The following is a 72089-nucleotide window of genomic DNA, read 5'->3' as shown; positions in this document are numbered from 1 at the left end:
AAATTGGATATCAAGGGCAGAATTTATAGTAAATCATATTATAATGAAGTAAAATTCGCAGAGAGGTTCGAAACCTAATCATTGGAAACGAGATTCCATGTTCTAGATTTTACAAACAAAGAATTGTTATAACAGGGTTTTAATGTTACCCCCCCCCCCCCCAAAAAAAAAAAAAAAAAAAAATGCGGTGGCCGTGACAGCGCCGAAGTCCCCTCCTCACAAAAACACATATATTTGTTATATCATGCGTCAGAAATGTCCTCGTTATGCAAACTGCCATCATTATGACCTCCAGTATTCGTCTCCCTCGTTTTACGCAATCATATAGTTTCCGGTGGGACAACGTCCATGAAATTGTTGAAAATGAACTCACAAGTGGCTCCAGTTTCGTTGGTACACCGCAGTAATATGTCGATGTTTCGGCTATCATAGCCCTCAGCTATGTAGAATATAGCGTCGTTGTTCACCTGTAAATGACATGAACACAACAAACTATGATTATCTTTTAATGGCAAAGGTTACCATCGACGCAAGGTATTATTGTTTCTTCATCCCCCATTTTAGATTGTTTTATTAGGAAGTAAATCAATTCAATAATAACAGTTATAGTATGAATCGAAAGTGCAAGGAAAGTATTTTGTTTGAATATTAATATCCAGAGGGATGGGGTGCAATAATTGGACAAGTGCAATGTCGATCCGTTATCGAGATATGTACAATTCTCATAGCATTATTAACTCTTTCTTATGTGCCATGGACTGTGGAGACTGTACAACGTTATTGTGTTTTCTGTTCCGATCGGCATTCCAAGCAGAGAAAGGGTCAAATTGCACACACGGTCCTACTTAGGAGTGGGATAACGCTAACATCAGTTAGGACATCATATGTCATGATTACATGATGATGACTATATTCATTCATTCATTTATTCATTCATTCTTTTGTTTGTTTCTTCTTCTTTTTTTCATTTATAGGCCTGCATGTATTAAAGCATGGAGAAAGATCCCCCCCCCCCCCACTCAAGTTGCGAACAGAAAGGCTGAATAAAACTATTGGAGCGTATCATTCATTTGCGTGATACTTTCAAGACTAGAATGGTCTGAAAATTTATAACTCTCTTTGAATTATGATGATTTTCGAACATGGCCCGTCCCTCTCCAACTAACAGTGTTGTCTCTTTGTCGAGATTGCTTCATACGCGTAGAAAAAATGCAATACTCTTCAACCTACACTGCAAAAAGTCCGGTGTTAAATAGTGAACACCGAGCTGGTGTTAAATTTTCGGTGCTCATTTATGGAGTTAAATTAACACCTCCGGGTGTCATTTCCAAATTTTAAACTGTTTTTGAAGAGTTTCTTAGTAACTGCACTTCTTGTTGATTTTTAATGTAAACAAGACGATCAAGAATTTTACATTAAAATACTAGATTTTTGAAAAATGTGAAAAAGAATTTACACCAAAGTAACACCAGCTGGTGTGGTCCCTTATTGAAGCTGGACGGGTGTTAAACCATTGATATTAACACCAACAAATATCAAATCAACACCATGTGGTGTCATTTTTTAATTAACACCAGTACAGTGTCAAAATAACACCAGGTACAGTGTCAAATTAACACCACGAAGTGTCAGGTGAACACTTTTCAACACCATCACAGTGCATTTTTAACACCTGTGGGTGTGGTCCTCTATTGAAGTTTGATCGGTGTTAGATTTAACACCCGTGGTGTTAAATCTAACACCGATGTTTTTAAGTGTAGTGCTTAATTCTATGAAGTCATATACCACGTCGCAACAATTTTCCAAGTTTGTCATTCAATACCATAGGTATTTGGTTTATACCATTTGGTTTATAGAATGAAAATACAAGTTTACAAATTCAGGCACACAAACATTACGAAGGGATGTTGACTTGAATAGTCGACTGCTCATATACGTAGCTTTCATTTCAATGAACTTCACATTATCTGGCACACTTGAATAGTACAGTTGTACCAGGATTCCAACGCGTCTATTGAAGAAGGATTTCATGTTCACCCCGATTCTTACGATCGGATGTCCACATCGCTGCAAGGGGGCCGGGGAGGGCGATATTCATGGCGTCCAAACGTCCAAACGGAGTACTTGTTAGACACGCGGTAGACAAGATTAATGGACGGCAACCTTACTAAATCACAGCTATTCTAGAGAACGAAAACTGGTGGCCATACCACGAGACCGACACTCACGAGTCATCCAGCCCACGAGCTCGACATTGGATAAAAAGTCCATGAGTTCGACAGCAGGCCTATAGGTACAAACAGCTCGCGAGTTCGACATCACAAAACGGGGCTTAATGTGTCGGTGTCGGGGACCTTGTTTTCTTAGTGTCGGTCTCGTTTTATCAAATAGCTTTGTTTTCTTAACGTCGAACTCATGGGCTGTATGACTCGTGGGCTGCGTAACTCGAGGGCTTTATGACTCGCAGGCTGTATGACTCGCGGGCTGTATGATTCGTGGATGTCGAACTCGTGACGTGAACCCTCGAACTCCGATACACATTCATGAAGCCCTTAATCATACCTGTCTTTAAGTCCTGAACCATACATAGGCCTACATCTAATTAAAGGTGATGTGATAACTGGGGAACTCTATAGCTGTGTTATTGTCGAGTACGAGCCGTCCACGTTAATATTTTATAAAAAACGCCCTTGATCATGCGCGCCTTACCTGAACAATACATCTAGTTAAAGGTGACGTGATGACTTTGAGGAACTCCACTGTCGTGTTTGTCTCGTGGAAATTGAAACTCTCGACCACGGCTTTGGTCATTACCTCCAGGTAACTCGTGGCCATCTCGACGGGCAGGAGGACGACCACGGTCATGCAGTTGAAGAGATCGTGGACGGCGGCACAACTGAAGGCTCTGCGGAATTCGTCTTGTTCTTTAACCTGGCAGAACAATATTCAAAACTTCAGTCTCTAAAATCATCATAAAGTATACAAATTATTCTATCTAGATTTACATCTCCGTGAACTTCATAAGTAACTTTCAAAGCCATATTAGAGGCATAATTTACCATTTGCATGTAAAACAACAACAACAACAAAGCATTACTACTTTGAAATAGTTCTAAAATGCGAGTTAGGGATAGAAACAAGCACTGTAAGAAATGAATCCGTACCATCGGTGTTAAATATTGTTAAATTCACAAAATGTGAACAATAGCTAGAATAAAAATGTTTCCAGACTAAACCGCCTACAGTTACGGTTTATCAAGAAAAATACTGATATCTCCTTAGAGTTTAGGATTTATTGCGAAAATTTTGTATGGTAGGATGTTTTGAGATACAACAGACCTACACACTATGGATCAAATGTGATATCTTGAATTTTTTTTAAATCACTGCTCCCAAAGGTAAACTGGACCTTTGGAAACGTGTATTCAATCTCGCAGAGTTTTGGTTACTGTTTTGGAACGTATCACAAGGAGAAAGAGGTTTTTGTTTGTTTGTATGTTTGGTTGGTTGGTTGGTTGGTTGGTTGGTTGGTTGGTTGGTTGGTTGGTTGTTGTTGTTGTTTTGTTTGTTGTTTTGTTGTTATGTTGTTTTGATGTTTGTTGCTGTTGTCGTTGTTGTTGTTGTCTCTACATGATTCAAAGATACCAAAGAACTTAATTCCTTAACTTTGATACACGGATATACCATAGCGAACTTTTAAACTGAACAATTCTATTAAAAAAATGTTGGGTCAGAGAGTAACAAGCTATTACTTGCTGGCGAATTTCATAACCAAGGAAATAATCGGTAGAGTGTTTCACATTTACATTATGAGTTATGAAATTCATTTCTGTTCGATTTAGACATAAACATTGGCATTATATCATTTCAATATGAACGTCACTTTTCTTTCATTGTTTCTACCTTTGATTGTCTTATAATTTCAATAAAATTATGCACTAAAGTTTAGTCATCACAGGATATGTTTGACATTATTTTGAAGTATTGTTATCTATTTACATTTTTTAACATATCAGCTTTATCGAGTATATTCCATCGATTGGTCTGTATTTGCTTAGTTGTCTGTACGACAATCACGCTGTTAAAAATGAAATTTCAGTGAGAAACACGACTCCGCTCATTGGTGAAATCGGAATGAAAAATCATGATTCATTGTCGGCCTGAACCTTTCTCTTGTCGGAGAGAAATCCTAGAAAGCTGCGTTACTTAATTGAAGATTTGAGTTCTGCATGTGATTAGTATAAGATCGCGTTGGCAACGTCAAATGAACGTGGCACGCCCCTGTATGAACAGTTCTGTTTTGTTTGTGTTACCCTTTTGACTTCGTCTCCTTATGGGGATTTTACAAATGAGATTACCGCTGAGAATCTTCATGCGGATTTCTTGTTTGACTGTTTTGTTTGTTTGTTTGCTTGTTTGTTTGTTTTTTTCGAAGACAGTTGAATTTGTTCACTATATTAAACACGTGTCTTGTAAAACAAGTTGATAAGTGTATACTTCTTTCTTTATGTTCATAATCAATTTACAACATGAACAAGATGCCAGTTGATTTGTCAATGTCATCAACGAAAAAGAAAGGATGTTCAAAAGCAGCATTCTACACAACAGATGTGACTGCAACTGTGCATTATACAGTTCTTTGACGAGCATTTAAAGTTGTAGCAATAGTTAATATGTTGGTGTATGCATATAGGCTTGGTGAAACACTTTAAATCTCGGATGATGATCGAAACAAGCGCGTTTAGCAAATAAATGCACTGAAAGCAAAACTGCCTTGCCTATCAATATCAAAAAGAAGACACAGGCCGCTTACAGCATCTGATTTGGGCGTCCAGACTTCGTTTTCAATGGCGCTGCGCTAAGTAAAATATGAAAACAAATCAAATGGCCTACACGAAGATTGTGATACTGCTTGCATATTAATCCCTGACTGGTATTCCCATGTTTGATACAAAAAAAAAAGAAAGAAAGAAAGAAAGAAAGAAAGCTGAAGATGTATTTTGGTTCTGAGTGAACGGTTGTCATATTTTCTCATTTTGCACTTGCAAAATATCTTAACTTACATTATGAGTCAGCCACCAAATGCAATAAAAAAAATTAGTCAGACGTTAGTTTAACGCGTCATTCCACGAGCCATGCGGCCTACGAGCTTGACATTGAAAAAGGTTCATGAGCCTTATAGTCCATTGTGTCATACAGCTCATGAGCTCGACGCAAGGTAAATAAGGCCCATGAGTCCGACACTAGAAAAAAAAAGGCCCTCGAGACCGACTCTGCGCATACATTATGCCCCGTGATGTAATGAGTGTCGGACTCGTGGGCCTTGTTTGCGTAGTGTCGAGCTCTTGGGCTATATGTTTCGTGGGTGTCGGACCCATAACAAGCACCCATAGTCCTATATCCTAGGTTTGCGTTTGCGAAATACCTTGAGCTACATTAGTCATCCATCAATTATTAACTGATTAATACTTGATCGATTTGCATCAGACATCATTTTAGCGAGATTTCCCTTCCAACTGCCTGCTTTACCATTGGCAATTTGGAAAAAGAACCTATTATATAATGGGGTCGCAAGCTACTACGCCACTAAGATTGATGCAACAAGGCAACCCGTTGATCCAGATGTATTACTACGTCACCAAGTGGGTTTCGAAAGGACCAAGTAACATGGGGGATTCATGGGTTGTCCGATCGAATCGATTTTCATTCGCTCCACCAACCGGGGTACATTCGAAAAACCATGAATAGCACCCATCAATGATTATGTTTCAGTTTTCAAATTGAAATTCAATTTCAAAATTTTCAGCTAGTTCTATTTCTCCACTTGTACAAATGATATCAATACGTCAAAATCAACAATCTTTCTCATCAAAACATAAACAGGAATGCTCTAAAGAAATTGTTATTTTTACGAGTAGGTCTAATACATTAAAATGTCATCGTATCTGAAGGTATACTGGTGGAGGAGACCGTTATCGATAAGTATGGGCTTGACTGGGATATAAAGGCACTTCGCATGACTGGAATAATAGCAAGCGTTAGTTCTACGACGCGAACGCTAAGATATTAGGCAAAAACAAAAAAGGACGTGAAAAAAAAGAAAGAAAGTAGTGTTCTACACAAGCAGGAGAAAGCTGATTCAGTAATTGTCCAACCAGAGAGGAGGCGTTGTCTAATCTGATCCTAATTCTAATTAAAAAATATTTAAGAGAACGCATCCTAACTATACACAATTTGTCACAAGTATTATGAAATATATCAAAGCCGAATTAGCTTTCTCACTCCTTGAGACCTCACTCTACTGAGTCTTTCACAAAACACAAAAACAAAAGCAAAAGTTAAAAAAATCTTGTCGTTTCGTGTGCTTACGAATCTTTATTACACTTGCCACCATTAACTCACGTAAAACATGAAGCTAAATAAAGAAATGATAAAACCAAACAAACCACCAAACAAAGGAACAACTAGAAAAGCACTCAGAGAGTATGGACCTCCGCCAAGTAGCTCACTTCTATACCCATCAACGCATGCTGAACTTCGCCCAATTTTCCAATAATTAAGAAGTCTTGTGTAAATTAACTTACCTCATCAGCGGCTTGCTGCGCTGCGCCTCGAGCAGAGCGATTGCTTTAGTGCGAGTATGCAAATACGCGCAGCTTGAACTCCCAAGTTCATTGACCCTAGTTGTTAAAAAGAATTCAAAAATTCATTAAAATTCAAGGATCACTTCCAAAATTTAATCATCTGTTCCTTGTGTCAAGTTCATATCAACTTTTCCTGTAAGTTTCATCCAAATCCATCAACAACCAGCCGACAACTTTTTTGAGTTTATATTTTGCGAACAGACAGAAAGACAGACAAGCAAACAAACAGACAAAAACCAACAACAAAAATCAACGCCGACAAAAATGATAGATAGTAGATAATAGCCTCACTGAATAGGAGCTTTAGATCTGTTCTGCGCATGCGCAAGACCACTTATCAAAATTGATATAGCGTCGTCTGAGATTCACGATGATTCTGGGCCATAAATAGCGTCGGCTCATTTTTACGACGCAAAGAGTTACTGGAGAGAAATTCCATACGCAACGAACGACAAAATATGGGATGGGGGTATTTACTGCTTATAGGCTGCGTCCAAAGCTTCGTTGCAACACGACGCAGGGAGGGAGAGAGGAGAACGGCCAATGTAACCGTCGTCTTAGCGTTCGCGTCGCAGATCTAAAGCTCTCTAATAATGTCGCAGAGAGGCTGACGCTAGAGTCGCTCCCAGTATATAGCCACGCCCTCCAAGTTTGACCCGCCCTGCCCTGCACACTGCAGCATCTGACTACGATCTCAGTCATCCAACTTTTATTGGAAAAGCCCAACAGGAGCATTGACCTACTTGCATGAATTATACGTTCAGCATGTAGAGCGAGAGAAAATTGTATGAGATTGAGAAATAGGTTTATTGATTCTTCGCTTTGTTTGGACTTTATAAAATTATGTTGGCCGAGCGATCAGTCAGGAAAATCAGTGCAGGAGACAATTTTTCATCAATGCAGTCACATTTTATGCAGACTTTGAAATAAAGGATTTTTTTTTTCCGGCTGGATATTGAAAGATCTTATGTTTTTTTAATCATTCACCGTCTCCGCTTCCCAACAAATGTCATGCGTGACTGTGTGTGTGTAAATTTGGTGTGTGCGTGAGGGGGGGGGGGGCGTGTGTGTGTGTGTGTGTTCGTGTGTGTGCGTGTCTGTTTGTGTGCCTGTGCCTGTGTACGAGTGTCTTTTCATGTTAAATGATACCAGTCAGATGAACAAAATCGCAGGGAAGAAATTATATGTTTTGAACCAGTGATTTTGCTGCACACACTTGATTTGTTAGATTCCAGCTTTCGCATTGGCTAATGACCTACAATGAAAAACAAAAATTGTTTACTGGAACTTCTGGAAACGAAAAACACTATAGAACTGACAAGCCGAGACGTGTGCCTATCTCAATCACTATAGATGGCACAATCCTATTCCTCTCTTTCAGTGAAAATTTTCACGCGAAAATCTTCTTTAAACATGTCAAAGGAAACTGAGACAGAACACCTATGTCATGTTCCAACTTCCTGCTTTTCAGTCACTCACCTGCCCAAAAGCTACCAGAGTGTTCGTAATGGCGGTTCCGATGTTAGTTCCCATAATGATAGGGATAGCGTGTCCCACAGTCACTGTAAGTTGGAAAAATTGACACTTGGAAGAATATCAATGACTAAAGTACGGATTCGTGTGACATACATGTAATGGGGAAAAGTAATGAGCCTTGATTAAAGCTCACCAGCTGAAACTGAAACCATAATTCACTCGTAGACATTTGGAGCAGCAAACAGCTATACTAACCAATTTTCTCTTCATTTCTTTGTTTGTTTGTTGTGGTGTTTTGTTATTTTGGTTGCGATTGTACTGCAATTGTATTACGGAGGACCAAATAAACACTGAAATACGGCAGCTAAAAGTATGAAGAAATGTTATTATTTACTTTCAAGTAAAGATCATTTCCTGTTTCTATAACGTATACCACTGGGCGTTTCGCATGCCATATCTACTAACGAAATGATGATAATATTATCGTATTTTAATTTCGTTTCTTTTGTGTTAGATCTTCTGCATCTGGGCTATAGACTTCATGATGTTTTATCACTTCGATGGCTCACCAGTATCAAAGATGATGATTATTAAAGAAATAATAATTATAACAGATGATAGTACCTGTGTAAAATGTTATTCAAAGATCGGTCAGATTAAAAGGTAACGTAAAATAAACTTATTTTCCGAAAAAAACCCGACAAACAACAAAGAAAATCTATTATGCTAGATATAACCAGGTAGAATGACTTTTATAAGCTCACAATCTTAACTTTCAAGTGAATATGGCACTGCACTGAGTTTTTGTTACTTCTACTCTTTTTTTTTTTAAATTAGCTGCCTGAAACTCTTTCCTTTGCTTCTGATGTAGAAAACGTATACCATGAGTTACTTGCCAATATCATTGTACATTATAAATAGTATACATTAATATGACTCGCGTATTTCTATTCAACTGGCCTGTCGAGTTTACTTTTATAGTTGTCTTGCTGGCTATATTGAATTCTTTTGTGTGTGTGGGAGGGGGAGGGGGTTAAGGGTAAGAAACAAAAAAAAAAAGAATTTGGTATCACTGTCCCTCCACTGTTTGCTTTGAAAAGTATAGAAAATTGCTTCCGTATGTTTAATTGTTTATTTACAGACACGAGCCGACACCATGGCAACGACCACAGAGGTTGACGTGCTCGAGCTCTGCACCAGCACCGTGACGAGCACGCCAATCATCAGTCCGCACAGGGGGTTGATCAGGAGGTCGTTGTTGGCGATGACGGCGCCGGCAGCCGCACCGCCGATCAGACTGAACCCAAGCGAGAGAATGTCGAGGGAGCAGACGAAGAGGTATAGGAAGGCGAGCAAGAGGCACCAGCGGACCACGACCCCGATAATGATTCGATTCTTCTCCTGGAAGCTGGCAGCTGGATTAGAATATAAATCGAAACAAGGGAAATTGTGATACTATACTACAAGAATATACCATCATCTCGACGTTTGTGTTACCCTTGGATATTGTTTGGAAATGAAAATGAAATGAATGAATTAATCAAACCGAATTCAAATAAAATTTTTGCTGAGAAAATGGCTCTTCGCGGGCAAGAATATATAGTAGTAATGTCGGTAATGCATGTTTTACCCAAGGTAGAAACAATGGTAGAACACTCACAAATAGAAACAGATCAAGAGATACCATTCGAAGAGGTAAATGTATTTAAATAAAACGGCTGAAACTACTTTAATCGTTAGTAGTCTGCATTTTATAAGTCAGCATCATCGGCATTACCGTGGTGTTCTACCAGTTTGGGAAGAATCGCTTAATGTATCTCTTTGTATAATCAACTCTCAAATATTCGAATGTGTGTGTGTTGTTGTTTTTTTAATGACATGCATTTTCACATTTTACATATTCTATTTTATCGGCTTTACCTTTCAAAGCAAGGATGCACAATACAGTTTGATATTTATAGGGTGGTGTTTGGTATTACAACAGACAACGTGCAGTTAAGATAATTTAACGACATTACTGAGGTCCTTTCTTTTCTGTGCTCTTTTTTGTTAACATCGTATGGAATTTTAAAACGGAATGCGATAGAACAAGATGATATTTGGCTTAGGGGTGTGTGTGTGTGTGTGTGTGTGTGTGTGTGTGTGTGTGTGTGTGTGTGTGTGTGTAAGTCAAGGACAAACTTAATCATGATAGTCAATATGTGCAGACAGTCACCGCGGAATGCCACCGGATTTTGTCTGGACATATATGTCGTGCCAAAGAAACTTCACATGCAAGCGCGTGTCCGTGGCTCTAACAGGGAAATTATCGACATTGCGACGTCATTGGCATTTGCCTACAGGAATTCGACGTAATCATCCCATCTAAGCATAAAGATTGCGTGTGAAATGCTGCAGGAACCACATATAACACAAGTGACACACAGATACGGGCTACACACAACGCGGCAAGTGAATATGCAAGGTCATCAGAAGTATTCTGTAATCACTTCAATTAATACCGTTGAAAATCATCTTTGCACTATAGGGGCCTAGTGCGCATGGATGTTTACCATTAGTGTATAGCTTGCAATATTGTTGCAGTATTGTCACTAGTTTGACATACTCAACCCAAATAGTTGCTTTGTACTGACTGCAACACTCTTATTGGTATTTGCAAAGATTGCAACTTGCAGTAGTTTCAAGCCCATTTGTGGAACGGACCTCAGGGCTGTTAAGTCAAATGTGACCATGCATCACAAAACAAACAAAAAGTCACACCCCTTGATTTTACGTGAGGACTCAAGAAAAGTGAAATAGTTCACCTAAGTCAATTTTGAGTTTTCCATATTTTCTGAAAGAGCTATTCTTCTTCTACATTATTCTTGACGTTGGGATCATAAATTGAATGGGAAAGTGGGTTTTCAACAGTTTTTATACAACCCCTTTTTTGGTAGAGTGTTGTGATCAGGTTTTTCTTAGAGAACCCTTTCATTTCTGAAAAATCCTTTGCACCCTCTTCACTTTCAACACTAATTTCTTTTGAAAAGATGATGCTACTGCTCTGAAATTTGACATTTATCATGGTCGGAATGTAGTAATAGACCATGCTCAATTTCAGTTTAATCTGACAATCCCTTTGTTGGTGCCACAGTAGTTAACATCATGTTTTTTGTCCCATTCATGGCACAGGTAACACAGCTTAGTAAAGATTAAGCACTTGAATAGACCCTGTACTTCAGAGCCTCTTTTCTCAGTTCACACTTTCCAGAGTGTGTGCTTTCTTTGCAATGTTTATAAAGGTTAGAAAAATCCATTTGAATTGAGTTATACATCATTTTATAGCTGAGAGTCTGCTCTTTCAGAATCTGCCCTGAACTGAAAATCCATGTCTGACGACTTATTGTTTGTTTTGTGGTGCAGGTTCACATAATGCTCTTCGGGATTAGCTATAAAAATGGAAGTGTTCTTTTCATTTCCATCATCTGACAATGTTTAATGCGTCCTGCAGTCACGTACGGCTATTAAAGGGACATAAAGCCTAATGACGCCGGTTGAACAACGAAAGTGGGCAGAGCACTGGGACTAGCTCACTCTACGAACCTCAAAAACTAACCGTGATTAGTGCCTCTCTGACCATGCTGACCCTAAGACGTATCTTGCCCTTTCGGGCTCCACTAGGAGTGATGATAAACACGTATTCACAAACACAAGCATTTACCGACGGACCGACAGTCTCTATGCCTTTGTCACAAACGTATACACAAAATATATTTTGTAGGCACAATTGCACAGCACTGCCTTTATCATGTTTATTTCATAGATAAACGTGGCATATATTATACAGTTTGTATCGATGAACTGAATGCATATTACCAGCATTAAACGTTTACAGCCATGTACAGCCTTCTTCAGTTCTTCTTAATCTTCAAAGGGCTACGCAGCCTATCAATTTACCTCTAAATTTGACACGGGGATTCCTTTTCGCCCGCGATGTGACCTCCACTGGGTCTAAAGCTGCTGGTTTTCCCCCTCCTTCATGTGAGACCCCGCGGTATTCGTTTTCTCGATTCTGCCCTTGGGCTTCGAAATCACCGTCGTCAATCTCCGCCTTATAGTCGGGGTGGTCTTCTCCGTCGATTTTTCTCGTCTTCTGTGCACCCTTGGACCACCTAAAGGAATCGACGTCGCAGTCTCCCTCATCGAACGCCGGATTGACTACGCCGTCATCAATGTGTCGACGAATTTCGTCAGAGACGATGAAAACGGACGATGTCTGATGGCGACCTCCACGACTTCCATTAGCTGTTAAATCCATGTTGGCTGATTGATCTCGGATATCGGGACTCTTGCAGTGCTAACGAAAAGAGACGAAAAATGAAGGTCATGCAATAAGACAGTCATGATTCTGAATTTTTCCAAGTTTGCTGCTGTTAAAAAATGTAGTCGGAACACAACAAAACAAAAACAAAACACAACAAGCCTTGCTGCCTTGTTCGACAGCAGAATAGGTCAAATGATAAACCTAGCATATACGTTCATTTCATATAAATATGATTGGAGATAATGTAGATGAAAGAAGCCTTTGATGTCAAGCTTTCATGAAGTCATATATTGTCATTGCGGATTGGTTTGTTGTTGTTGTTGTTGAGAGAGAGGGAAATATCATCTACTTTTCGTACTCAGCTTTTATGTGGATTCTAATTCAATATAGACGTATAGTCTAATGAGGTATCATGGTAAGAATGGTAGAGAAGTTCTACAGTTCTTGATCTTCTTCTTCCTGTTTTCAAATCATCCAGATTGAAAGTAGAGATTATCAATTGACGTCAGAAGAAGTCTAAGACTCTTCTGTGAGGCAAAAAAAAAAATATGCCACTCGAAGAATTAAGGCGAAAACACCCAACTCTCTCAAACTGCTCGCTGTACTTTAACTACTGGCAAAATCAGGTCTATTCTTCTTTACCTACAGTGAATTCTTCCAATGCCTTCATGCAAAGTAAAATAGTTTTTTGTTTTTGTTTCTATATCATTCATTCTTTTTTTTTTATGCCTCCGCCACGAAGTGGTGCCGGAGGCATTGTTTTCGGGTTGTCCGTCCGTCCGTCCGTCCGTTCGTCCTTCCGTCCGTCCGTCCGTAATGAATTTTGTGGACAGGGTAACTATCGAAACCTTTTGAGGTATCCTCATGAAACTTGGCATGTATGTGTATTAGGAGGTGAAGTTGTGCCTATCAACTTTTGGGTGCACATGCTCAAGGTCAAAGTTCAAAAGGTCAAGGTCAAATACATAAAATTTCACTATTTCCACCACATCTATGCAATGCCTAAAGATATTTTCTTGAAACTTAATATATAAGTGTATTACCCGATTAAAATTCTCTGGTGAAAGTTTGGGTCTTGAGGTCAAAGGTCAAAGGTCAAAAGGTCAAGTAAAATATCAAAACTTCATCTTTTTTCTCTGTACCTTGGAAATTGTTCAAGGTATCTTCATGGAACATAGTACACTGTATATATACATGACTGACAGTGATTAACTAGAGAATTTAGGGTTCATGGGGTCAAAGGTCAAGGGCAACACTTCAAAATATTTCACTATTTCCCTCATGTTTATGCAATGCCAGCAGGATTATTATTATTATTATTTTTTTTTTTTTACACTTGGTGTATGCATGTATAACCTAATAGAGATTCTCTGGAATTTTTTTTTCTTTTGTTTTTGCCTCAAAGGTCAAAAGGTCAAAGATCAAATGAAAGTGCTGAACTAAGTTTTTCCTCCATATCTCAGAAGTGGCTCAAGTTATCTTGAAACGTACTACATATTTATGCATGTTCTGCCTGACAGTGATTATCTGATGAATTTTAGGGTCAAAGGCCAGATGAAAATGGTAACAATTTACTATTCAATACAGAAATTGCACTTTTTCTCCATACCTTGAAAATTACTCAGTGCATAAATGTTTGAATGGGTCAAAAGTAAAGTTAAAGTCCTTACATCCCCAAATACATGCTCTCCTATTCATCCAATTAAACCCACGTCAAGGAAAGTGAACATTCAACACATTTGTGACAAACTTGTCATTTTAATATTCTGCCAATTTTGTGAAAATGTAATCACACTTTGTCCACATGTACATTGTACTATCTAGACCTATTAGGAGAATCATGCATTATGGCGGAGGCATACCAGTCGCCATAGCGACATTTGTAGTTCATTTTATGTTTATTCTTGCAAGGGGAGATTCTTCGTCTTTTCAGGAACTTGTAACGACATGATTACGTCAGTAGAACAAGTGTTGTTATCAATAAAGTTGCTTTTAGGGACAATTTGTGTCATAGTTCTGAATGCCTCCAGATATGGAAGGACTCTTTGCTTATAGGCCTACACCAAATTATAACCAGACTCCACACACACACGCACACACACACACACACACACACACACACACACAACTCACCAGTGATTTATATTGTATTTAACTTGATTACAAGTTAATGCACTAATCATAGTATTATTTCTTTTTTATATTCACTGTTTAAAGGGGATGGCTAGTAACTGATCAGTGGGAATGCTGAGGGATGATTGTTCCAATCCTTGTGGGATTCATTGAAGAGTACATTATATATCTATTCTTGTGTGAAAATTAATTGCTTCAGAATGGTCTCATATTCAAGTAAGGTGCAGTTTAATGTTTCCAGGTCAGCGTCCCTGGTCACTGACGGGGTATTTATCTGCACATTACTTGAATATGAGACCGTTCTGAAGCAAATAATTTTCACACAACAGTAGATATATAATGTACTCTTAAATGAATCCCACAAGGATTGGAACAATCATCCCTCAGCATTCCCACTGATTCCCACTGATCGGTTACTAGCCATTCCCTTTAACAAAGGAATATGACATGAAAATTGGAAAACTATTTTTTTTTAGATTACGGGTGAAAAGAATAGCCTGGCTCACAGGGCACTGTTTTCTTGCCTCATGACAGCAGTAAACACGTTTTCTTCCTGTGGTTTCAAGCAGAAGTGAAACGTCTTTTCCTTTTTTTTTAAATGTTAGCATTACTGACCCTCAAGAAATATAAATAGATTATGTACATGTACTGTGTTTTTTTTTTCTTTGTTGCTATTAAGAAAAAGTGATACCTGAAAGTGACTTAAACAAAACAAAAAAGACCTACGGAAGGAGTATACGTAAGTGTTTATTCAGACATCAAACTTATTCTTGTCAGAATGAAAATGGAGAATCCTGATTGTTATCATATTCTAAAGCATCAAAAATTGGCAGGGGAACTTAACCAGTTATTATCACCTTTTTGTATGACGCCAAAATCAAATAAATGTGCCCACGCGCTAAAATCTCCAAACAACTTAGCGGGTTTCATATCCACTGTATAGGACTTTTTCATGCAATGACATTAAGAAGTTTATTTATTTAGTTTCGTATTAGACAAAGTAAGTAAATTTGCCAATGTTCATCAAAGAAAAAATGCGCAACATTATTTGCTATTTTTTTCTTTTACGTCATCACCCTATTCAGAGGTTAAAGAAAAAAATAACAGCTTTGAAATCTCTTAAAGCTTTTTTACACTGTAAGATATCCAATGTGAATGGAAAAAAAAGTGATGCAGTCTGCGAAAAGGCGGCAACAAAATCATCAGTCCGTAATGATGCGTCGACATGTAATCACTGATCACTATACATGGTCATGGTGTAATTGTGATCTTGAAATGATATTGGACATGGAACCAAACATAAATTTTGATTTAAACCTGATATCCTTAGACTGTTAGAACTAACTGACTATGGAATTTACGATACAAAAATCTTCCAGATTAACATCAGATCATAATATAACATGATAAAGTACGATAATACAATAAAATGCGATGTTAAAATTATTAGATAACATGATCGTATAACATGCTTTGTTAGCATAACACAAAATTATACATTACGACACAACTTCAATATTAGACTTAACAAGAGTCACTATTTCGACATTTCTTCCATCTGAAGGGAAAAGAATGAAATTCTTCAATTTCCCACAAGTTGAATATTGTATTGTGATTGTCATAAAACCTTTTACCTTTTATAAGTTTGAGAGTCAAGGCAAAATAAAATGTTCATATCTTGAAGAAATATCTAAGGATTAAGATGACCAGTTTGATTTGATTTTAACACGTATTTGCAATGATTTTTCTGCACAATTCTTCAGAAAAACATCAGACTTTGACTCAAATAATTATATTATACAGCGGAATAACCTATACTACCATTTGAAATCCTTTCCTTCACAGTATCATTCCTGCATCTTTTATTTATTTCTTTTATAATCAGTCCGACTGTATTATTCCCTTCCTTCACTGAAGCATGAATTGATTTTATGCCGTTGGTTTTAATTGGTTAATTGAAGAATACAATGTCTTAGGAATTAAATTAAATGAAGTCCTTTTGATATATTTTCATATTTCTTTTTCAACCTGATGAGACTGTGAGAGTGGAAACGCGCGCGAAAGAGGGAAAAAGAATATGACAATGCTCTCCCAAGGTAGTCGCAAATCATCATAATCAAATAGTGAAAGGAGAAAAGCATTCAAATAATTCATACGAAAAGGACGGGCTACACATCCCTTTTAGATAGGTCTAACACAAACTTACACACACACACACACACACACACACACACACACACACACTCACAAACGCACACATCCATTAACGAACACACATAATATGTTTCGCATAGTAGTGGTTCATATAAACAACTAATTAAATACATTAACACGAAAGCGCTCTCTCCTCTTCAATTCAATGTTGCCCATGCATCCACAACATGCAAAAAAACCAACAACAACAATAGCAACATTATGCTGCTTGATTTACTCCTATATACACTCTCTAAAAAAAAAATTCGAGTGAAAATATTCACTCTTAAAGGAGTGAATACAAAAAAGACTGAATTTAGAGTAAAATTTGAGTGAATTTTGAGTGAAAATGTTCATTTTCACTCATTTTTCAGTGACTTCAAGGATCACTCGAAGATTTTGGAGTGATCCCTGACGTCACTCTAAAACGAGTGAAAATGAACATTTTCACTCAAAATTCACTCTTTTTTGTATTCACTCCTTTAAGAGTGAATATTTTCACTCGATTTTTTTTTTAGAGAGTAGGGGTCTGGTTGTGAATGAAATTGTATCATCCTTAGTATTTCTCATTTATCTCTATTAGTGAATTCCTAAAGCAATACATCAATGCAAACCATTCTTACAGTCAGAACTAAGGGAAACTTACCTCTTTTCGTTTTTTCATCACAGGATAAAGCGCAGAATCATGGAGTGTTGATTTTTACAAAAGTACTGAGCGTTTTGAATGATAGCCCTTTGATGGTTAAACAGCAATTGCGTCGATGAATTCTGGCGAACAAACATTCTGTTGAAACACTGATTGACGACAGGATGTAAGTAGAAGCACAAAACTGTGACCTACAACCTAAGAAGAATACGTTAGTCTTGAATTCTTTCTCGACTGATCCTAGCACTCCCGATGTAGGCGCAGCTTGAAAATAATACGCATGCAGTTGAGAGTGGTGTTGGATGCGATATCTTCTTTACGTGTAGGCCTAAGATGTTTCTGTTATACCAATTGGTCCCTTGCCCTACAGAAAGACCCTTATATCGGTTGGACTCATATCAGTTGGGATATAGGCATTTTGGAGGTGCACCTTCTTTGTTTAACAGTCGGGTTCACTGCAAGAAGCGGTGCAAGTCTATATTATATGCGTGTGGGTTTCATATGTGTAAGTGTGCATTTGTGTACATTGTACATTGTGTGTGTGTGTATGTGTGTGTGTGTGTGTGTGTGTGTGTGAGTGTGTGTGTGTGTGTGTGTGTGTGTGTGTGTATGTGCTCCTATGGATCTAAATCATTTTCATGGAAATTTATAGTCTTCTGCGTATCACTGTACAGTTTAACAGTTTATAAGAAAAATTCAGTATACACATGAAACAATGTTTCAATGGAAAGAGAAGACTATAATCTCCTCTCTCATTACATAATAGATTGCCAAAAGAGACAGCAGAAGCTAGAAACCTTTTCTTTGCCATGATCAATTTGTTTTCAGCTGTTCTCTATTCTTTCTTTTTTTTTTCTCTCTCTCTCTCTCTCACTTAAACGATATCTTCTCAAGCTATTAAGGAAATGGCATGTTCATGGCCTGCGATATTCTGAGAAGTCCCTAAACGCCTAAACTCTTATGCAGTAGGGCAGAATAGGCACTCACAGGTAATGAGTAAATATTGGTAATTAGATGTAAGTAATCATTTATTGGCGTCGCGATTGCAGACGCCAGTGTAACAGTCATCCACCTCTTGCTTGCTGTCTGAATTTTCCAACGAATCAGATTTTAATACCTCATTAAGCATTCATCATTACCTCTCGATGGTCAACTGTGTCAAGTGAACTGACGTTCTACTTTTTAGGATTATACTCGGAAACCTATCACCGGAATATTAATTGCTGCAAAATCACCTGAATTAAGAGCGCTTTTTCCACTATTTCACATCGGTGGAAAACTACATGAGATAGCACGTTAACATGTTGCCCTGCTAATCATCCGCTTTAGTTGCCGAACATTTCCAGATTGAACAACAGATCCCATTTTGTTTGTATGATTCGGATTATAAGGTGGCGGGTCAGGAAGACACTACAGCAACATCAGACTAAAAAAAAACCAACTAAATAAAACTAAGATAGCTAAAGAACCCATGTGAACGTATAAATATTATAATATCTTTTCTAAGCTGTTCGTACAGGTCAGTAATGAATTTCTTACATGCCATCAAACGTATTAGGACTGATTGTCCAAGATCGATAGTCAAACTTATCTTTGTAATAATTCCATGAATATGTAGACAACAAATACTATCATAATCATAATCTTCATATTTTCATGGTTGAGAAAGTGTTCTTTCGGGATGGGTGGGGCTGTTGATTCTTTTATGCCGGCGTGGCGTTTAACGGAAATCCATCTCAGTATTTTGTAAGACCGCGCTATTTGGCTCAGTGTGTACAGTGTGTTCAGTGCGTCTGCCTCTACATGCAAAGGACCAGAGTTCGATACCTGTTGCCACCTGAGCAATGTTGTGTGTGTAGTCATACCGTCCCTTCTAGCAAGAGGCAAAACACCCTATCCTTCGGAAAGGACATGAAATGGAGGTTCTGTGTGCGAGAGAATCCCAACTCCTGCAGGTAAAATATCCCTCTTCATTCATTCATCGCAAAGAGCAGGCTGCATAACCTGGTAAAAGTGGTCTTGCCTCACACGAACAAATAAATATTAAGTGAGGTAGTGTATAAACTCGAAACGTTGTTGCTAAGAAGATAGGTAAGGTCATTGTATTTGGAAGCGATTCTATTTTTTTTTAACCATCATGAGTTTTCATTAATTTTTCATTCAGACTATATACTGCCTGAAAGAAACAATGTAACCGTGCACCTCAAAACGAACATAAAGTCGCACACACTGATTTTGCGTGAGGACTGAAAATATTTGGTGAAATGGGTCAACCTAGCCGAACTTGACTTTTTCATATTTTCTGAAAGAGCGTGTCTTCTTTTACATTATGCTAATATTTGGTATCATAAAACTGGCAGGAAAGTGTGTTTTCTAGCAGTTTATCTCAAACATTTTTGATAGACTAGTGTGATTAGGTGTATCTTTAGAATCCCTTTTTCATTTCTGAAAAACCTTGTCCAAACTCTTCACTTTCAACTCTAATAACTTTTGAAAAGATAGTGCTACTGCTTTTAAAGTTGGCAATTAATTAAGGACAGAATGTGTTAATGGGGCATGCTTAATTTCAGTTTAATGTGATAATCTCTTCATTGTTGTTACTCTGGTGGTTTACTTCCTGTTTTTTTGTCCCATTCATCGCACAGCCAGCACGGTTTGGTAAAGATTAAGCGCTTGAACAGACACTCTACTTCAAAGCCTCTTTTCTCAGTTCACACTAGTCTTTTCCTGAGTTTGTGCTTTCTTTCCAATATTTAGATAGGTTAGGAGAGTTCATTTGATTTGAGTTATACATCATTTTAAAGCTTAAAGTCTGCTCTTTCAGAATATGGTCTTAACTAAAAATTCATGTCTGGCGACTTTTTGTTTGTTTTGAGGTGCAGGGTCATATATATATATATATTCCTTCTTGGCTTTGCTTCGTAAACGAAGATTTAGGGGCATTGACGTCCACGTCTGGCGCAAGCTCGCTGGTGGCTGAAGAGGCCAATTCGTGACAGGCACAATCGACCACAACGGCTGCAGGGGAATGACAAGTCCGGGTTTTGTGTTGTGGCAACACGGTTCTTCCTCCTTCTTCGCTTTTCTTCGAGAGTAGCCCTACGGTTGTTCTCAAAGGAGGACACTGATTGGTGGACTGTTTGTCGCCAGGACCCTCGGTCAGCGGCAAGGGATGACCACTGCCGATAGTCGATGTTGCAGGTAGATAGAGACTTTTTCAGAGAGTCTTTGTACCTCTTCTTTGGTGCTCCTCTGTTACGGTGCCCAGTGAAGAGTTCACCATAGAGAGTGATCTTGGGTAGGCGGTGATCCTCCATTCTCGTGACGTGCCCTGCCCATCGCAACTGCGTTTTCAACAGCATGGCCTCGACACTGGTGATCCCTGCTTGTTGAAGCACATCCACGTTTGTGATGTAGTCGCTCCAGTGGATGTTGAGGATAGAGCGCAGACATCGTTGGTGGAAACGTTCCAGGAGTCGTAGGTGGTGTCTGTAAGTGACCCAGGACTCAGAGCCATACAGGAGGGTGGTAAGTAGGCCTACCACAGCTCTGTAAACACTGATCTTTGTGATTTTCTTGAGGTGCCTGTTTTTCCAGACACGTCTGTGGAGTCTGCCAAAAGCACTATTAGCCTTTGCCAGTCTATTATCCACTTCCTTGTTGATTTTTGCATCAGAGGAGATGATACATCCCAGGTAGGTGAACTGTTTGACTGCCTTCAATTCTTTCTCACAGATTGTAATATGGGGTGGGCAATACGCTTCCTGGGGGGGGGGGGGCAGGCTGATGGAGAACCTCTGTCTTCTTCAGGCTGACTTCGAGACCAAAGAGCTGAGATGTCTCTGCAAAGTAGGATGTTACACGTTGCAGGGCAGCCTCTGTATGGGTTACGAGGGCAGCATCATCGGCAAAAAGTAGCTCTCGAATCAGTTGCTCTACAGTCTTGGTGTGGGCCTGTAGACGTTGTAAGTTGAACAGGCTACCATCGGTGCGGTATCGAATGTAAATGCCGTCCTCGTCACCGAGGTCATCCGTGGTCCGTTTAAGCATCATGCTGAAGAAGATAGTGAAGAGAGTTGGTGCGAGGACGCAGCCCTGCTTCACACCGTTTGTGATTGGGAAAGGTTCCGAGAGTTCATTTCTGTTTCTGACCTGGCCACACTGATCTTCGTGAAGCTGCATGACCATGTTAAGAAACTTGGGTGGACAGCCAAGACGCTCCAGGATCTGCCAAAGGCCTTTCCTGCTCACAGTATCGAAAGCCTTTGTCAGGTCTACGAAGGTGACATATAGGCCCTTGTTTTGTTCACGGCATTTTTCTTGGAGCTGCCTGAGCACGAATACCATGTCAGTAGTACCCCTGTTCGATCTGAAACCGCACTGGCTCTCTGGCAGGTGGAGTTCTGCCACAGCAGGTACTAGTCTGTTGAGAAGGATTCTTGCTAGAATTTTGCCGGCAATGGCGAGGAGAGTTATCCCTCGGTAGTTTGAACAGTCAGACTTTTCACCTTTGTGTTTGTAGAGGGTGATGATGACAGCATCTCGGAGGTCTTGTGGTAGCTTACCCTGTTCCCAGCAGCATAGGAAGAGTTCATGAAGTTTTGAAAGCAATGCAGCTCCTCCATGCTTCCAAATTTCTGGCGGGATGCCGTCGATGCCTGCAGCCTTGCCACACTTCATCTGGTTTGTGGCCTTGATGACCTCTTCGAGGGTGGGAACTTCGTCTAGCTCTTCTTTCACAGATTGCTGTGGGATCTGTTGAATTGTCGGTTCGTCGACAGAGCGGTCGGCGCTGAAGAGGGTCTGGAAATGTTCTGCCCAGCGATTCAAGACGGATGTTTTGTCAGTGAGTAGTGCCTGGCCGTCTGAACTGCGCAGGGGGCTGACCACTTGGTGCGAGGGGCCGTAGACTGCCTTTAGAGCTTCGTAGAAGCCCCCGTAGTCACCGGTGTCGGCACAAAGCTGAACTTTCGAGGCGAGGTTGGTCCACCACTCATTCTGGATGAATCGCAGCTTGCGCTGGAGATTGCTGCAGGCAGAGCGGAAGGCAGTTTTCTTTACAGAGCATGATGGTTGTGCAAGGTGGGCCTGATGGGCAGACCTCTTCTTCTCCAGTAGTTGATGGATTTCTTTGTCATTTTCGTCAAACCAGTCTTTGTTCTTCTTTGTGGAGAACCCTAAGACTTCTTTAGAGGACTGCAGAATGGCAGTTTTCAGGTGTGCCCAAAGCGTTTCAGGACAGGGATCTGTGGGAGGGTCTGAACCTTCTAACTTCAACTGAAGATTTGACTGGAAGTTGGCTCTCACATCGGCTGACTTCAGGCTACCAATCTGGATTTTCTTCCTGGGCGGACCTCCTCGTTTTGGCTTTGGCTTGAAGTGAAGGCTGAGCTTGCATCGTACGAGGCGATGGTCTGTATGACATTCTGCACTGGGCATCACTCTGGTTTGCACAACATCTCTGAGGTCACGTTGGCGCACAAGGACATAGTCTAAGAGATGCCAATGTTTGGACCTGGGATGCATCCAGGTTGTCTTGAGGCTGTCTTTCTGCTGGAAAGTGGTGTTGGTGATTGCGAACTGCAGCTCTGAGCAGAATTTCAACAGGAGATGTCCATTGTCATTACAGTTCCCAACTCCATGTCTGCCAAGAACACCTTTCCAGGCTTCCGAATCTCGGCCCACTCTGGCATTAAAGTCGCCGAGGATAACAATCTTGTCATCTGCAGGGATGTCCCGCACTAAATTGCGCAGGTCTGTATAGAATCTGTCTTTTTCCACAGGTTCTGCTTGAAGAGTCGGAGCATACACACTAAGAAGGGTAACAAACTGCTTCCTTCTCAGTGGTAGCCGCAAGGAGATGATGCGGTCGGAGTGACCTGATGGGAAGTTCTCCAGCTTTGAGACTATGGTGTTCCTGATCATGAAGCCCACACCTGAGAGGCGTCGTTCTCCCTTCGGCTTGCCTGACCAGAAGAGGGTGTAGCCTGCACCGTGCTCTTTCAGGCTGCCTGTATCTGAGAAGCGGACTTCGCTGAGGGCAGCAATGTCAATGTTCAGGCGGGAGAGTTCATGCGCAATTAAGGCAGAGCGTCTTTGAGGACGGTTGCTCTTCGCTGTATCTAGCATGGTTCTGATGTTCCAGCATGCCAAATTGAGTCTAGTTGCACCTTTAGGGGCAGGTGTGGAGCCAGTAGTGGCTCCGCATATATATATATATATATATATATATATAGATATATATAAAGATAGATATTTATCAAGAATATAAACAGTCATATAAAATCACCTTGGCAGCCAAAAAAAAAAAAAGATTTTGGCTTGTGCGATGTTTTTATACTACTGTTTTTACTCTTGATATCTATCATTTACACACCGACGCAGAACTTTCATATTTTGATTTTATATAATATAAAATACGTTCATCATCAGATGCATTGTTACTCCAAACACCTACAGTAAAACGTGGATGAGGTGATCGTGCTTTCTCCGTTATGGGACCAAAATAATTGTGGAATCAGTTACTTATTCAGTTAAGGCAACTGTCATCAACAGAGACATATCCAAATTTAAAACGTATATGTTCCTCTCACACTGACGACTGTAATTGCTGTCATTAATATTCGGAACAATATTGTATTCATAATTTGATATATGCTTGTTTGTTTTTTGTTTTTCCATTTTCTTCTTTGTTGACATGTTTAAACATGTATATGCATGTATATATCTACCTTTTCATTTCTGAAGCGCCATGAGCACTGAAAGGTAGACCTGTGCACTAAACAAGTAGCCACTTGTATATATATATATATATATATATATATATATATATATATACATACATGTATATACTGGACAGCAAAAGAAAGTACCCACTTTTGTCAAAGGCCGCACACAAAAATTCACCCCCTAGAAATATACATGTTTTGTACACAGGTGTGCTACAATGCCCCTTACTTATCACATGCACATAAGCAAGTGAATGTGTTCATAACAAAGAAACTCTTGACATGCACAGCATCTTGGTCATTGAATCAAAAGTCCCACACAACAGCAATTTCCACCATGCAAAAATGGCCACTGAATGGATAACATTTGTAAACAACCAATACGTCAAAGTGAACACCTGTTTTGTCAAAATGATGTTAATGTGTGTATTCTGTATTTAGAGATGCTATCCTTCCTTAATATGCTATAGTTCTCAGAATAAAATCAGTTACCCCTTTAGACGGGACATTACTTTACTCTGGTCTAAGCAAGCTTCCATCAGAAAAATTATGCCACGTCTTGTAAGGGTTGTAAGGCTCATTCTGTTACATTTTGTGACTTTTGATTCAGTGACCAAGATGCTGTGCAAGTCATTTTTTTCTTTGTAATAAAGATAATCACTTGCTATTGGGTATGTGATTACTAATGGATATTGCAGCATACCTGTGTAAAAAAATTGTATATTTCTAGAGGGTGAAATTTTAGTGTGCAGCCTTTGACAGAAGTTGGTACTTTCTTTTGTTGTCCAGTGTATATATATATATATATGTATTTATTGTTTCGAAACAGAAGAAAAAAAATTGGTTTGATGGCAATCGCAGTAAAAGTTGCATAGTGGTAGATTTACATTTGGACTTGAGTTTTAAATGCAGTGATTACAAGAAGACGGGGTTGGCTACAGTTATCAATACAAAACTTTGACCTTGGTCCTTAGAGGAAATCACAGTCAGCAGTACAATGTATGTGCTCTTCATCATACAGTCAACAGAACCAATGGGAATGATTGAGCAAAGGAATATGCAAGCCGGTATGACGAGGATAGTTTATAGGTCCACGCTATGAATATCGGTAGGATAAGAAGGAACAGCGTATAAACATGCTTGCTGCGCAGCTCATCCGATTACGTGTTAATCACATTATCAAAATGGAATATGTCTTGAAATGAATAGATTAATACATTCTATGTTTCCCTTTCCAGACCTTATGTAAGCTGCCTTTCAGCCTAATTCGATAACTGCCTTCCCTCACACTTTGTTACTGTGTTATAAAAAAGATGCACTGGGATAGATTCATTCAACATAATTTGTGACCGTGCACCACAAAACAAATAAAAAGTTGCACCCCTTGATTTTAAGTGAGGACTCAAAAAAGGTGAAATGGTTCAACTAAGTCAATTTTGAGTTTTTCATATTTTCTGAAAGAACTATTTTTCTTCCATATCATTCTTCGGTTTGGTATCTTAATATGAATGGGAAAGTGTGTTTTTAGTAGTTTTTCTTCAACCTTTTTTTTTGGGGGGGGGGGAGAGAAGAATGATCAGGTATGTCTTAAAGGCCGCTTCTCATGTCTTGAAATCCTTTGCACACTCTTCACTTTCAAGTCTAATAACTGACGCTACTGCTTTGAAAGTAAGCATTAATCATAGGCAGAATTGGCTAATAGAACATGCTTAATTTCAGCTTAGTCTGATAATCCCTTCATTGTTGTTGCTCTGGTGGTTTACATCCTGTGTTTTGTCCCTTTCATGGCACAGCTATAAACGTGTAGCACGGCTTGGTAAAGAATACGCGCTTGAATAGATCGTTTACTTCAGCAGTTCAGAGCCTCTTTTCTCAGTTCACACTTTTCCAGAGTGTGAGCTTTCTTTCCAGTATTTAGGTAGTGTAGGGGAGTCCATTCGAATTGAGTTATACATCATCTTAAAGCTTAGAGTCTGCTCTTTCAGAATCTGCCCTTAACTAAAAATCCATGTCTGGCGACTTTTTGTTTGTTTTGTGGTGCAGGGTCATATTTTAATTATCGCTTATCTTCATCTTGCACATGTATACTTCAGCTGAAAAAAAATGGACTCGACTTTCCATGTACAAGTCCCTTATCAACCTTGTGATAATGGATATTCTTCTTGATCAGATGAACTATGCCCATGCTTTTACCAGAGGCGATTGTATATGAAATGAATACAGACCACGTTAGAATTAATGCAAATTAAAACAAACAGAAACAGACAAAGGTAAAAAATAAACAAATATCTTGCGTAGACAAAACTGAAAAAAAAAGGGAAATACAGATGAGAAATTTTATCTATTATCCTCATATCCTGTTAACAATGGAGAGACAAGTTCATTCTTTAGTATCGAAGGTACCTTATATCAAGTGAAGATTTTGTCATTCAAAGTTATACGTTCTTTTCTTTTAGTGTAACCTCATATATCGGGGTCATCCACAGGAAACCAAGAAATTTCGTACGGAATTTCGTAATTCCTTTAATGAAATGAGGTTCATATTATTTCCGAAGGTTCTTTCACCAATAGTGAAAAATAAACTTTTTCTCGTACTTAAAAAAAGGAAAGAATATAAAGGAAGAAAAGAATGTGCGTACTACTAACTAGATTTACGAACTTTCGGAAAAACGAACTGTAACTGAGAGAAAATACTTCACATGGAGAAAATGACATCATGGTATGCCTATGTTTTTACTTAATGAGCTTTGATCAAGGCAATGTTCAGTTTTCAATACTGCGGCATTTGGCGTCACCTTACCTTCCCCCTTACATATCCCACTACGGCGTACATCTAAGTGACGGAGTATGAGTTTGACAGGTTGAGCACACAGTAGCGCCTACGCGGGAAGCATTCCTAGCAACCACCCCTGGACATTAATCTTCAGTTGAATACAACTGAGAAACCCATTCATCATCAAACACTTGATTTGAGTTACCGTCAATCAGGAGGTATTCAAATTTAGATTCAGCTTGCAGAGGGGTGTCGGGTGTTTCTAGACCATCGAAGATTTGTTTGAAGAAACGATCTCGATAGAGGGTGGAGGATAGCGAAAATAATTATGTATTTGTAAATGTATACAGACGGAGATTTACGTCAGGTTCCTGTAGAAAAACGAATGGCAACTTAAGTCCGTTGGTATCATTGTCATTAGCCACTATCAACCGAGTTCACTACAGACTTTTCTCAACGGATATCTTTCTTCTTAGGTACATTTGGGCATGATATCCATTGGACCGTCGTTTTACTGTCCGGCACACGCACATACACTCTCTATAACACATGATAATTATCATCTCATGAATTCATGATTTAACGTTGATGCAGTGCTGTGAGAGAAGAGACATAGCCTCACGTCATGCTTTTTGAAAATGACTGCTCAGCTAGACATTGTCTATAAGTCGTGATCAACTGGTAATATTTTGTATCATCAGCGTTCGGTGGTGGTACTAAAGAGAGAGAGAGAGAGAGAGAGAGAGAGAGAGAGAGGCAAGGACAATGAAACCGCGTGTCCTGGATGTGATGATATGAAGAGAAATATCAGCTGTTATTGTTGTTGATGGTGGTGTTGGTGATGGTGCATGGTGTTTTTATTGTTTGTTTGCTTTGTGCTACAGCTTGTGCTGCAAAAGAAGAATACAGATGCCTAAAATGTTCATCCCGTCGCGGCATATAATGAATAAGTGACACCAGGGACGACTGATCTGAAAGGTTTTTCTAAATTATCAATTACAATTATCAATTACATCATCCATGAACACCACCATCCCCCCTTCCACACACACACACACACACACACACCATACAGCTTTTGGAGAAATTTTTAAGTGCAATCATTGGAAGGTTCTGTGGTATAGGCGATGTCTGCAAAGTATTGTGCACTGTAAGCACATCCAGTTCCAATGGGTTTCAATCTTTTCCGAATTCCTTTCACGCAGGAGAAAACTAGACCTATATAATTACAGAAATGTCCTTACTAAAGAACATCGGTTCGAGGTGGAGAGTTTGATAGCAAAAAGGAGTTAATTGAACTTTATGCCAAGTTGAGATAGTTGCGATTAAACATGCGCAAAAACTCATGAAAACATTAATAGATTTATGGAATATTCTTCTTAATCATATCTTCAAAACATTCCATCTTATGCAACAAGGGAAGTATAGATGAGAAGCTTTCATTTTGCATTATAGAAGGCAGAGAGAATCTTCCAAGTTACTTGGCCATGACGATCGTATCATTTTTTTTTAACTAGCAGCACGCTTGATCACTGACGAACATGGCGAGAGACGCAGTAAACATGCTCGCGCCTCAATACCATGCATCAGTAAAAGTTTTCATCCATCAGCAATAACCGATACATGATTGAAAATGGCCTTTAACCTATTTTGCGATCAAATATTCTTCAAGTTGTATAATAAAAGGTCATTATATCATTATTTGAACATAAGAGTTTTATATAAAGGTTTATCTCTCTCTCTATCTATCTATCTATCTATCTATCTATCTATCTATCTATTTATCTATCTATCTATTCTATCTATTATTTTACAATTTTCCCTAAGGCGCCTAATTGCTTTTCAATCTAATATTTTCTGAATATCTCTGTTCACTAATGAGGATGAATTGTATTTTCTTCTCATTTATGTAGTGTGCTGTTTGAATTTCAGATGTAAGTACGTTCGACGGTTTATGATCATCCTTAGGCCTACCACTCACAGGTAGACGTACCTCTTGTTTTCTTTGCCCATAGGGATAGGAGTATTTTCAGGGAAAGTATAATGTACACAATTGAAACATTTACAACTTATTTTTCATAAACTTACACATTGCGGACACAATTTACGAGACAACACATTTATACACTACAAAAACATCGGGTGTTAAATATGAAACACCGAGCTCATGTTCACTTTTCGGTGCTAACACTTCCGAGTGTCACTTCAAAATATAAAACTTATTTGAATAGGTTACTATTTCCTGTTCTTCTTGTTGATTTTGAACTTCAGCAAGACGAACAATAACTTCCTGATAAAGTACAAAAACCCTACACAATTTGACCACAGTAACACCAGTTGGTGTGGTCTTCCGTTCACATTTGGCGGGTAACAGGACTATGCCATTAATAATTGACACCAATGTCAAATCAAACCACATAAAGTCATCGTTGAATTAACACCAGCCCAGTGTCAAAAATATCACCAGCTATAACAGTGTCAAATCAACACCACGAAGTGCTAGGTAAACACTTTTCAGCACCATTACGACATACTTTTTACACCTGTCGGTGTGGTCCACCATTTCTTCTGGGTTTTATTTGACTTTTTGAACACCCGTTGTGTTAGAATTACCACCGATCTTTTTGCAGTGTAAAAGAAAATGATTAGGAGGAAGGAAAGAGAGGAAAGACGGAGTACGAGGAAGAGAAAACAAGACCTAGATAAAATAGGGCAATTAAAGAGCTTTCGAGCTTTTGTCATACATAATGTTTATGATACTCATTGGCGCAACTCACCTCTTACAGCAAGAAAATGAAGGGATCCTAACAAGTTTGGCTGGTGTTCTGCTGTAGCGATGACGTTCTCCCCCGCATTCTCTTTTGCGATGGTAAATGGTTGCGATGGTAATTATGAGAACAAACTTATGCCTTCTTCAGGTGACAACCGCTGGCATCTCAGGAAAAGCATAGTTTCATGAGGAGAAGGCAAACATGCAAAGGTGATCTTACTATACAGTAGATGTAAATTTAAAAAAAAAATCTGGAGCGATTACGCGCGAGTTGTATTCTGTTATCGCTTGTGAACAATGTGCTTGTCTTCCGAATAAGATCCGAACGGCGTTATGGAAAACAGAAGATACCAAATTCTAGACGATGAAGGGGGCTCGCTCGGGTAAAAAGAAGGGGGAGAGAAAAGAGGGGGGGGGGTGATGGGCAAGACACAGCGAACAATCACTGGATCAAAATGAAATTTCAGCCAAAGGAAGTCCTTACTATCCGGATTCCCGACGCACGAATCAATGGCGCTCTGACCGGCTGGGTGTACGAAACCCAACTGCCTCCCAGCGGCGTGCATTCCGCTTTTTAAAGTCAACCAAAAGAACCGTTTACAGGGCACGTTCGTCACTTACCTAAACAAGTCCCTTGACTAGAGAAATCTAGGTAGGTTCATCAGCTACAACTGCACTTTCAACGAAACTTGTATACCAGCATTCATCACGTTATGTGGGTGAGTGTGTGTCCGTTTTTGTTTGTTTGTTTGTTTGTTTGTTTGTTTGTTTGTTTCTTTGTTTACGTCGTCTATATCTTGCTACAATTACTAGAAAAGAAGAAAAGGGAGTTGAGCTGGAATGGCTTATTTAGTTACGATCGTATTCACGATAGCGGCCGAGAGGATGCTTATGATATCTAAAAGAGCAGTCGTAATTTTGAATCAAATGTGAAATCTTAATCAACCATTCACGCGGAAGATAATAATTCGAGAAATTTCGATCGTGCTAGTTGATAGCCCCAATTAATTACGACTTCGATATGAGTTGGAAACGACATGAAATATTTGTGCATTAAAGAAACGTGCTAGTGTGTGACGTCACTACTTACGTCCAACGCTAAAACGTAACTATATAATAATGATTTATCTGTAAACAGGTAAATATGCAATCAATCAATAAAGCGCGATCATTAACAGTTATAGAGCGCACCTGACTAAATGGTACACATTGTTTCTGACGTATACAAATTCCTATACTCTTTCATGTGACCAGTCACTCCGACCTTTTAAACCTATTGGTCTCCTTTCCCGATCTTTTATCTGAAATTGCAATTGACAATGCAAACAAAACACGTCTGGTCACCGGGTGGTGTTCGTTATTCCGAAGGTTCGTTAATCCGACAATGATATAAGGCTCGTTATTCTAAAGAATCGTTATTCTGAAACACACACCTTTCCCATTCCTATGAAGTTCATTAATCGGAAAACTCAAAAGGTTCGTTTTACATCGAGTTATTTAGGTTCTTCATAGCAGAACGGAATAATTTTCGTTTTGTCTAAAGATTCGTTAATCTGAGAATTAATTAAGTTCGCTATTCCGGAGGTCCGTTAATCTTGAAATTGAAAGTAGGTGCGAAACAAACCTTCAGAATTACAAACTTCATTTTGTTTTCGAATTAACGAACTCTAGGAATAACGAATTTCCTAACAGCGAACTGTAGGCCTAACCTTGGCAACCATCGGTCACCTCAGGTAATAACAGAGGTAAAACAGTTTGCACTTCCTTTACATCAAATTTCTGAGTAGTTTGTCCTGATCCACGTATTCAACGCACTTCTGTCAAAATGATGACTATATTTTTACACATCCAGTGAATATTGCAGACATTAGGTATGAATGTTATAAGGATTGAATGAACGAGTTCAAAGTTCTTGAAAGTGATCAGCGTGAAGATATATAAGACGAAGATATATATATATATATATATATATATATATATATATAAACAAGAAAGGGTGTGTGTATGTCAAAGTTCTCACTATATATATATATATATAAAACCAATATGAAGGGCTAGCTTCCAAAAGGCGCTAAATTCATTGAAAAATGATGGATTTAGCGCCTTTTTGGAAGCAAGCTCTTCATAAATACATATATAAATGGTTTTCTTTAAGTACGTGTTTTCTTACAGGAATACTTGAGAGAGAGAATTTATGAGTTACAAACAAGATAGCATGAATGTTTTACGGAGATGAATAATGTAATCAAACGATATCGACGAATGAAGACATGTCTCGTCGGTGCTGTCGCGAGCGTGCCAAGTTGTGAGTTGTTTGCGCCGATGATTAAACGGGCTTCATAACGCGCCGTCATGGCAGCACTGCTACAGAATATAAGTTGTACAATGTTATAACCGAAGTGAGATGACCTATACAACTTATCTTGGTGGAAAAAGAGCAAAATGATTATGTGTTTTCGATATTTTCAGCTCTTTGTTGACATTAATATCTAGTATGACTCTGATGCCCATAAGGCACTTCGCTCTTTTTTTTTTTACTGGATTAAAGGGAAATTCTAGACCAGTTAGAAGTTGATTTGAAAAGACATAATGAAATAAAAATTATGACAAAATTCATAGGCCCGTTTTCGCCATGACATATAATGGAAGTCCTGCGTCCAAAGGCCTCCATCCCTTCTTTATATTTTTCATTCACTCCAAGCCTTGAAGCCTTTGTAAGAATTTGGTTATTTCACATCTACGCAAGAAGTATACATTGCAAAAGCGAGTGGTCACTTTTACATGTGACAATGAAAATCATCCGCCTGCTGTGGGAAACTTTTAAACAGATAGCAAAAGAGCTAGATTATCATACTTGCATTCGTTAACAGGTTAAAATCGTCAAACTGTAAATTACATTTTGAATCTCTTCATCTCTTTCATATCACCACTACGTGAATATCATTAGAAAATCCACCTGAGGCACGCGGCTGGTCGTAATTCATAACTCTCTGCCCAAAAAAGGAACATGCGCATAAAGACTGGAAAGATTGGTCCGTCGGGCTTCCAACCAAAGACCCGAGTTGGATTCCCGGCGGAGACCAGTATTTCAACTCTTGCGCTTTTCCGAAATGGAGGAATGGAGGAACCTTTGAATTGAATTGAATTGAACAGTAAGAGGTATAATGATGTCAAAGCTACGCACCGATTTCTCCTTCCTTTCTCACATCTCACATATACATACACATAGACATATACATATACACATACATATACATATACATATACATATACATATACATATACATATACACATACATATACATAATTATACATATACACATACATATTGTAACGAAATTCGGTGGAACCGATTCGATTTAACCGTTTCGATTATAATGCGTTATGATCGATTGTGCCTATAGCATAGAAAGGGGGCACTATTGGAACGTTTGGCAAATGCTGTAATGTGGTAGTGCATTATTATGAGTTTTAACATTTATTATTAAATATGTGGTTACTTGTTTGTCATGGGCAAGTTTGGATTATTTTAATACCAACTCCGGTTTAGACCGATGATACATGCCGAATTATAGTAACGATGTACAAGAGATACTGTTAAAACGTATAGTCATTGTACGAATTTTGTAACCACGCCAACATTGTAAATAATTTGAACAACTACTGCGGGTATTTTCCGTGATGCCCACGGCCGTGCGGGATTGCCTCCTTACTCCGCGATAGGAGGAGAGGCATATAAAGTGGCCGTTGTGTGACATAGTCCGCAACAAGTAGCCCGTACATGATAAACTCAAATGTGTTGTTCATGTTCACTTCTATGTGTATTAAACTGTACATATGTTCCTGAACTGATGACTCCACTGTGTCTTCTTGAGAGTTCTATCACCAAGCAGCGGTGTGCAGAGTGGTGGTACATGTTCCTGAGTTGGAGCACCGTTCCTGAGAAGACCAACTAGCAAGCCGTTGGATTTCGGGTATATTGGTAATGTGACTTGTCGCATAGTCCGTGCCCAATCCAAGTTCCAGTCGTCGTCATTGGATTTCGGGTATAATGGTAATGTGATTTGTCGCATAGTCCATGCCCAATCCAAGTTCCAGTCGTCGCCTGAGGAAGTTGGTAACGGTGCGATACAGCACTTTTACCCCGTGCCATCAACGATACCTGTGCCACCATATGGTTGTGAAAGGTGTTCCACGTTAGCGTGACTGAGTTGGTAGCATGAGTTGGTAACAAAACTTGGCAGCAAGACTTGGTAGCAGAACTTGGTAGCAAGAGTTGGTAGTAAAAGTTGGTAACAAAATAAGTGTACCAATTTAACATCCTCTACAAGTGATGCTTGGGAGTGACATACTTTAAGTGATGCTGAACTTGGTATAAGTGCCGCTTGTGTTGGTGAGCTGCTTCTGACACAACATAATACATGGTAGCGTACAGACTAGTAGTTTTAATAATCTAAAGGGATCGTTGTAAACTGCAACAAAACGAACCCCGCCTACTCGGCCATCCTGACACGGCTCGCGGAGGCATTTGTACAGACAGTCAAATACACACTCTTAATTCACGACGAGAAGGCGAGTTCGTCACAATATACATATACTTATACATATATACATATTGTAACGAAATTCGGTGGAACCGATTCGATTTAATTATTCGATTATAATTTGTTATGATCGATTGTGCTTATAGCATAGAAAGGGGGCGATTATCGGAATGTTGGACAAACATTTGTATGTGGTAGTGCATTATTATGAGTTTTAACATTTATTATTAGATATGTGGTTACTTGTTTGTCATGGGCAAGTTTGGGTCATTTAATACCAACTCCGGTTTAGACCGATGATACATGCCGAATTATAGTAACCATGTACAAGAGATACTGCTGATATGTATAGTCGTTGTACGAATTTGATAACCACGCCAACATTGTAAATAATTTGAACGACTACTGCGAGTATTTTCCGCGTTGCTCACGGCCGTGCGGGATTGCCTCTTCGCTCCGCGATAGGAGGAGAGGCATATAAAGTGGCCGTTGTGTGACATAGTCCGCAACAAGTAGCCCGTGTATGTTACATTTCAAATGTGTTGTTTATGTTCACTTCTACATGTAATAAATTATACATGTGTTCCTGAATTGCTGTCTTCACTGTGTCTTCTTGAGGGTTCTACCACAAAACAACAGTTTGGAGAGTGGTGGTACATGTTCCTGAGAAGACCAACTACCAAGTCATTGGATTTCGGGTAAATGGTAATGTGACCTGTCGCATAGTCCGTGCCCTATCCAAGTTCCAGTCGTCGCCGTTGGATTTCGGGTATAATGGTAATGTGACTTGTCGCATAGTCCGTGCCCAATCCAAGTTCCAGTCGTCGCCGTTGGATTTCGGGAATAGTGGTAATGTGACTTGTCGCATATGCCCTGTGCCCAATCCAAGTTCCAGTCGTCGCCTGAGGAAGTTGGTAACGGTGCGATATAGCACTTTATACAACACCTCAGAATGATGTCGAATTGTGATTGGCCAAGAACATGTCACATGACATTCAATAGAAAATACCTATCAAACTCATTGAGAGTGACAGCCATACAATATAGGCCCCTGGCATGGGCCTATAGCACGGCTCGAAGGTACTATAGCACGGCTTCGCGGGGGGCTACTAATGCATGGCCGCTCACAGAGTTCTGTGGCTCACACCCGTAGCAAAGCGCCAGCAAACTACATTGTACAGTGTACGTGCTGGCCGGCTGCGCTGCGCTGCCGGTAAGTCTCACAGACCAGGCGCGGCGGAGTACTGCAACGTTAACGTGTACGCGCAGTTACTTTACCTAGCTAGTTGCATGTATCGCGGCCTGTATACACCTAGCGGTACTGCTGTGTTTTTACTTTTGACTCTGATCTGCTACGTGGACCACAGTGATCCCAACATCAAGACTTCATTTCAAGTTGAGAAACTGTAATTTGATTATTTTTCTGTGTTTTTATACAAAATCATTTTCGGAAATAGACAAAGTCTAGACCTACTACTAGATCTACCGACATCTCAGATCGACCTATTACACAGCCAGGCCTAACTCGATCTAACGTTAGCGTAGAATGGGTATAGACCCTGCGGAGTTCGTGATTCCTGTGACTGTGTGGTCGAATCATGACGAGTGTTTGAAAGCAGTACACAGGGTGGTTTACAATTCTCTGCCTAATTGTTACATTTATTTTTGGGCCTTCCTGAGTTGGCGGTCACTAATTTTGTATTGTGATTGTGGACAAGGTGTTGTATAAAACGAATAATTTATGATTTTGTTCGTGCATTGGGGCACGTAATACCGCACTCGGCGCGAGATTCGCCACTGGTCTATTCAACGCGGCGCTACGCGCCTTGTTGAATAGACCAGTGGCTCATCTCGCGCCTCGTGCGATATTCGTGCCCTATGCACTCACAACTCATAAATTATTCGTATATTACCCCGTGCCATCAACGATACCTGTGCCACCATATGGTTGTGAAAGGTGTTCCACGTTAGCGTGACTGAGTTTAGTGGGGTGGCTTAGTGAAATTATCGTGACACGGCGGACAAAAGCATGATTTTTTTCACCAAAGGTACTTCATGATGTACCTTCTCAAAAAATAGGGTGCTCCAAGAAAATTGATGCTGGGAAGGAGGTCAGAGGTCAAAGGTCAATGACCTTTATTTGTGAAATAGGTTTTTTGGCTATTTCTCAGGTCAGGAATATCCAATCTGGATAAAACTTGGCAGGAAGAATATTGAGAACAAGTAAAATATTTTGATTGAATTTGGAGTGAATTTTCCAAAGGTCAAAGGTCAATGAACTTTTCCTAAAAATCATGTTTTTGTTTATTTCTCCAGGTAGGAAGATTCAATTTTCACAAAATTTGATATGAACGTTGTATAGAAGGTACCAAGAGTATAAACCAGGGGTCAAATATAATTGTTGATTTGTGCGTTGCCATGGTAACCCAAAACTAGGGTTTTTTAATTGAAGTTAGTTACAGGAGGCTATTTTCCAGTTTGGAAGAGATTCCATTTGAATAGGTACAACTGATCGACGGGATGTATAGAGGTTTGAAATACTTTTCATTAGTGTTAAGTGGTATGTTGCCATGGCAACTACATATATAGATTTTGGTTAAACTTAAAGGAAACTTCAGAACTTATGAATTTGAAGAGATTTCCATCAGGGTTGGTATAATTGATCAACAAAAAAGTCGCCAGACAAAGATTTGTCACCTTTATAGCATGTGGGTTGAGTGAATGCAGCAACAATAGTAGAACACATCAGTGAGAGTTTGAGGAAAATTGGACAATCCGTTCTAAAGTTATGAATTTTTGAAGTTTCTGCTCATGCAGTCGAGGCTGGATGAGAAGACTACTATACCTTGTAATGTCACATGTGTACAACGATATAAAGAATGAATAAAGAAAATTCAACTTAAATTATTTTCGCTTACAGAAGGATACTCGACTTCTCTTTCAGAAGGCAGGGGGAATAATATTACCCTATACGTCAGTAGCAAGTGAAAGAAACTATGTGAACTTTATTCAAAAAGTATGGTTTTGTGAAATTCTCATTTTATTTTCCTTAGAATGTGCGCATGTGACATCATACACTGTGGTAGTCTTTTCATCCAGCCGCGACTGTGCAGATACCTTAAAAAATCATAACTTTTGAACGGATTGTACGATTTTTTCCAAGCTTTCTGTGATGTTTCCTACTAATATTGTTGTATTCACTGAATCCACATGTGCATGAAGGTGGACTTGTCCTTTAAGGACAGATTCTGAAAGAGCAGACTGTAAGCTTTGAAATGATGTATCACACAATTCAAAGGGATTCCCCTAACCTATCTAAAGAATAATACCGGTACTGGAAAGAAAGCACACACTCTGGATAAGTATGAACTGAGAAAAGAGGCTGCATTGTCTATTTTAGCGTTTAATCTTTACCAAGCTGTCTCATGTCATTATGTTCATCTTTTCTTCCCCCCTCCAATTTTCATTTGAGTTTGTCATTATTAATTTTTGATAATAAGAACGATGCCATAAGGCATTGTTTCTTAACAATGTTTCAACTGCTCCTTCAGGTCCAAAATCTACATCAATATATATTTTCCTGATCTCCTCAACATTCCTCCTTTTTGTGGATAATCAAAGGCAAAAACCCAAAATTAGTGCTTGAAAATTATTCTTAAGTGTGAGTTACGGTTAGAAAGAACCTCTGTAAAAAAAAATGAATCTGTATAATCAATGTTAAGTATTGTTAATAACACAAAATGTGAACAATATTTCTATGATAACATGTTTCCAGACTAAACCGTCCGCAATTACGCTTTAATGAGAAAAATACTGATATCTCTTTATATGTTTGCTTTGATTGCAAAAACTGTATATGGTAGGATGTCTTGTGATACAACAGGGGGGCATTTCATGAAGCAGTTTGGTCAGATATTTTTCTGACAAACTGTTACAAACTACAGAAATCCTTGCATCCGATTGGCAGAGAGCAAATTGGTCCGACAATTTGTCGGACAAAATGCTTCATGAAATGCCCCCAGACCTACACATATTATGCATAAAATGTCATATCCTGAACATTTTTTTCAAGTCACTCTCCCAAAAGTGTATATATAGGACCTTTAAGTTTTTCTTGTGTTTGTTCCTGGCAGATTACTAGTACACAAATGCTCCAATCCATGATGACCTAACGGAAATTAAGGAAATTAAAATGAATATACTGAAAACCAAAACTACAGATACAAATAACTTACTTCATTCTTCTCTCCCCACCCCACCCACCCCTTCTTTTTGGTTTCTTGATATACTAGTAGATCTAGCTGACTTTGATAATTGTCATTATGTAACATCATCTTCAATTGACAAGGCGATAAAACTTAACAATCATTTCATTATGGTGCTGGACTAATGGGGTTAGTTGAACTATATTGTTTTTAATGTACTATACTTTTTCCTCCTATCAATCACATGTATTTTGGGTGGAATGTATTTTTACATCAAGCATCATAGAATCAACCGCCTTTGAGGTCGGGAATTTTGTCATATTATATTGTGATTTAGATTCTGCTCTATGCTGATTTTGTTTTATTTCTATCAACTTTTTAAACTTCCCCATAGACTTTGTTCACCAGCCAACTACATCCCACCCTCTTTGGATAATGTGAACCAATCAAACATTGCTTTTACTTTTTAATAACATGTCTATACATAGCTATCGGGCCAAAAATATTCAAACCACTTTAAGTCTTTATGAGTGAAATGACAAATATCGATATATTTTTAGAAATATTCAAATTGTCTAAATTCAACTTCATCTATGAAAACAAACTTTTAACCTTTTTAAACATTTGAATAACCCCCATAAGAAATAAGAAACATATAGAGAGGGGAAGTGCGGACTATAAAAATTGCTTACGGGAACCAGGTAATCCCTGCGCTAAACCTATGGAATTCACACAATCTTGGAGGAAACGGGTTAAATTTGTTAGGAAATATGTAGGGCAATACCCAAAACCTTAAGTTCTCAATGGAATATGCAGCTCTTCTACTGGTAAACTAGTAGTTCTGGGAGAAAAAAATGAGCTGTGACAGAGTCCTACACCTGGCTCAGTCATTGCCCAAGATTTAAAGTATCTGAGCCAGAGTCATATGTCACTCTTTGCCATTTCTCTACAGGAGGTAGACAGTCCTAAAAAAATCCTTTACCAGAAATTATATCAAATTATTTAATGAAAAGGTGCTTAAGAAAACTGGACTATTCTAACACACCTCCCTCAGGTCTGCAACACAGACTAACCACCTGTTACTATAGGAAAACCAGTAAAAATGGTGTATTACTGTAAACATGCACATAATATGTCGTGTTATGGGTCTGAATTTTAAGACTAGCAACCATGTACATTGCATTGCATTGTACAGAAACCTGGCGAATGCCCTGTGTATAGTCTTTGAATTCAGACATTATTATTATGTACAAATTAAGGGCATTTTCTCATTTTTTCTGTTAGCGGATTTCTTGGAGCACCCCCTAATTTTGATCCTCACATATATACAAATGTCTGAGGAAAAAATGACACTTTTGTCCGGCGTGTCACGATTATCAGTATATTTGTCACTAAGCCACCCCACTATTGGTAACAAAACTTGGCAGCAGAACTTGGTAGCAACAGTTAGTAGCAAGAGTTGGTAGCAGAACTTGGTAGCAAAAGTTGGTAACAAACTAGACGTACCAATTTAACACCATCTACAACTGACGTTTGGAAGTGACATTTGTGATGCTGAACTTTGTATGTGTGCCGCTTGTGTTGGTGAGCTGCTTCTGACACAACATATTACATGGTAGACACAGACTGGTAGTTTTAATGATTTAAAGGGATCGTTGTAAACTGCAACAAAACGAACCCCGCCTACTCGGCCATCCTGACACGGCTCGCGGAGACATTTGTACAGTCAAATACACTCTCACAATCACGACGAGAAGGCGAGTTCGTCACAATATATATATATATATATATATATATATATATATATATATATATATATATACATGGAATGAATTATGGTTTGAATGGTCTGAAGGCTTATAATAAAACATTCAAAACAAAGTAGTATGGTATCATCCATGAAAAGAGGGCGGGTATTAGTGCAGATTATACCCGTTCCTCGACTGCTTGTAGAATAATGACAGTATATAAGGCAATATCAATCACGATCAAAATGGATATAATGGTATTATTAACATTAGATCAAGACAGGGATGTCATCATACTTGTGTCTTAAAAATGAGAAAGTTACTACACCCACCCATGCTGTTTTCTTTTGGCGATGTAGAGTGACACCATTTTATATAATATTATAAGCAACGTATACAAGTTGTCACTGATTGTGAACTACACGAATCTCAATGCGGGTGATTTTGGAAAACTAGAGTTCAACAAAGGTACTGTTTTGTAATGTATTTTAAAAAATGGGTTTTGTAATAACACATGCTTCTTTAAACTCTCTTGTTTTTTAATTAATATGTGAATCAATGAAAAATGGGCTAAAAACATACAGCCTTCACATCCTTTGAAGGAAAGTGACATTGTTTTAGTTCAGGAATTTGCCACTCTCACCGGAAGTTTTCCCGTATATCACAATTTATTATACAGTAGTTTTACAGTAGAGGATGAACCATCAAACTAGGAGTGGTGACATTTGTTCATAAATATCTTGACGGTGACGTAATAATTAAAAAAAAGAACTACTGGAACGTGTGTGTGTGTGTTTGTGTGTGTGCTTTTGTGTGTAATTTCCATGTCTTTATAGAATGAGTTCGACAATTTTTAAAATCGAGCCACCAGGCTGTGAACTAGTGTCTTTAATCATTGAAATAACGTGTACGAAAATGATTCATTATCTGCATATTGAGAGACAAAATGGCAAACTGCAATGATGAAAAATCCAAAAGGCTGAACGTACTACACAGCCGGACAACAATCTCCCTCGTCACCCAACCATAAATTTGACGCTTGAATTCGACAATTATTTTCCATTGATATCATTCAATTTTATGATGTTTAATGGAAGTGTTGTTTCGTGCCACTCATAAATCTTGTGCCCACCTGTATGAGGCAGCCAAATTTTCACTCTATTATATTTTTCAGCGAAAGTTATTTGATTACGTTAAATGAAAAACATGAGACCGATAAAGCGTGTTCGATTTTTTTTAAATCTCCATTCAGCGCCTCGACGTGCAGCATGGTAGTCACGTGGTCAAATATGAAAGACACTTCCCAGACCCCCGCTGTCATATTGAGATCACGTGAGAGACGGTGGGCAGCGAGGATCTGTCACGTGACAGGACAGCCGTTCACTTTGATACACTACAGTTGAAACAGGTACCTTTACGATGAAAGGTTTCATTTCTAAATGAAGTGCCTCATCCATGTTCTACGTTATCTGATCTTAGTATAGTTTGTTCGTGTTTGCGGGGTTTTTTTGTGTGTGTGTTCGGGGGATTGATAATTTGCCTTTTTAGTCAAGTTTTCTTAAAATAATTTGAATTGTAGTTTTTTTTCTATCTAACAAAAGGACACGCATAAATGATTGTCTTGAATGGAATTATTTATAAAATGTCTAAGAAATGCATTAAGTACAAAGTGAATTATGACGTATGTTACAAAATATAATATCCCTACAATTGAACTGAGCCCTAAAAATCCATCCGTAATAGCAAGGATGACAAAAAGTGAATAATAATGGTGGAGAAGAATAATACACACACACACACGCACTTAAACACATTACTAGACACAGAAACATTGATACACAAAAGCATGGATCTTTCAATAAATAATGTTCAAATCATATCGTCCAAATGATTTTGTGAAAAGGAATTCTGTGATGAGCGATTTTTGATGGGTATCACGAGGGACTTTGTGAACACTCACCTTCTAACCTGGGAAGTACCCATATGGATGGGGTCATTATTATACTATGAGGACATCAAACATTGACGAGGTATAGAGTTATTCTGCGGTTCAAGACAGGCATTGCTTATTTTCTCGTGGCAAAATAAGTATCGTATAATCAACCCTGTAAGTCTTACTACTCAAGCCACAACATATCGAAATGGTTTCCTCGAGTTGAAGTAAATTTCATATTCAGGTGAAGAAATAGTCAGCGTGTACGTGCAGTGCAGGTCAAAACATACATTACTGAGTCACCTAGTATTTTGTATTCCTTTGTACGCATATGTATAAACAGTGTACTCCCGTTATAACGAAGTCCTTGGGACCGGCAGTTTTTTTTTTTTCATTATGCATCAAAATTCGTTGTAACCGAACAAATAAACCATTAAAATAGAGAGAGTGGATAATGTTGCTGCATGATTTTTTTCCTTGTTTTAACCGGAATGTCGTAAAACCGTGTTCGTTATAACGGGAGTGCACTGTAATTATCATTGTTTGTTATTCAAACCATGAAGGCCTACTATAGCACTAACCTTTTATAAATAATCACAGTCATGTCGCTACCGTGTGTTTGTTCTCCAAAACGAACGATCGACGGCTGAAATGGTCCTCGTGGAATTTTATATTGTCCAAGAATAGCATCCTCCTTGACTTGCTTTCTTAAACACCAGCGTGAATGACTGACGATGGTTAAAGCAGGCACAACCCTAGAGTTGATCAGCGCTGCGAACACATGTGCCAGGTATGAGCCATATTTTAGCTGCTATATTCCGTTAATTTGCTCTGTTTTCGTCCACCCAAAAGACGCAACTTGAATATCTAAGAGCATCGTTTATCGAGGAGGTTAGTTTTCTTTTCCTTTTTTTTTTAAATCCAAAAAGCGTTATGATAATCTACCATCATAGAGGCCCTCTTCCAAATCTCGACATATCGCATCCATATCCTTTCTGTTACATTGGCGCCCCCTTTGTCTTGATTTTTCTGGTAGTACATCACATGAGTGGACGTGTTTGGTTTTGGCGTCTGAAGGGTCGAATTGCTCGTTGTTTAATTGGCAGCGGCAAACACGACCATTTGCAATGACTGATTCTACGGTGCTACCATGTAAACAGACCGACGTACAGGAATCGCTATAATTATGCTTGTTGCACATACACCCACATCCATGAGCACGCAAGCATATCACACACATACAGACATGAGCACACAAAAACCGCACATACACACATACATACTGGATATCATTTTCCTTGATTGCTAGAGGAGTAGCGATGACAACGCGTCTGTATGTCAATTGCTATACGAGCTATCTGCAAACAATTCATGAGGAAAACTGAAATGGAAAACAATAAAAAATTGATTGTCATTGCCAGCAAGATCTTTCAATCTCTAGCTGTACATTCCTTCCCCACTTCCTCACCCTCTCCATCTCTTTGTGTGTATCTGTGTGTGTGTGTGTGTGTGTGTGTGTGTGTGTGTGTTGTGAGTGTGTGGGCGTGTGTGGGCGTGTGTGGGTGGGGGCGGGGGGGGGGGGGCAAGGGGAGTTAATGAGTGCAGGATGACACAGAAAGAACAACAAAGTTCTCACAAATGGCTATAATGGCAATGCCATGGTGAAAAAAAAAACAAACAACAACCTGCAATAACATACCTAACGGGTATGTCTAGGTATATGGGAAAAATTTCGTAGGAAAAAAAAAACTTTTCACAAATGAATAATGATAATATAACCCTATTGCCAGTGATTGTTGCCGTGCTTTGGGCTTTTGACACACCTACAATGTTGTATACACGTCTATGTGTAGACTCTAATCAAGCAAGTGTGTCTAAGAATGAAGAACACATGGAGAGGGAGAGAGAGAGAGGGAGAGAGAAAGAGGGAGAGAGAGATACACCGGAGTTAGCAGATATAGAATTGGCATTGTAGAAGTTATTTAATTCACACTGAAAAACGTAGATTATCTTCATCTACACGGCAATGTCGACATTTGTTATCTATTTTGATATACCATCTATACAAATTTTTGTTTACTGATAATAACTAATACAAAAAATAAAAGTAAATTCTTTTAATTTGTTTTCTTAACAGTAACATAGGTTTCTAAAATGCATTCGTCCAATAAAGATGAAGTGTCGATTATCATTATTTTTTTTTCAAATATATGCAACAGTTGTTATTATAGGGACAATGTGTACACAAAAATCTATAGCATTGTTTAGTAAACATCTATCAATAAATCTTTTATGATATCTTACTCCTATCCTTATCTTGGAGTTTCTAATATGTCATCAAACTTTGTACATAATACCATATAGTTGCTCATCCATGATTTGGGGATAGCCTGGAGTAGTAAGTTATAATGGAAAAAAAAGTATTTGCTAACATTTCTGTCGTTTAAAGGGGAAGGCTAGTAACTGATCAGTGGGAATCAGTGGAAATGCTGGGAGATGGTTGTTCCAATCCCTATGGGATTCATTCAAGAGTACATTATATATCTATTATTGTGTGAAAATTATTTGCTTCAGAATGGTCTCATATTCAAGTAATGTGCAGTTTAATGTTTCCAGTTTAGAGTCCCTGGTCAGTGACGGGGCATTAAGCTGCACATTTGAATATGAGACCGTTCTGAAGCAAATTATTTTCACACAACAATAGATATATAATGCACTCTTAAATGAATCCCACAGGGATTGGAACAATCATGTCCCAGCATTCCCTCTGATTCCTACTGATCAGTTACTAGCCTTCCCCTTTAAGTTGAGCGAAAATGTCTTTTGATATAATTACATGTATATATATATATATATATATATATATATATATACATATATATATATATATACATATATATATATATATAGGTATTGCGTGAAACTGAAAAAGACCCACTTGAACATTATATACAAATGATTATATAAATATATATAGATCCTGATTAAACATTAAACTACTACTGTGTGTCATATATATGTGTGTGTGTGTGTGTGTGTGTGTGTCTTTCTATTCCGAGAACATGGAGAATCTGTTTCCACTCAGGAGCTCATAACTATCGTGGTATTACTGTAAGTGTCGATTAATTATCCCCTGCAGCTCACTGATACCTATTATAGAATAATATGAAATAACTGGTATTTTCGTGTTAATTCAACAAAATTACTCGCGATAACGGATTACACACACGCACCACACACACACACACCACACACATACACACACACATTAATCATATGTGTATACATGTATATATACATATTATGCATGCACTAGAAAGAAATTAAACGGCACTAAAAACTGAATCGCAGTATTACATGTATATGAATTGCTGTGTCATGTCCGAAAAAAATCCTGATTAACCATTAAACTAATACTGTAGGTTGACATTTTTTGACAAGTGTTAGACATTTCAAAATGTATGCTAGCAACTTTATTCCTTCAGACATTCAAACACATTACAATAGCAATTTCTGATACACGGATTCACTGGCCAACATTAATTCATTATTAGAGATACATTAAAATATGTAATATGTTTACAGTTGTAGCGTTACGATTCTACACAACTAGGATGCATTTGCATTAACTACATAAAAGATTTACGGCGGTCTTTCAACCCAACCGGGATATTATAGGCCTATTTTTGATCGTAGTGATATGACACGGATGAAATGTTATCACCTACAAAAATCAGAAATGAATTTTGTAGATTTTTTTTGTTTGCACTTACAGCTTGTGGAAAAATACTAAATGCTATAAACGCTTACTTTATATCGAGTCCGTTCTTCATTATGTTAGGCATATCTTCGTTTCTCTTTGATTTGATTTTGTTTTTTGTTTTTACAATTACTTTTGTTTCTACAATTTTGGGCACGGATAGACACAGTAAATCAATACTTTGTACGTGTGCAATTGCACCATAGGTTGTGAAAATCTATGTGCTTTTATTTCTGTTTCTTTGATGTAATTTTATGCCTCCTGTATCGTTTAGCACATAAGTATTAATATATTAATTTCTCCAGCATGAAGAGTTAACTAAACAAGCAAAAACAAATTAATGGTCCCACATCAATGTCTGTACAAACACTTATAACATCTTGTTTCCTTCTTGTGCAAATTAATTACTTATATTGCATGTGTCACGTAGAACAAAGTAGATCTATCAATAGAAAAGATTTTTTTTTTTCCAGTTGCCTGCTTCCACACTGGAAAAGAATCCCTGCAAAGCCAAATATTCTTCATGTTCACAGTGACTTAGCCTTTTTTTTTTACCGTAATGCTCATGGATATAACTCAATACATAACGATTTACAAAATTAAGGCACCCTGTCATGTTGCATTCTGATATAATGTAAGTATGGAGGGATACACTTCTACTGTACAATGGAAAATAAAATACATATAACACATTTTTACACATGTACAGGTAATATTCATTAACAAAACTTATATAAAATTCATCATATCCAGATATCAGATTATGTGTTACTCTAATCAACAAAGTTAGTCAAAGGAAATCTTGGTATAAGGCAACAACATTCCGTGATTAAGATTAATCTTTTTATTAATCGATAGCTTATAGAAGCCCAGCAAGGCCCGTACCAAGTTTACAGAGATGTCAGAATATCTCTCGGAATGATTTATACGACAGTCCAGAGTAGTCTGATTCTGTGTTAGACCATCATTTACAATCATGTATGCACGTATATTATATATATATATATATATATATACATATACATGTTTTATATTATGCACCTTATACTATAAAACTTTCTGCAGATATTTTACAATTAGACATACTGATGAAGTAATCTGTTTGGGAGACTGAAGCTATCTATATTTTCAACTTTATTTTTACCGAGAATGATAATATACTTTAGTCAACACTGAGTATCTAAATTTGTACAAAACGTTTTCTCTGGTCTTAAGCCTTATACTATGGAGCTTTCTGCAGATATTTTAAGATTAGACATACTATCGTCTGTTTGGGAAGATATTAAGCTATTTAAATTTTCGACTTTACTTTCACTGAGAATTACATACCTATCAATATCAAGCATCGAAATTTGTACAAACTGTTTTCTCTGGTCGTTAGCCATCTGACACACTTCTTTTCTTCTGTCAGGTTATTGCAACAAAAAAAAAATGTTGCTTGAATTTTTACTATGGATAATCATTGAAGCTTTGCTGTCCTCATATCCCATCTATTCATACCCTAAATATCACATTTCTAAGTAATATTTAACGATAACAGTTTGTTTTTGCTTAGTATTCCCTAACCATTTCTCTACCTACAAAGGACAATGTTTCCAGCGCTTACAATAGTCACTCTTCAGACGTGACAGTCATATGCTTCCAAACGAACGAGATGTGAACAAGATGCAATGGATATTAATTGCTGCAGCTATCAAGTGACAATTTCTGAATTTCGCTTGATGTTATCATATTGACCACCACGCAACCCGTCTACATGTTGTGGTCTAGTTCACTCCAGCTCTCAACTGGTAGACGCAGTTTTTGTTTAGTTTTTTTTTTGTCGTGATAACAGAAGAAAAACATATTTATCACTATTCAAAACAAGCGCTCATAGTAGATATCTTTTCTGCATTGCAGTTAAGCTCTATTGAACGCATGAATACATGTATTTCAATTTTCAAAAAAAAAATGCCCACAGAATTATAGACCTCGTCGATAGATTATCATTATGACGTCACAATGAAATGTGTAGTGTTAAGTGCTAAATGGACATGCTTCCTATAGATATGAATCAGGACTCGTTGCAAATTATACGCAGAGATATACAGGTCTAGCCAATTTTGTCATGCTTGTGGTCCACTCTAATAGTTTTGTTTTTTGGTTGTTGTTTTTTTTTTGTGTGTGAATATGTAACCGATGTAGACCGAATGTAGTGCCTATGTGAGACTTTCGATAGAACGAATTGTATTTTTAATGAAACAGAATTGCATGCTCTCTCAGGTTAGTGGTGGAATTTTTGATGGACAAAGTGCGATGACGCCATGGCATGAATGATATCATGTTGAGAAAAATTCAATCGTTTCATCAATCTATTTATGGTCAATACTAGACAACTACTGAGTAGTTTGATCAACTCCTCGCAGGACTGTCAGCAAGTCTACTAATAGGGAGCTTTAGATTTTCGCGACGCAGACGTTCAAAAGGGGAAAAAAATGTTCTGAGCATGCGCAAATTGCTTATCATAAGCGATCTATTTATAGCTCGCGTCGTCTGAGTTTTCACCGTAAAGCATACGCGTTCTGCACTAATTTTACGTCAGCTTAATTGATGCACAGATCATATTTGGCGCCATTTTATATCTTATAGGTTGCGTCCTTGCGTAATCTAAATCTACTTTTCAACATGACGCTGGGAGAGAGGAGAACGTCCAACGCAATTGTCGTCTCAAACGTCCGCGTGCGAATCTAAAGCTCCCTGTTGTTTAATCGAGATGAGAGGCAAGGTACCAGCCGACGCTCCTTGCCGGAAGCCAGGTATGGTGGGATGATGTCAGACATGTACGTGTGCACGTCTATCTGGATCTACGGGTCTTGGTTTTCGGCATTGGGCATGCTGATCGGGTCCTCTTTGGGTTTGGGAGCGGTCCCGCGTCGGTCCATGACGAAGACCATGATGGACATTGGGACCAGGATCAACCAGCAGGCAAAGGAGATCCAGGATCCAATCTGACACAAGACAGGTCGAAAAACGGAAAACAATATGTGACCGTGCACCTCAAAACGAACATAAAGTCGCACACACTGATTTTGCATGAGGACTGAAAACAAGTGGAATGGGTCAACCTAGCCGAACTTGACTTTTTCATATTTTCTGAAAGAGCGGGTCTTCTTTTACATTATGCTAAAATTTAATATCATAAAACGGGCAGAAAAGTGTGTTTTTTTAGGAGTTTATCTCGAACATTTTTGGTAGAATAGTGTGATTAGGTGTGTCTTTAGAATCCTTTTCATTTCTGAAAAACCTTGTCCACACTCTTCACTTTCAACTCTAATAACTTTTGAAAGGATAATGCTACTGCTTTGAAAGTTGGCATTAATTATGGACAAAATGTGTTAATGAGGCCTGTTTAATTTCACTTTAATCTGATAATCTCTTCATTGTTGTTACTCTGGTGGTTTACTTACTGTTTTTTGTCCCATTCATCGCACAGCCAGCACGGTTTGGTAAAGATTAAGCGCTTGAATAGACACTGTACTTGAGAGCCTCTTTTCTCAGTTCACACTTTTCCTGAGTTTGTGCTTTCTTTCCAATATTCAGATAGGTTAGGAGAGTCCATTTGATTTGAGTTATACATCATTTTAAAGCTTAAAGTCTGCTCTTTCAGAATATGGTCTTAACTAAAAATTCATGTCTGGCGACTTTTTGTTTGTTTTGAGGTGCAGGGTTACATAACATGTCATCATGTGACAGAGCATCACAGAACCAACAAAAAGTTGCACTCGCTGATTTTGTGTGGACACTCAAAATAGTTGAGACTGTCAAACCTTGTCAATCTTGAGTTTTTCATATTATCCGAAAGAGCAACACTTCTTCTAATTAGTGTAGAGTTTGGGATCATAGAAGGAACAACAAAAAAAGGTTTTTAGAAGTTTTTTCTAGGACGCTTTTATGCAGAATAGTGTGACTAGGTGTGTCTTAAAGTCCCTTTTTCATTTCTTAGAAACTCTTTACGCACTCTTCATTTTCAACTCAAATAACTAAATAATGCTACTCCTTTGAAGATTTGTAATGGTCATGGATAGAATGTGTTGATAGAGCATAATCAATGTCAGCTTAACCTGGTGATTTCTTCATTCTTCTTGAAAAGACGTTTTACCTCTTTTTTTTTGTCCCATTCGTTGCGCAGGGCACAGCTCGGCAGAAGATTAAGCGCTTGAATAGACCTTTCACTTCAGAGCCTCTTTTCTCAGTACACACTTTTGCAGCATGTGTGCTTTCTTTCTAATTATTCAGATAGGTTCGAAGAGTCCATTCGCTTTAATGTCTGCTCTTTCAAAATCTGTTCTTAAATAAAAATCGACGTCTGCTGGTTTTGTGATGCAGGAATATATATATATAATGCGGACAATAAGCATTCGTATTCACAGGTAATGGCTAAGTATTGAGCGCTTTGTGCCCACCCTCAGAACAACAACAACAAAAAAATCCCCCAGTCTTATAAATATCTATATAATTCATACATGTGTGCGTGTACTTGTGTGTTTGTATATACATATTTGTAAAATATAGATATAATTATTTTTAATAATGTGCATGATATGCATTCATATCGTTCCTTTGTTAGAGGCAAACCTGACATGCCTGAGCTGAATTTCCCATGAGGGAGTCAGCCCCTTCAATCTATGCTTCAAATGCTATCTCCTGCTTTCTTGATGAATCAAGTGTACTGCCTGTTATAAATCATACAATTCATACATTTCCAAATTATATAATTTATGTTGAATAAAATTATGCTGTATAAGTGTTACATTTACTTTTGTATTGCTCCTTTATTCTAATTCTATGGTAATTCTAATTTTAGTTCCAAATCTTCTTTGAATGTTAGTACTTGTGTGTTCACTCTTTAGGTTTCCCGTATCTCCTCCGAGGACTCGCATGTCGAGTTGTTCTCTTTTCACCATTCAAATCATATTACTACACTATTGTCAACATTGTTAAATCAACTGTTCTTACATCTGCAGAATGTGGTTGTCTGTATATCACTATTAATGTATTGAGAAGATTCTGTTAGTGCCCCAGGTATTTTTGCCTTTCATTTTTGTTTCTCTTTATTTTGGTCCTACGTTGCATCCGTGCTCCTCATCTATACACTCTGTTCAGAATTTGGGACCTACGCTTAACAAGCTCGCTTTTAAGTAGGTTCCGTCATATTTCTTTAGCGTTATACATAGAACCAAACGTACGATGATTGACCACTATATGTTTTATATTCTTACATTAATTTACTGTACTTCCAAGCCGGATATTATGATTCACTATGTTTTTATTATATTTGATGTACATTCCTTCATTGAGAAGTATGAAAACAAATTGAATTGAATTGAATTTATGTAGTTATGAGATGTCGTGCTTACTACTTAACAATGGAATTATTATCATTTTTGGTTTACTTAAGAAGCAGAATGAATGCAAACAAACATGATATGTATTCATATAGTAAGGAGACAGAAATAAGTTAGTTGATTATACATACATACAGGCTTATTAATACCTCTAAATGTGATAAAATTCCATTAGAAAATAAAACAAAAAAAATCAGTGTATAGATTTTCATTAACCCCTTAGAAAGTAGTTTTCAATTGCATGTATTTGCCTTGTTGCATTTCATACAGTGAAGACAGTCTATCATTTTACTATATCACAATGTTCAACATTGTGTTTTTAGTCCTTGAAATACGGGGCAAAAAGCTTAATGACAGTCTTCTCATACTTTACCGAAATGATGTCGTCCATTCGTTACCTCGTATGTGCCTGCACCCGTTTGCATTAAGGTGTTTATCCACGATTCTTTGTTTGATATTCATCTGATAGTCACTTATCGCAATATTAATCGATGACGGCTGGGCCCTAAATGGGCATCAGGGAGCTAAGGAATATCACTGAAATGTTTACTCTGTGTAAAGCTCATAATCTTCACTTACTGGGGGTAATAAACCAGCATAATGACCGTGGTGTTGTAAAATGATCGACACATTGGGCAGGGGGTCGGCGACCACAGCAAATGCCACGTGAACACCACGCGTCTCTTAAAAAATGTGGTAAGCCGCTAGCCGTCAAAAAAAAAAAAAATATGGACCCGTATGAAATTACGAACTACGATAATCATGTTTGGTGCAAGATGAGTGTCATTCCGAGATAACGCTACAGCAATGTTCAATTTCATACATAGTCACTTTTATTTTCGTTGACATTTTTTGGGTTAAGACTATTTTTTATGTTAAAGTATTTTAGTCAATGTCCCTGAACACAAACTTTTCACAATGACTAAATTATTCAAGAGTTTAGATAATCTTCATAATAAAAATTAATAACAAAGAACCCTCATGTGCGATATCTTAACTGCGTATAGGAATTTTATGAAAACCAATGAAGAAGAGACTTAGTAAACTAGAGTCTAGTTCATAGACTAGTACCTATTCTTGCATTCTTCTAATGATATAAGATGAATTGTTGGTTTTCTTTATTAGCCATAATCATTTTGTCCATTCATGTGTCCACGTTTTGTGTAACTTACGCATGCTAGGTTGAGTCTCACGTAGAAGTTTTTCCCTTGATACACGTTCCACTGTGCATTCTGGAATCGGCTGCATCTAATAGCAGGAGAGAACCAATGACGGTATAAGAATAAGATACAAAAGAAACTATATTTTTCTGTCTATCCGTCTGTGCACATCTGTGTGGCTGGGCATTTCTCTCCTTCATTTCTGTCTGTCTGTCTGTCTCTCACTTCCTCCCCCTTCCATCTTTCTCTCTCTATATATCTATGCATTGTATTCATGATGTTTATAATATGTTTTCTGTCTTTGTTTTCGAGCATTAACTTTGTTTTCATTCTGTTAATCATCTAACTCCATTTACGTCTACTTATTTCTCTTCACCATCTCTATCTGTTTGTCTATCTATTTCTCCGCCCTCCCCCCCCCATGTCTCTTACTTTCGTTTGAGTTTTACTCATGCTGTCTATCTAAGCATACTTTTTTTCGTTTCCAATTCAATCGTAACGATTATGAATTGAAAGATGCTGTGACCTGTATAAGATCTGTTATATATAATGAGTTTGCTGCTCGTGATTATTTTTGACTCCTTTTCCGACAGATGAGAAAATGATTCTGATAAGCATTAAGAACCAAACGAATCTAACAATCTTTCATCTTGTAATTCATGACAAAAACGATATATAAAAAAGAAAAAAAAATCCCATTCTTTTCAACTTTTGTCTTGTTCCCAATGTTCCCCTTTCTGGTATTCAACTTATGTTTCTTTTACCCCTACAAGATAGAGCGGATTGCCCCCTTTGACTTACTCAACCTCGATGCTCCTGATCGGTGTCTGGGTCAGCTGCTTGCAGAAGAAGGTGAAGCCCACTGTCACCAGGCAGGCCTCGATCAGAGAGATGAAGCACATGATACAGTAGACCGGGAGGATGATCAGACGAAGAGCAGGGCTGGAGGAGGAGGTGGTGGTGGTGGAGGATGAGGATGAGGAGGAGGAGGAGGAGGAGGAGGAGGAGGAGGAGAGTTAAGGATGCGGAAGAAGATGACGATGGGGAAGATGGGGAAATAGAAGAAGATGAAGAGTTAGGAGCAGGAGAAGACGATTATAAAGAAGAGAGCGAAGATGAAAAGAGAAGGAAAAGAAGGAGGACTCGTTAGGTGTTTTTTTCTTTCATTCATTCATTTATTTTTCCATCTCTAACAAAACGTTTAAATCTTTTTTTTTTCACATAGGATGTAGGTGAATATATGTCAACATTGCAAAATGTGATAGATTAGATTTATGGATATATCATTGATAAGAGGAAAAAGAAATACCACAAAAAAAGCATTCTGCAGTTCAGAAAAAAAATACTTTAGAAATATTCTAAAGTTTAAAGATATACACCGGCGAAGAAGACGAAAACATATCCCTTTGAATACTCAGACCTAAAATCATATGGTAGGATAACAATTGAGATGTTAAACAAAATAGTCCGTAGAATGTTCATGCTCTCCGAGAGACTGTGAACCTCATGCGTCACACATTTTCTGAATATGTAAAAATGGTGTCCCTAAATTTCTGTTATGATGTAGATTGTGCATGTCTAACGTTTTTCATCCCCCTAAAAACAAGCAACAAATGTAGGGGGAAACAACAATTAAAACCAGCAAAAAAAGCAAGAAAAAAGAAAAAAAAAAAACAAAATAGACACCGATTGCATTCTTGTTCACAGCCAAATCAGTTGAAATTTTGTTCCAAACTTAACATCGAAAAAAAATCTCAGAAAAGCCAACTTTACACAGAACTTTCTGTGTATAATGTAGGGGGCTTAAGTTAAACAAGAATAAGTTCTGTCTTTCAAAAAGGTCATCCTTCTATAATTCGATCCCTCGCGTGCTCAGCTGTAGGAATTTCTCTCTTTTCCCATATGAGGCACAATGTTCATGGCTTTTGGCACCGTTCTTTAGCTTGGTTTAGTGCCAGCCAGCCTCGAAGCCAGCCGCTGGTCCAGCCCATATTAAGTCCCCGGATACTTACATGTCAAATCTCCGCGTAAAGAAGACAATGATTTTGTAGAGGGCGTACAGAAATCCCAGCAGTGAAATGATGACCTGAAATGTAAACGAGGCATTGCGGATATTGTTACGATTTCCAAATGGATCATGCCGGTTTTCAAAGACGCGCACTGTAATCTTTATTTCAGCAACAGCACAAACGGTAAAAACAACAAGGGCAATAAAAACAGACCAGCAATAATGGCAGACGCTAATTCACCACATATCGACATTATGGTACGTAAGTCTCTTTTTGTCAAAAAAACTCAAAGATTACCAATAATCCTGGCAATGAACTTAATAACGTGCTTTAGAGGAAACAAAGGCCCAATGTATAAAAACATGTTGTCAGTGAAATCGCCTCAGTAATCAATAGTTTACAAAAATGTACACTGTGTTTGTGTAGAGTGTGCCTACTTTGGGGCTACCTCATGTTTGGGGTTTTTCAACTACAGAAGGAAAATCGTTTTTACATCATGCACGGTCAGTATTTCTGTCGTCCAAACTCTTATGTCGGATAGTTGCCATTCTGGGAAGATCATGATTTTGTGATCTCAGCTGAAAAAAAAAAAATTAAGCGATTTCGTCATCACGCGTGATGTGATGAATTCCCACCCTGTCACGCCACCCCCTCCCTTTAATATTCCAGCGATAGACCAGCACACCAAGGCACTTACTGGCAGCTTGCCCGGACACTGGCTCACCAATGCAAGCAACTTATGCAGGAGTCTACCATGTAAACTATACATAAAGCTGAGATTGTACTTATCTTATACTGCTAAGAAATAGTCGCTTGATAATGTTTACAGCACTTTATCAGGCACAAGACATTGGTAACAGAAATCTCTATGTAAAAAAAAAAAAAAAAAAAAAAACAACCACTTGCCCTTTATCAAAATTAACACACATCATGAAGCAATAATCGAAGTACATAAAATTGAAACATTGTGCATCTCAGCAAAAATACAAACAAAACAAAACAAAAACGTGGGACGCCTGATGTCATAGCTTTATGGTGATTCATTACTTCTTCTTTGGGAATTCTTACATTTTTAATATGAATGATCCACTTTATGTATAAATATATCAGTGCATGGTTTGATTAGGGTATACAGTATTATCATGTAACTACGGAGAGAGAAAAGGTGACAGATAGATATAGAAAGCAGTGGCGGATCCAGAGGGGAGCGCAACCGCCGCATGCCCCCCCCCCCCCTTTATTTCTCGTTAAAAACAAAAGAAATAAAAAGAAAAAAATATGAAATGAAACCCGGAAGTGGCACCAGAAATATTAGTCACGCCCCCCCCCCCCCCCCCCCCCCCATTTACAGATTTCCTGGATCCGCCCCTGGAAAGAGAGAGAGAGAGAAAAAAAAAGAAAGAAAGAAAGAAGGAAAGAAAGAATTTATATAGATAGTTAGATAGCGCAAAGTAGACAGATAGATACATAGTAAGATGGACAGATTGATAAATAGGTAGAAAGATAAGAGGTTTGACAGACTTTTATAGATGGATGGATGCAGGAGTTCAAGCTAACTTACCTGTGCAGCGAGAGCGAAGTCGCATTTTGGGGCAGTTCCGTTAGCGTGCACAGAAAAGGAGTTGGGTGTGTCGTATTGGACCTGTGCATAGATGAGACAGTCGCCACGAAAGTCGTCCTGAAGAGCGGTAGAAGAAGATACATTGTGAAGAAATAGACAGAAAAAGAAAGAAAAATGTTTATGTCTCATTCAATAATAACGCAAACACAACAAATACAATGGTTATCTTAACATTCAAAATGATTATTATTTTTGAATTGAAATGAGGTAATGTCCACGCTGCAAACAACATCTATCTTTTTTATTTCACTATATATAATATACATATTTCATTGCTGATTTAAGAATGAACAATTTTGTATTTTCCACTTTCACTTTTCCACTTTTCCACTTTGTATTTGTTACGTTGCTGCTGTCAGTGACGCAATAATCACTACGAGAACATCGCTATTATAATATCATAGACGTCATCGATGCGTCAAGAATCTGTACAGAGTGATGTCTTACGTCGAGTGAGAGTGTACTTATATTGAATTACTTGCATTAATCTTATTCATTAGATGTTCTAAGGATTTATGACGATCATGACTGTTTTCATCTAAGAGCACTGGAAAAAAATTCGTGTGCATCAACTCGTAAGAGTAAATATTGTAGAAAGGCCGCAATAGGACCTACAATTGATCAAATAAATAAAAAGAAATAATTGCCGCTTTTCTACTTCAAGTATTTTGATCAAAGACTTTCTGAATTACAGATTCGTTTGAAATGAGTGTTCTCACCCGTTTGAGAATCACAATGCAAAGTGTAATGTTACTCATGACGTCAGATTGAACTGATAAGACACTGCAATCGATTTACACATTCTTTCCTACAGAATTAAGACAACAAGTTTGTCGTACTGCTATTAGGCAACAGTATTAAAGATCAACATTGAAGTTTTATTCTACATTTGCCGCACTGGAAAATCTGTACTGTATATCTCTACCATTTTACCCGCTGGCCTTACACACACAAACTTGACTGGTTGTTTCTCATGCAAGGCATACATTGTAGGTACGTACATTGTGTAGGTACGTACTTCATGCGTCATGGCTGGAAGTAATAATAGCAACAGGAAAAACCATTCTCTGACAAAGTTACATTGTGACGCTGGGTACTTTCTTCGTCATGTGACAGTGACGGGTGAAAATGGGGAGCAGTGGATTCTTAATTAATCAATTTCCCGTCTGTTAAGGTGTCAAGTTGCAATGCGCTGTGTGTATACTGACAACATACCCTTCACTGCATAAAACCTAAGTGCATGTGAATGTAAATGTCAGCGTGTATATGTTGGGCAATAAACGGCAATGAAGATTTGTTATTTGCTACTGTCAACCTGTTGTAGATAATGTCAATGCCCTTTTGAAAAGCTATACACTTGGCATATTAATCAGTGGTAATAGATCACAACGAAGTTGTATTATGTCATTGGAGTGTGCCGCTGATGAATTTACAGAGCAATAATTTTGAGAGAATTGCACATACGGTTGCCTCCTGAAATGCGAATCTAGAACTGTATCAGGACAATTGATAGGTTTTATGGTCACTAATGTTCCCATCCCCTTAAATGTTGCGTAAAATGTTTCGGGGATATAAAAATTCCATAGTTTTAAATGTCCCTTTTTGTGGGTGTCAAAAGTTTGTTTTATTAGATGTTTTTCATATATCATACGCGTCGACTGTTTGCGGGGGCTGGTTGCCGATGACGTTGTATAACCATTTCACTTTTTACAATCTAAATTTCTCAAGAAACTGCTACAATGAACGGCATTTCACAGAATGTTAACCAGACGAATTTTCACCTGCTGATATTTTTCCATAGCTGCAGGTGGTCACATGTAGTGCTTAGCCCAGACTTCGATATCATTTTATCTCTAAGGAGGTTTATCTGTCAATATTTTTTTTTTTATCAGCCTAAATGATGTTGCAGACTTTTATCCACACAAAGTTCAAAGATGGGACAGTAAAAGGACAAAGGTGAGTTTATTTTCATTCCGTATAAACTGTATGATACTATAGGCAAAGCTTTCATCAGAGTGACAACACTCTTGAAGAGCGTCTTCTTTCTTTCTTTTTTTTTTTGGGGGGGGGGGGAGCTTTCAGTTTTTCGTCACATGTTTCCTTGAAAAGTAGTTAGTACATTAGCTTAAACTACATACGCTTCAATGGGTGATGGACAATTTTCCTGAATTATCTTGATTTCAAACAACTGTAATTTCACTGAATATTGAAAAAATGATGTATCTCTTATTTACTTAGCCAATACGGCGAGGGAATGAACGGTACATTGTGTTCTGCTTTCGGTGTGTGTGTGTGCGTGTGTGTGTGTGTGTGTGTGTTCTTTTTTTTTTGATAATTATGTACCAGATATACTTCCCCACCCATGCACACACCACCACCTCCCTCATCACCACTCACTGCCCAGTTTATTCATCGTTGACCAGTACACTACCTCATTCACTGGCTTCTCTTAACATCCTTCCCTTCGGTCAAGGGGAAATCACGGAGACCCCAACTGAAGCCATAATGGTATATAATGAGATTAATCCTCCACCATTTATACGTCAGTACGATCATTTTATGAATACGTATAATTATAATCATAATTATCAACTCTGCCAGTGTTCTTCCCGATATCTACAGAGCAGGCCTATCAATTATCTTCTAAAATGCGTGAACATTATTATGTGCATGTGTCTTAGCATTAAAATCTCTACTTTCATTGACACTCTCAGCGTTTCTGAGCTCTTCTGCATTTCGAAGTCCTTTTAAAACTAATTCAAGTATATTCCAGGTCTGTTTTTCAGGGGAAGTAGATTGAGTTGTAGTTGTGGTAGGTTTATTTTTATTTATTCATCTTTTTTTTTTGGGGGGGGAGGGGTAGTAGTCGTCTACATAACAAAATCAGATAACAAAACACAAGAAAAGGCGGTAGAACAAGAATGCCATCATACAAACTGTTGTGGAAGTTGTGGATTTGCAGTTGTCATTAGTTATTATAGTAGTTTCACAAGTAGCGGTATACTTCATGTCTTGTTGTCATCACTGTCAGACTGTGAAATTAAGAGGTTATGGTCAATGACAATTCAACAGTTTGTTGAACATAATACAGAACGTATATTGCACTTCGTATCGGACTTTAAGACAGAAATAATCATCACAATTCACTTCACCATGGATGGAACATTATTATTCTATAATCAATCTGAAGATCAGGTTTATTACTGACATAGTTTTTGTTGTTTTTTAAACAAGGGCGTCAGAAGCAATGGCGATTATGATAATATTCACGAAGGGTGCAATGGCTCTATAAGGTTAAGATAATCATAATCATTAAACCATGGGTAACGGGCATAGAGTTTAAACTCATTCTACTATAATTTCTTTCGTAGTTTTCCCTAATTAGAGGGGGGGGGGGGGATTCACGAATCTTTGGAATGCGGGTCTGATCTGATGATTCTATGGGGAGATCATCGCATATCTAAGCCCGTCAAATCATGAATCCGAGCCAGGTGAAGGTGCATCATGTGTTACTGCATTTAGTTTCTACCCTCGTTCGCCTGAGTCACGGATCATGGGGCTGTGCAGAGAGACGCTATCTCGGGACGCACGATGGTGAAATGGTGCGCTTAAAGTGAAATGAATGGCATGCCATGTTAAAGTTGACTCGAATAAATGGAATAAGACTGAACAAACGTAACGGTAGAGGTTTAATTCTCTGAAGGTTTCCGTGGGTGGTAGAAGGCTTTACGGTGCACCACCTTATTCTTTCTTGGGTATGTATGTGGCCCTGAAAAGGGCCTACCAACTCTCTTACGGCAGAAGTTTTATTGGAATTGGACATAACATACGCAAGTTATAGGAATCCAAAGCTTATCTTTTTCCCCAATATCACAATCACTGTCACTTCTGGTCTTCCATATGAGGATCTGCTTTACAGAAGATAATTTCACATATAGAATACAAGGAGTGGTAATATTATGTTTATAAAACATCATCATAACACAATCAAAGCGTGTAGAACTGTAAAATACTATAACAACATGTGACTACATAAATTGCATAATTGTTATTACGGTTGAAGTAAGTCATGACGGCAAGACATAAGACACTTACACACACATACACACACACAAACACACACACACAAACACACACACACACACACACAAACTCATGTTTGAAAGATATCAACTCTGTTCAAATTAAACATAAGAAGCAGGGGAAAAGGAATGTTGTCATAAACCATGAGATATCGTCTTATAAGTTGCTGCAGCTTGGAGTAATTTGGTGTGGGCTGTGTTAGCCGAAAACAAAGCAAAAGAAAACAAAACATTATGGTTTTGAGTTGCGTAAAAATGTGCGGTTAAAATCGATATCTGAATTTATGCAAAACGTATCTCCATCATACTCTTTGCTCTACATGAGTGCATGTCCTGCTTTGACAAAACTTCAACTGTGCAGCTCTGTATATATCCGTTCGTCATTTCACTTTAAAAAACGCCGGAATGAGAAAGTAGAGAGAGAGAGAGAGAGAGGGAGAGAGAAAGAGAGAGAGAGAGAAAGATTAAGAAAAATAAAAGAAGGAGGCAGACGGGAGGGAAAACAGAAGAGAGATTTGATTCAGGATCGGGTGAAGCTTTAAGGTCAAAGGTAAGAATTATTTGGGTGGAGCTCCCTTAAATCTACTGCAGGGGAAACGTGCAAAACTCGAGGGCGGACAGTTCCCCATGCCTTCCGCCCTATAAATACAAAGGAGAATTATCCATTGAAATAAGAATGAGATAAGACAAAGTCTGTTTTCTTAATTGTAGCTTCTACAAAGATGATATCGATAAACACCTCATCAATTCATGTTCTGACGATCCATGTTATTAGGACAGTTGAATAATTATATTGACAAGTTATATGTGTTGTTGCATAATATTGTACTCTTTCCCCATGGACACATGCCCTCACAGCGTAAAGTTTTCTTTTACTTGCATACCTTTCTGCGTTTTTAAAGTTTGACATAACCTGCACTTGCAAGCTCGCACTATCAGAATAATGTAGAAACTTTGACATTTTCAAAACAAAGTCATGGAAACGTGACTGTTCGTATTAAGCCCACACGGCTGCTGAAATGAGCTTTCTATAGATATCCAGATGTTAAATTCAAATATCTAATTTGTCGTAAAAAGAAAAATCATTGTCAAGGTCAATATTTATGTTGTACATGTATCATAAATCCAATACTATTTATCAACATGCGTGTTCCAGCTTCTGATAAAGGGAATATCCCTATTTGGGAGGAAACAGTATTTTCACCGGTAATTACATTTATGTCCTTATCTTTATCTCCAAGATGGCGGATAATATACCCATGTCGAATCATAAATACAACACGGTGCCTTTGCCAAACACTTCAAGCACGTCCTCAATCCTTACATTGTTTCGCTTTGTGATTCGTTGCTCTCATGCCGTTTTAAATCCATTCGCTTACATAGCTATCATTGTGACTTGAGAAGGCATAAAGACTAATACTCTCTTCGTTTTGATAAGGCCCCTTACATTTCAATTAAGAGTATATGTGACTCTGCACTTCAAAACAAACAAAAAGTTGCCAGACATGAATTTTTAGTTAAGACCATATTCTGAAAGAGCAGACTTTAAGCTTTAAAATGATGTATAACTCAAATCAAATGGACTCTTCTAACCTATCTAAATATTGGAAAGAAAGCACAAATTCAGGTAAAGTGTGAACTGAGAAAAGAGGCTCTGAAGTACAGTATCTATTCAAGCGGTTAATCTTTACCAAACTGTGCTGGCTGTGCGATGAATGGGACAAAAAACAGGAAGTAAACCACCAGAGTAACAACAATGAAGAGATTATCAGATTAAACGGAAATTAAGCGTGCCTCATTAACACATTCTGTCCATAATAAATGCCAACTTTCAAAGCAGTGGCACCATCCTTTCAAAAGTTATTAGAGTTGAAAGTGAAGAGTGTGGACAAGGTTTTTCAGAAATGAAAAAGGGATTCTAAAGACACACCTAATCACACTATTCTACCAAAATGTTCGAGATAAACAGCTAAAAAAACACACTTTCCTGCCAGTTTTATGATACCAAATTTTAGCATAATGTAAAAGAAGACCCGCTCTTTCAGAAAATATGAAAAAGTTAAGTTCGGCTAGGTTGACCCATTTCATTAATTATTTCAGCCCTCTCGCAAAATCAGTGTGTGCGACTTTATGTTCGTTTTGAGGTGCACGGTCACATATTGTAACAATGCGATATACTGTTAAAAAAAATTGCCAGTAATTAGTTCGAGATGTTGTGCACAATGGGCCTCCTGATATTAGAGCATCAATATTAAAGAATCAACTGTCGATTTTGTAATCTGTAAATTAAAAACAAAACAAAAACATCCTTACATCGCATTTACCAATAGGGCCTCAGTTCAGTGACTAAGCATTGTTTGTAAATGATTGTTTTTAAAAGGGAAAGTCAACTGAAACAAGGTATTTTACTCTTACTGAGGTATTCTCACCAAGAATGTATGGTTTTTATCATATTTTCTTGACATTTTTTTAATCGACGAACAATATATATTCATAATAATAATAAGGTCTTTTTTACCCAGGGTAGCCTCTTCAGTGTTGCCACTGCTCTACCAGAGGGCCCTATTTCAATAAACGTTTCCAAAATGAAGAGTAATCCAGTGCCAAAGACTTGAATATTTGTCCTGCATAGTATTCCGGCAGAAGAGACCATGAACGTTATCTGAATATATCGTTTAAAAATATCTCATAAACAAGCGAGAAATCACAAAAACACCAATAAAGAAAGATGAAAGAAAATGTAATGAATGATCAGAAAACGTAAACCTTCACCCTATTCAAGAGTAAATTTTGCGCAAGACAATACTTAATAACATTTTAAGATGTCACGAATGTATATATATATATATATATATATATATGTATGTATTTATTCATTTATTTATCTATTTATATGGAGGTCTTATATCTATTATGTGACCGTAATTCAATTCCATGATTTGAAGAAATTTGACATTTGATTTCTCGTTCATCAGTGTCAGTATGATATAAAAAAAATTATTCCAACGATAACTTGAAGATTCTACCTGCAAATGTTTCCACATGTCGCACCAAACAAGGAAGCTAATAACTGTGCAAAATACATACTCTATATTTCGTATGCGGACTTATCAGTGTGCATCAAAATGAAATCCCGATGCTAGAAGATTTTTGAAAGGGCAAAGGTGAAACTTATGAGTCGGAAGTGGTGGTTAGGATCGACTCACTGCTACTCCAGTCCTATACGGAAGGATGCCAAAATTTGACGATGTACGTGGCCTCTGGATATAAGAGGGCCCCCCTGTGTCTCAGGAATATTTCGCCGTCACGAAATAAGGTGCAAGATTATCAAAACATCATAATAACAACTTCGCTCACATCCCCATTTCTCTTTTGCCGTTATGAATCAGGGAACTCCGCGGAATATGATTGTCCACTTCAGTATCAATCTATATCCAAGCACATCCACTCCTCTCTTTCACTTTCTCTTTCGCTCTCTTTCTTTTCCCTTTATTTTGTTTTTTCAATTTATCAAAAATTAGGTCTATATATGTGTATATATATATATATATATATATATATATATATATATATATATTATAAATATGTATATATTTATACTATCTCTCCTCTGCTTTGTTTTATGTGTGAATTTTACGCATGTTAAGGTACGAGATATCAAAAAAAGTATGAAAAGATAAATGTAGTTACGAAGTCGGGAAGAATCAGAAAAGAATCAACATATTATGGTTGTTCTATGAGAGTGTTATAACAAGAGATTCTTCCACTTCACCGTTAATCTTTTCTTTAAGGTTTAATACATTGAAATGATACTGTTCGAACAACATAAAAGGCCAAATACTTTGTGTGACAACGAACGCTAAACCACCACAAAAACGCGTATCTAAAATGGTAGTGTAGCTGTTTATGTATTCGTGCTAGGAATAGCTTTTCTATTTCCAAAATAAAAGCTACGTAAAAGACAAACAAACAAAATAATAAGATGAAAAAGATGAATCCTAAGTTACACTGCCGCTATACAGGAGAGAGTGAAAGGAACAGAATTCGACACCCAGACTATAGGAAGTTGATTAATCGTGTCACAGGTTTGATGTGAGCAGAGTGTGTCATAGCAACACCATACACCGCATGACGTACATGGGTCGGGGGTGGGGGGGGGGGGGGGGGAGGCGCGGATGCGAGGTCGCTTTATTGAAAGTACCTGTCCCTATAGTACCCCCCTGCTTGCTGTTATATAGTGACGTACAGTCTTATATCGTGAAGCCAAAATGGGCGTTCAGATTGGTCTTCTTCTGTTCTTCTTTTTCTTTTCTTCTTCTTCTTTCTCTTCTTCTTCTTCCTCTTGTTCTTCTTCTTCGTGTTTGTCCTAGTCATCACAATCAGCTTTGCTTCATTATCATTTCTCCTTCTTTCTGGATTACGTTTCTTTTTATAGAAAGTTTGTTTGAAACACACTGCGAGGTGGTTTCGTTCCACAGCGGAGGGTCCCAATTATGTTTGCATTAATGCACTTCTTTAATTCATATACCATTATTGCAGGGTACATTGTATATTTGTTACATTCTTTTGGTTTCATTAGCTAAAATTATTGGTAATATTTACTGACGTGCAAAAAATACAATGATCAAAATAAAATGCGTGTCCAACTGAATGCACGATCTGTTTCTTTACCTACGTTTCAAATCGAGGCCGTCTTGAATCGCAATATAGGAATAAAAACTTATCAATCACATTCCTCATTTTGATTAAGTAACCCCTTTCCTTTCTCTTTCTCTTTTTATCTTTCTGTCTGTCTGTCGCTCTCTCTGTCTCTATCTTCATTCATCATCAGACATACTCCCACACACGCAAACACACAAGCACACTCGCATGCCTTAGCATATAAAGGAGGGGATATCAAGGAGGGGCTTTCAGAAACCCTCAAACCCAAACCATATCCAAATTCAATATATTTTTCTTGTACATGACGTCTGAATAAGCATTTATAGTTATCGACATAACGTTTTGTAGCATTCATTTCTTCTTATTTCCATGATTTTCAGTTTGTTGCGGAAAAGATATCATTCAGACGCTGCTGACTAAAGTCATTTTGAACAATGATGGAATTAACTGCCTTCGATACATGGCTTCTTACAGGATAAACACGTCTCCCTTCCCTCTTTTCTCCTGTTATTATCGTTGTGCCTTCATTTAAATCGAGGCACAAATTTCTTTCGATTTTCTCACTTTATATTTGTCTTGGTGTTTAGCCCTTTGACACAGTCATATCATAAAGAGCAACGCAGGGATATTCAATGTATCAATATGTCAATTATGAGGTATACTTACTCTCACGATGCCGATAGCGATGGCGGCCGTTATTCCAGCCAAAAATGCCACAAGAAGGAGACTTATCTCCATTATCATCTGAACCATGTACATGCAGCCCATCTTGTCTGATGTTTTCGCTTCTTGCTCGTCCCGAAAGAAAGAATTGTTGGTCCTTAGCGGGTTCGAAACGCCACAAACTTTCGGTGACGGAGTTCCCCAGCGAACTGCGACTGAGCTAAAAGCTAGAGCGCAAATTCGAGTTTGCACTCCTAAGTATTTGACGCGTCGAGAGCTAAACTGCACTCCGTTAGCACACGCAAGGGGGCTGTCTCCAGGAACAAAGCCAAGTCGCAGAAATCGGAAGACTTCGTCCAGAAAACAATGGAAAGACTGTAATCACAGCTTTATCAGTATTGTATGCATAGTCACAATGCTCGATTGATTAGTTGGATAGATATCCTTCGGCTTAAACATTGGTTTGATCGATTGAAAAAAAGTGTCAGCTCACAGCACAACACAAGAGAGTTCCCAAGGTGCAGATATATTCGCCGATATCCCACGGAACTTTCCTGCGTGGGTTCATATGGATTTGCTACACGCCCGCTTCGGAGGGTGACAACGATATTCGTTCTATGGGTATAGTCCTTGTATAAGATCCACAAGTTTGGTGAATGTCTTTCTACATGTGGGCATAGAAAGAGAGAAAAATCATGAACAAAAACAACAAAAACAGGAAGGGAGAGATGGCGAGCCGATGACGCCCAAATCAATGCCACGGATTAACGTAAGCGTTTGAGAAAGACTTATTTCATATAAAACATGATAACAAATCGAGTTCCTTTAGTCATAATTATTATATAAGTGTTGAGGTACCCAGTGAAAGTTTTAGGGTCGCTCTTCCCAATGATATAACACTATTGCTCAGTGTCCCAGTCAACGTCCCTTGCCAAAGCAACAACTAAAGGCAAGAGATTTAGTCTTTCGTTCACAGGCTTTTCTCAACAAATGTAAGAATTGCAATGAAAAAAAAAAGAATTATGAATAAATATATGAAATAAAAAATCTTCTACTCTCTGCAGAACAAAGCCTGCGTGTTGTTATCCATGGACGTTGCTGCAAAAGTTGATCACAATATACACAAGTCGGCTAATTGGTTACGTGAAAAAAAAAAGTAGAAACTAGACCGACTTCTCGATGAAATGGCCACCGACCGTCTTGGCTAAAATGTGAAGGAGAAAAGGAAGTTTTGAAGAGCGGACGCAAATTTGGGGCGAGTGAATCACGGCAAGGAGCAAGTCGTGTGCCTGATCATTCATTTCCGTTTTCTGGTGATTGTTTGTGGCGACAGAATGCACTGTGGGCAAGCGGTGGGAAGGGGGGGGGGGTGAGGGAGATTTCGAGGAGGTATAATGATGGTGATTCAATTAAGATATTCTTAAACACAAGGCAATGTCCTCAAATTGAAACGACACAAAAACCTTCAACTTTCAGTTGTTTGTTTGTTATTATTATTATAATCATCATTACTATTGTTGTTATTATAATCATTATTATCATTACTATTATTATTATTATTATTATTATTATTATTATTATTATTATTATTATTATTATAATTATTATCATTACTATTGTTATTGTTATCATTGTTGTTGTTGATGTTAGCACTAAACGTGCTATTACAAACACGTCCCAATTTCATGAGGCCTCGAACGTCTCCTTGGAAGTTAAAGATAAACCCCCGATGAAAAAAAGAAAATAGCTAAAAGTTTTGCTGAGAGTGATATTTCTGATACTCTGTCATAGTACCAGAGAAAGGTTTACTAGAACATGATTAGTTTCAGTTTCTCATAATTTATTTTAATCAATTTTTGTACTAGTATATACCCCAATTTAGATGAACTTCTCAAGGTCATAGCCACTCTTTATAAATGTCAGACATGACAAGACGAAGAAGTCAGACTAAATAGCAAAGCAAAACAAACGAACAAATAAAAGGATATAAACAAACAATTGAATTTGAATAGACCTTACTGAGACTTTTTAAAGCAGTATAGTACCGCCACTGTATGTACAATCGAATGGATTTCAGGGACATTGACGGAGCTTTATAATAAGCACCTGCTATCGATATCAACACAATAATTTTGAGTATCTATGTAGGTTAAGTGTGACAACATAATGTTTCCCCAAGCACATCCACTCTGACTATCTGCCACTGTGTACGATTTTCCCACTTTCTTCCCTTTTGCGTAGAGGGGAAAAAGGGGAAATGAAGTCACGACTCATCAAACAGGGAGGGAGAGGGTCAGAGGTCCCAGGATGTGAAAAGGGGCATGCTGGGAAATGATGACGTAAATGAATGGTTGGATATCGCGCGATTTCTGGTACGGCGTTAACAAGTTAAGGTTTTCTTTATAACTTCGCACAATATTATCAGGACAGTGCAGAGGGATTCTAAAACGTAAGATGACTCTTTCTTTCTGGATGACATGAAAGGTGTAAAATCATTAAAAAAACACACCCAGAATGGCTGCAGTTTCAGTGAAATCGGAAGAAAGAGAAGGAAGTTTTGGGATTGTGAAGATTTGGATGTCACCATGGAAGAAAAATCTCCAGTAGATACCCCACACACAATAAAGAGAGATTAAATGAAAGAATGAATGAATGAACAAATAAATAAATAAATGAATAAATAGATAAGTAAGTAAGAAAATAAATAGATAAATAAATAAAAATCTATCATTACGTAAGCTAACAAATAAATACATTTAAAAAAGAATAGATTACTAAATGTCAAAAAAATATATAGAATTTAGAACTTCGCACCAAATTGATGCAAGTGTAGTCATAACAGAACAGAAAGACTTCAAGGCAAGGGTCTCGGTTGCTAAGTTATTAAAATAGATATCAAGACACTTATGATTATCTTGTTAAACAGACCTGGTTGGTGTGAGAAGTTCACATCATCAATTCCTATCGCCCTTGAGCTAAAAGTACAAAAAGTAAAACTTTGCTTGTGTGTGCTATTTTCATAAAATTTCTCCAATTCAGTTGCTATGGCTTCCATCGAAATGTGTAAGACTGCGCAAAATCTGAATCTTTTTCGTGAATCTTTTTTCTTTTCAATTTCAAGCTCCAGTTCTCCTTTAATTTTCTTATAAAGCAGTGAAATTTTGATAAAGCCTCCGTGTGAGGGAAAATCGAAAATAATTGGACTGATCTTCGTTCATAACATTCAAACTGAAATGTGCACTGGTTTTGTGTTGCTTTTGCTCTGTTTTATGTATGTGTTTATGTGTGTGTGTGTGTGCGTATATATATATATATATATATATATATATACATACATACATGTATATATAGGCGCAGACCCAAGATCTAATACGCACTGGTTCTATAGGGCTCGCAACAAGACGTTGGACTTTCTTTGAATGAACTCAACTGGCAAGCTGCAATTGTCCAAGCCACATTATTAGCTGCAAAAGACCACAAAATACCACACACACACACACACACACACACATACACACACACACACACACACACACACACACCGTGTATGAGAGAGTAACAACTCATGCACGTAAAAGATCCCGCTTCATTCATTCATCGTAAAGAGCAGGGTGTTTAACCCGGTAAAGTGGTCCCACCAGTCCTCACATCCAACTGGACCCCATTGAAGACCAGCTTAACGTATAGCTGAATATGGGCTATCCAGCCATCTTCTCAGATGGAAAATGAACAAACAAACAAACAAACACACACACACACACACACACACACACACACACACACACACACACTCTCCATATGGCACGTGGGTTCGATCTGTTTTAATCAGGTAATGTCAGATTTGTATCATCCATGACAATTTTTTTTTATTATCTAAAAAAATTTCGGCTCTGTTCATTCACATAATTCATGACACAACGTATTGCAATAATGACCATGTTCTTTGTTTTATCTTCTTCTGTTTTTAGTCAACCTCTGTTGTTGTTGGATTCTTTTATTCCTTCTTTTGTAAATGTTCTCTTTTCTTCTGCATCATATTGTGTTGTTTAAATGCTGTACCAAAACTAACACACGGACTCACTGAAAAACATCCCTGACGGTGATAGTATATTTTTTTAACCGTATTGAAATGAATAAAAGAAACAAACACACACCTTTTCAATATCGCAAGCGTTTTCATCCCTAATTTCACACACATGTAAGGGAACAATGATATACAGGTACACACTTTAACTTTCATAGCAACAGTAATATGTATATAATCTCGATTTCTTGATATACAAGGAATATTTTACAATAGCAACATTTTAAAACAAAAGTCCTCCACAATGATATGAGCATTGCGTGGCTTCCATGAGTAACTAAGATACAAACAGGCCAATATGACCAACTCATAAAAGCAAGTGAAAACAAAATACCCTCCCTAAGAAACAACAAAACATAATTATGTACATGACATTTGTAACTGCTAAGCAATGCTATAATGATAAGTCAGTCTATCATGAAATTTTGTCAGTGTAGTGAAAGTACAAATCAAGTAGACTCCACGTCCAACTTCATCTTGAAGAGTGAAGTCAAACACAGGCGCATTGGTAGATGTTTTTACTAAAAACCGGCCGTTATGTGAAAAAATTTCTGTAATTCAAAGCTTCACTTGTTAAACACATAATTTTGTTTATGCAAATTAGATACAATTGCCTGAATGTCTCTCAAATCTTCCATTGGTTTAATAATATGAAAAATGGCATACATATTATAATATTCTTCGTCGATTATGTTAAAAACTACAGTTCCTTCTCACTTGAGAGTCACCATTGCTATGTAAGTAGCCTAAGTATTATAGTTAAAGCTTCAGTAAGTTGATGCTTCGGTGGTGGTTGCTGGATTAATTTCGAGATTTCCTTCTTTCTTTTTTAAATGGTGCAGATCTATAGTGCAGGTCAGTGACAGATTTGTGACATGATCACACCGTCACTTGATCTCACTTGCACACAACGATCGGGAACAACGTCACTCATTTATGAAAACACGTGAAACTTTGAAATTCAATAACTTTCGTACATTACGGTCGATTTTCATCATCAAAACTGACACAATGCTCTTCATACAACACTGCTTCCTCGTCCCTTATTTGTCGTACAATACGCGAAACATGGGGGGGGGGGCATTTCAGGAAGCATTTTGTCAGATATGAGCTATAAGTTATAAGCTATGAAATCCTTGCATCTGATTGGCTTACAGCAAATTTGTCGGAAAAATGCTTTATGAAATGCCCCCCTCCCCTCCAGCACAACTGAGCGAGATTACTCTTCGTAATATCTGAGAATGGGAACACAGTATATTATTCATGATTGAGGAGTGTGAAGTGGGTATACCCCTATATGTCTAATTGCACATTTCAACGACATTATCTTTCTACCAAGTAAGAAATACAAAATGAATAATATGGACAATACTTTTTTCCCTGTCACTACAAACCTATGGGCCTACACCTTTAATTATCCATTTGCAGAGTGGTTTGCCTGGTAGACCCATAATGTAGAGGCATTTAATGACCAAGCTTAAGTATACATTAGTAGTTCAATTTGTTGGTGGTGTGGTTTGTACCTTGTCACTGTTTGCTTTATCCTTCTCCCTGTAAAGGCTCTGCAAAACAAACAGAAGTATGACCAACAAAAAAAAAATGTACAAAAATGACCAAAGAATTAGAGTAAAGCATTCATCAAAGACATCAAACAATGAAGAAACCTGCCTTCAGCGAAGAAGGTACAAATATTACCATTAATCACTTACATACTGTAGGATAGCAGGAATTCACAAATTGAGAAGACGAGCTTCGAGTTATCACCTTACGTGCGCTGCGTGCCACACATCCGAAGATGCCCGTAGTCTGTGCCTGCAGACTTTCGTCATTTCTGACGATGACAATCCACGTTCACTAAAGCACTAGTAGTCTTACTATCAGTCATCTTTATAGCACATCTTTCAACTACTCATCAACGAGAAATGTACCCACCACCCCAGCATGCATTTGCAACGTAACAAAATCTGTTGATGTGCACATCGTGAGGAAATCAAAATCAGAATCCTAAAACAAATATTTTGGTGACCACTAGGCGAACAAAGGTCTCCTTTCCTTAAAGTAGACTAACACATAAAGGTCTATGAACTATTTCAGAACTTAAGCACGACTACAAACACAATAAAAAAAGTATTAAAAACACATGTACACAGACTTACAAATGAGAAAAATGTCTCTCTATCATTGCTTCTTTGGAAAACAAAACAAAACTGGAATCTTTCTGGGGAAAAAAATATTGTTCTATCTACCTTTCTTTCTCATATGTTGATAATCTTTCATGACGCAAATGTAACTAGAAATGCAAGATGACTCTTGATAGTACACTAGTTTCCAAACTTGTTCTATATCTATGCTACTCATGACAACCACAACATTTGCCTGACATGTCATTGATTGTTGCATACACAGCAGATTCCAAGTATCCAAACGCATTTAATACAAACTGAAGTAGAAGCTTGCCATTATGGGGAAATAGCAGACATTACATTTCAAACACATCAGGAAACCGACTTCTTCCAAAATAAAACAACAGGTATACAGGCGGAAAAACAAAAACAAAAACATCTTCAA

At 37.9% G+C, this 72089-nt stretch overlaps 2 protein-coding genes across 2 annotated transcripts in view; both read right to left on the bottom strand.

Moving 5' to 3' along the window:
* Nucleotides 1–12417, bottom strand: part of LOC139720316 (sodium-dependent phosphate transport protein 2A-like) — a 14003-nt gene extending 1586 nt beyond the window's left edge. The window contains exons 1-5 of the mRNA XM_071631680.1: nucleotides 12057–12417; nucleotides 9260–9535; nucleotides 8124–8206; nucleotides 2710–2931; nucleotides 374–467 (exon numbers count right to left, since the gene is read on the bottom strand). Coding sequence (XP_071487781.1) covers nucleotides 374–467; nucleotides 2710–2931; nucleotides 8124–8206; nucleotides 9260–9535; nucleotides 12057–12417 — 1036 coding nt within the window. The remainder of the gene's footprint in view (nucleotides 1–373; nucleotides 468–2709; nucleotides 2932–8123; nucleotides 8207–9259; nucleotides 9536–12056) is intronic.
* Nucleotides 12418–48699: 36282 nt separating this feature from the next.
* LOC139720289 (transmembrane protein 179B-like) lies at nucleotides 48700–65714 on the bottom strand. Its single transcript, XM_071631649.1, has 6 exons — nucleotides 65441–65714; nucleotides 55971–56087; nucleotides 54413–54486; nucleotides 53202–53342; nucleotides 52413–52488; nucleotides 48700–48843 (listed from the first exon to the last, which is right to left on the bottom strand). The coding sequence occupies exons 1-6, from the start codon at nucleotides 65540–65542 to the stop codon at nucleotides 48700–48702; spliced, it is 654 nt and encodes a 217-aa protein (XP_071487750.1). The 5' UTR covers nucleotides 65543–65714.
* Between the last annotated feature and the right edge of the window lie 6375 nt (nucleotides 65715–72089).

The sequence above is a fragment of the Diadema antillarum genome, unplaced genomic scaffold (genome assembly GCF_040938485.1).
Source record: "Diadema antillarum isolate AM-2024a unplaced genomic scaffold, OU_Dant_1.0 scf00000126, whole genome shotgun sequence".
In the NCBI taxonomy this organism is placed as follows: domain Eukaryota; kingdom Metazoa; phylum Echinodermata; class Echinoidea; order Diadematoida; family Diadematidae; genus Diadema; species Diadema antillarum.
The sequence above is the reverse complement of the archived record's forward strand: the minus strand, read 5'-3'. Positions and strand labels throughout refer to the sequence as shown.

Coding starts and splice junctions, on each gene's coding strand:
- LOC139720289 (XM_071631649.1), bottom strand. CDS start 65,542: ATGGGCTGCATGTACATGGTTCAGATGATAATGGAGATAAGTCTCCTT. Junction 54,487..55,970: donor ACTTCGCTCTCGCTGCACAG/GTAAGTTAGCTT, acceptor TTTACATTTCAG/GTCATCATTTCACTGCTGGG. Junction 48,844..52,412: donor TGAGACTCAACCTAGCATGC/GTAAGTTACACA, acceptor GTCTTGTGTCAG/ATTGGATCCTGGATCTCCTT.